Here is a 72,089-nt window from a genome sequence, read left to right on the forward strand (position 1 = left end):
GTTTCCTTACAGAAAGTTATTACATGAAATGGTTATGAATTCACTGCCTGATACATTGTTTTATGAAAGTTTGGAGAAGGTAAGGCCTAAAATCTTTTTTGGTAATCATTTTACCAACATTAGCATTACGTATCATAAGAACTTAGAAGACACATGTAGATTCACTGGTGGTTTTGGATAGTAAATAAAATGCTTATATTTGTGATGTAGTCATGGTGACCCCTGGTTCCTATCACCACCACTGTAAAGTAATCTGAGTTTGTAAGTTTCACATCAAACCACTCTGAATGACTCTGTTTACATCCCAATAACTGAATTATACTAAACACTTGAAAAAAGGAAGGAATTCTCCTTTACAGAAATCTATGAAAGGGTTGTAAACTGAAAAAAATAACATCTAAGCAAATGAAAACATCTTAAACCTAGCCCATTTATCAAATATTTAACATCATGAGATTGTTATGAGAATAAGATTCTTAAACTTATTTCTATACATTTTTATTTATTTTGGGTAATTTTATAAAGTGAAAATTTTACTTCTTTCGAGAAATAACATTGCTCTTTTCAAGGATTAATATTTGTAAGAGATAAAATGATGCCAATGGAACAAGACACTTTTTAAAGTAAAAGTGTATAAAAAGAGGTTTTTTGACTAGATTTAAAATGTTTTCACTTGCTTAAACATCATTTTTGCAGGGTAAGGTTGTGGTTCTGGTCTTTGGGTGAACTAAGGTGCTACAGGGAAGCAGATTTGTCAATACGAATGCTTCTCAGGGAAGCTAATTAGCTACCATAAGTCTTGTTTGTGAAAATGACGATATCTTGGCAAATACCGCTCATAAAGAACTTGAGGAAACATGGTTACTGAATACAGGTACTGAAGTCGGATGGTCAGTTCTGGATCACTCTAACTCATCCTGAAGGTATTGGATGAAGCTCCATCATTCAAGAGAATGCAGTTTCACTGCTCCACATCCCAGTACTGGGCTAAATACCCCTCTAGTCCATGCTTGGCATTGGGCATGGTGGCTCACTTGTGGCTTAACAAGAGGCTGAATTCACTAAATTAAGGCCTGTCTGGGCTTTTGGACACTTAGTGTATCATTAACAAGGTTTTCCTTGACCTGAATGAGGTGTATTAGTGCTAAAAAAGGCATGAAACTGTGTAGAACATGACTAGAATTGGGAAGGTCTGTTGTAGAGGTGCTGCTTCCAGAGAACTGGCTTTCTTCCCCATCTAATCCAGCTAATCAGGTTCTTCAGTGACAAATGTTAGCCTTCCTTCTTCCTGGAATTGGCAGCACTATTAGCATACTGCAAAAGCTGGTTATGCACAGCACAAACTGTGTAGGCTCATGTGCGATTGCTTAGGGGTGAAAAATACTTAAGTATTGTACTTTAGTATTCTTTGAATAATTTACTTGAGTGTTAGGCCTTTTTATTTCAAAGGTCATGACATTTCTTCCTTTTTCTCTTACCAATCAGTCAATTTCCTCCACTTTTAAATTACTGTTACTACCTAGCTTCATATCCATATGAAATGAAACTGCCCATATTTCACCATTTCGTTTAAGCCTACTAGTCCTTTTGGGGGACAGGACAAAGGCCCTGCAGTCATCCCTGTCCTGGGTCCTTCTTTCCTGCCCACAACTGTGCTAATTTGTCTTTGTGTAAAGACCAGCAGTACATTAGTCACTGCATCACAAACCATTACAAATAATTCAAGTATATTTAACAATAATTAGATTTTTCTTTTATTTGCTTGGGAATGTTTAGATGTGGATCCCTTCTGACTTTTTGACAGAGTAGTTTGATGTACAATAGTTAATTGTGAAGTAACTTACTTAATTGTTTTCCAAAACAACCAGTGAACCTATGCATGTCTTACTAATTTGAACGTGTATTGCTGAAAATAGTAAAATAGCAGTAAATCTACATGTTTCCTACAACCTACATGTATTTTTCTGTCATGAATGGATTTTAAAAATACATTTTAGTCACAGAATCTTATCTCAAAACTACCATAAAATAACGCCTCAGACACAGCCAGTGTATGTATAACCTTTTCATTTGTAACCAATTTCATGTCACCTCGTTCTGTGAAGGAGCACATTTTACATCAAACCACTCTGAATTACTTTGTTATACCTTTTAATCATGGAGATTTTTTGAAAATCGGTGGGGTTTTCCTTTAAGCAGTGTGTGTGCATTTGAACTGCCTACCGCTGCTCTCTATACAGTGCACTGCATAAATCCTGAAACAGTGGCTTTCAACACACAGTTTATGCATTAAACGTTAGATAGGGAGCTTTGGCTGAATATAAACGGCTTCCTATCAAACACATGCATAAGCTGGAGCTGTTATTTCATAACCTACAGGATGCTCTACGTACTGAGTAGGGAGCCCTTTGAGATTTAGCCCAAAGGAAGCTGCGAGGCCTGATGCATCTTTTGTTTCTACGCCTGTATACATTTTATGGACTCTTTATATGGTTCTGCGTTTGACTTTATCATCTGATTAAGTGTCAATATTTGACTAAACAGAAAAAGGAAAAGGAACAACCAAACGAGAATATATAACTCAAAATAAAAGAAGGAAAACACAATTTCCAGCATAAATGCGCGAGAAGGCGGTCTTTCTGGGATCACTATGATTGGATGATTTTTTGAGTGACCGGAGATTGCACCAATCATAACACACGAGAGCAGCATCACCGTGACGTTTTTCGTTTTCATAACGAGGCGTGGACTATAGTTTTCACTCAGCGAGGACTGAGGCTTTGCAGCGGAGACACGTCGCCATGTCTAAAGAGGTAAAAAGCGATATAAATTACAGAAAATGCTTATTTAGGATATTTTATCGATTTATAATAATTTGGGTTGCTCCTTTCTTGTCAATGTGTGTGTGTGTGTAATGAGTCGTTTTACTGCTGCGCAAATCGCCGTTTGTGTATGTTGTAGCGAGGTCGAGACATAGCTAGGTTAACTGGCTAATGTTAGCTTGCACGGTTTATTGTCTCCTTTTTGGTTGAAAAAGGCGTTAGTCTCACTATTTAGAGTGGAAATTATGTATTTCGCCTATGAGTGTTTTTGTGCATTTGTACGTTTGGATCGATCTTTTTGTCGCATGTGGGTGTGATTCGCCAGCTCGTTGTGCAATTTTTCCGTTCCACCTTAAATGGCGCAGCAGTTCAGTTATGCGGTGGCGCCGACATGTTAAAGCTGCAGCATTTAAGGTGGAACGGACGGACAAGAAGCTGCGTGTGATTTGAGTCGTTTCCGCCATTTTGTATCACGCCACCGAATCCGCGCTTTTGTGAGGCAGGCGGCTGAACACGCTGTTAGCTAACAGTACCATTTTTCTTTTCATTCATAATTTTGTTTCTTTTGTGGATCATTCTTGTTTTTGGCTAACTTGTTTCGTTTCTTCACCCCGTTAATGTGCGTGTTTAAAATGCTACATTTCCTTTGGCAAAATGAGCTTTGCGCTCGTTTGAATGCAACAGTGTAAAAATCTTACAACCATTATTTTTTTTTTTTATTGATGCAATAAATCGTAACACTTGCAGCTCTAAATAGGTAAATTAACCATAGCAAAAAAATCTAAAATAGCGAAGTGAAATACAACGAAACAGACAAGGTAAACAAGTCAATAAACAAACAAAAAAATGTTGCGAAGCTCCAGATATTTGAGGAAAGTATTGCGTTTACTCTTTAGTTTAAATAAATGTAATCAAATGCTCCATTAAAAAAGTCATTTCAAAATGTTTTTATGGATAGTGTTTTGCAGATAAATAAAATGACATCTGCAACCATATGACTAAAGTAGTTTGGTCACGTGGGCCTACTTTCCCCAAAATCGAAACTACCCTATTTCATTGCTTTATATCAATGAGAACATCCTGTGGCATATTTTCTTCATCATGCAAAATCTAGTTGAATGTTTTAGGCCAAGAAACAGTTGATAATGTCAGCAAGCTAACATGATCAGTGGAGATTTATTTAAGTGTATGATCATGTTTTGAAAGAATACAGAATGTAATCTCACAACTGCCTCTTTGTTGCCCCCCCCCACCCCCCGCAGACTCCTCGTGAGCCGGAGCAGCTCCGCAAGCTGTTCATTGGGGGCCTCAGTTTTGAGACCACTGATGAAAGCCTTCGGGCCCATTTTGAACAATGGGGAACCCTCACAGACTGTGTGGTGAGTATGCTAATGTTTTTATTAATAATATAATGGACGCTGTTGGTTCTCTGTACAGTTTTCACACATGCTCGTTGTTAAACAACTAACTTTTAGACAGCTTATCAACAAGGTTAGTGATGTGTTTAGGGTTGGGGATAAAGTAAAGGTTAGACTTGGGTTTAAGGTTGTTTTTTTAATAGAATGTTACATTGAGCTTGCGGATCAGTAGTGTTTAATTGGTATTTAGATAAATGCCCTTTAAGTTTATGTTCAGCACCTTTTTGGCAGTTGCCCAATTATGTTTGCATTTGTATCTTTCTAGTCATCCCTTAAGCATTTCCCTTAGGATAAACAGTGTTTTACACCATGATTTGCTTATTTTTATGTAGCACCTGTAACAAAGTTCAGGGCTTCACAGGGAGATTAAATTATTCAGAACTCAAAGTTTCAAATTTGGTTAAACTTAAAGAACATTTAAAGTAAGAGAGGGAAATGCAGAGAAATGACAAAGCCATTGCCTCAGTAGTTTCAAAAACATTTTGGTCAAAATGGTCACTTAATTCAGTAGGAGACTAGCTGTAATACTGTGTAGGTATAATTCTTACCCTACAACAGTCTGTGCTGGTCTTTAGTCAGTCTACTGCAGCCAGTTGCGCAGGTTTTAAAGTCTTGTTTAATTTGTATGAGATCTTGAGATTCACAATCTTGGTCTTGCAGGTAATGAGGGACTCGAACACCAAAAGGTCAAGAGGATTTGGCTTTGTTACGTACAGCTCGGTTTCCGAAGTCGATGCTGCTATGAACGCTCGTCCGCACAAAGTGGATGGCAGAGCTGTTGAACCTAAGAGAGCCGTGTCACGAGAGGTATACTGTCATTATAAATGCAAATTACTTTTTTATTCATTGACTTTTTTTTATTTTTTTTTTATAAATCTGTTCATGTGTGAACATGTGACTTGAGGTCTCTCTTCTTTATTCCCCTACACCTCTGTTGTCTCAAGAATTTGGATTAACTACAGTTATCTTGTTTTTTTCTGTTTATTTAATAGGACTCCTCCAGACCAGGTGCTCACTCAACTGTTAAGAAGATATTCGTGGGTGGAATCAAGGAAGACACTGATGAAGAGCACTTGCGTGACTACTTCAGTCAGTTTGGCAAAATTGAAGAGGTGAACATCATGACCGAGAAGAACAGTGATAAGAGGAGGGGATTTGCCTTCATCACATTTGACGACCACGATTCCGTGGACAGGATAGTTAGTAAGTGACCATGTGGACGCTGCTTTTTAAGAACAAAAGAATAGGTCAGACATGTTTCTAAACTGTTGTCTTGCTTTACCCCTCCAGTCCAGAAGTACCACACGGTGAACGGTCACAACTGTGAAGTCAGGAAAGCGCTTTCCAGGGAAGAGATGAACAGAATTTCGATGAGCCCAAGAGGTAAGAGAGTGCACTGATGCTGTAAATGTAAAGGATTTTTGGTTCATTGTTAATGTTAAGGAAGGAAAAGATTTGTGTTCTCACACTCTGCTGTGTCTTAGGCGGCCGTGGAGGTGGTGGAAACTTTGGCGGCAGAGGTGGGGGATATGGAGGTATGGTTTCGGGTTACTGATTTGTCTACATTCTGCACTGATTATTCTTTTGTTGGCAAACATTTTCCAATAAACTTGAATTTGTTTTTAATACAGGTGGATATGGAGGAGGCCGTGGAGGATACGGCGGTGGTGATGGATATGGCAATGGCTATGGAGGAGGAAATGGTAAGACTTTAAAAGTCTGAACTTTTTCCTTCCTCAGACTTTTTTTATTTATTTATTTGTTTATTTTTTTTCCCAAGAATTTTTTTCAAGATTTCAGGTTATTAGGTTTTCTGTCTTATGAGTAACATTTTCTTCCCATCATAGGTGGTTATGGTGGAGGTGGTCCTGGTTATGGTGGTAACCGTGGTTATGGAGGTGGTGGCGGCGGTGGTGGCTATGGCAACCAAGGCGGCGGTGGTGGCTATGGTGGGGGAGGATATGACAACTATAACGGTGGCGGAGGAGGAAACTTCGGTGGAGGTGAGTGATCTGTGACTGCTACCAGTTCAGTTGTATTATGGTCTACGGTGGGTGCCCAGGCTGGCTCCTCTGGATCTTCCTTCCTACAAGATAAACACCCCTACAGTGCTTATGCTGTAGTTTCCTTTGGTAGTTTTAAGAAACCCTTATGAAAGGAGCAGTGCAATGGTAATCGTGTTTAAATCTATGATATCTACTGCAGGTAACTTTGGTGGTGGCGGCGGCGGCGGCGGCGGTGGGGGCAACTATAACGACTTTGGCAACTACAACAACCAGTCGTCCTCTAACTATGGCCCAATGAAAGGAGGCAACTATGGCGGAGGTGGCAGGAGTGGCGGTGGCCCCTATGGTGGTGAGTGGATTTGTCTTTATTCCAGTTCCACGGTAGTTATTGTGAACATCGACTGCGTTGATATCGTTGGTGGTAAATTAGTGATTATATTGGGAGAGGGTGTGTTGGTGTCCACTACAGCCAGATATGAGTGAGATATATATATTTTTTTTTCCGTCTTACTTGCATAAATATATTTGATAATTAACTATTCTCATTATATACCACTTGCATATCAAGGTTTCGTTGTGTTATTGTGATCTTTAATGTTCTAAGTTTTGCTTTACCTTTTTAATATGTAGATATTTGTTAATGCTTTGACGATGTAATTTTGTCACATCAATAAAGCAAACTTGTTGCTTTTGCAGGCGGTTATGGCGGCGGTTCCGGTGGTGGCTACGGGGGTGGTTCTGGTGGGAGGAGGTTCTAGACTTCATGGTAAGCTCTGTCCCATGTGGTTGTTGGGTGGGGGTTCTCTTGTTGTCGCCAACAATGCCTGGCTCATCCATGCATTAGACTTAACTACCTGTCAACGTGTCCGTGTATCCTGTAGAACCATGGTTGCCCATACCTGCTTTTGAGTATTGAGTGGGCTGTAAATGTTGTAATTTTGAGTTCTCAGTAAGTATGAGGGGATCCAGCAGCAAACCTTCAACTCTCATCAAGCTAAGACCCAATCTCGCAAGTGGAGAGAAAATTTGAGCCAAGTTTAAACCCCCGTGGCATATGTGAAATCATCATCTTCATTCCCTTTTCCCTGCAGTGTCTCATCTTAGCTGACCTGAAGGTTTGCTTCTGTGCTACTGCTTGTCATTCCCCTGCAGTGTAGCTCTTGATAAAGAAAGGCAAAGAAAGGTGCAAAGTGTAACTGAATGTATGTTCCATATTGTCCAACAGGCCACAGTACTTAGGAGAGGAGAGCCAGAGAGAGATGACAGGGAAAGGAGAGAATGAAGGAAGCAGGTTTACACCTAGATCTGCCCAGCCGAGCGGCGTGGCGGCGATATTAACGTCTGCCACGCGAAGAAAACGTGTATAATAGGGGAGGAAAATCATGTGGGGATGTTGGATGGGACTTGTGTGGGTGGGGTGGTGGGCATGTGAGGTCCAACAATGTTTTGTCAAAAGTACTCTTGTCCTGGAGGACACTTATTAGTTTGTAGCTTTCCCTTGTGTCTGTGAAGTGTAAATCATTCCAATGAGGTTTTAGGCAGGGTTTCATTCCCAGTTTTCTTTTGCAACCGTAGGGTTTTTTTAATGTAAACTGCCATCAATCAAGATTAAATAAACCGCTCTTCAGTTTTTTTTATTTAACTGTGTATTCCTTAGTGCTTTACTTGGTTTCAGTAGTAAGTCTCAGTACTGGCTGTTGCACTGATGATCCATAGTGTTCTTGCACTTGATCGTGAAGTAGTGTTGGGTGGCGTCTCGGCCTATGAATGATTTCAGAAAGCTAAACATTTGGTTTCTGGGCTTCTGAAAAAGATCTTACTGTGCATTTGGATTTAGTGCTAACTTTTAAACATGTTAAAACATTGTTGGCGTAACTTGAGCTGTTTTTAGTTACAGTATGTGTCGCATATTGCCAGTGCTGAGACTTGTAGCTCATCTCTTGAACGAAAACGTTTGCGTTTGGTTCCTCTGAAGACTTAAACATGAGGATTTTAGCTGCACGGAAATGCCAACTGGAGGCAAGCTCGCATTCAGACTATCCAATGAGGTGCCAGAGATTCTAGCCAACGGAAGGAGCCAGCTTAAAGCCTAGCCACAGAGAAGAGATGGCTGATAAGCTGTCCATCGAAGAGAGGCTAGCCATTGGAAAGAGCCAGCTGAGAGGCTAGCTAATGGGAATCGCCAGCTAAGGGAGAGAAGTAGCAAGATCCTCGCTTGGAGCCAGTGAAGCAGGGGACAGCAGTCTTATTGAGAAAGTACTTGCTCATGTAAGACTAGCAAGAGAGCTACCAAAGTGAGGTATTTAACATACCAGACTGGTAGGTAAGAGGCAAATGTGAGTTCTTTTCATGTCATTATTTATGAACATTAGGTAACAGTTTCTCTTTGGCTATTTTCATGGTTGGTCAAATCGTAACTGCTGTTGTCTATTTAAAAATGGTTTATTTAATGGTTAGAGTAGCTGTAATGTATTTGGTGGTGGTGCATGAGACACCTATGACTAAAGACCTGCTTGTGTCTAGCACTGAGAGTAGAACAATTTGAATATTTTCTCCTGGTGTGTTTCCTGAATCGTTCTTCCTTGTTTAACAGATAACCAAATGGATGGATTCGAAATTCCTCAGAAGAGCATGTGCAAACCTGAGCGCACAAGGCTGACTACAATGAGATGGTTAGTGGTCCTTTACCCTATTTATTCACTGATGTACTGTAAAGTCATGAACAACTTTTCATTAGAGGCATTGCTTTTATACACAAAGGATTCAGTTCAATCTAAAGCTTTTTTTAGATTGAACTGGTAACAAGTAACTGCTTTTAGTTCACCAAAGCTAAATACTCGTCACTTTTTAGTGTTTGTGTATTATGAAAAGTCTGATTCTCCAGAATAAGGGGCAGTAGTCTTCTAGTCTTAGTCTCTAAGTCTTAGTTTTTACACAATTCAGTTCTGCTGTGAAATTGAAGAGAAAATCTGCCTCCCAAATGTTAACCATTGCGATTGTAAAATCCATTTTTTAGCTTTCAATAGTTCTCGTACCCGATCTCGGTTCTTTCCTTACCTGCACATCTTGTTTTTCTTCTTTAACAGAACTGACTTAAGCTCATTTAAAAAGCCCTATCTGAATTTAAGTGGGCATGTTGAGGCAGGAAACGGTAGGGGTGGGCCAGGTGTGGTGGTTGATGTGGGGTGTGGGTGTTTTAAAACTTCAGTTGCTTTAAGCCAATTAAGCAAAAGTGAATTTTTGAATTTTAACACTTACAGCATATTTTTTTTTATTTTTTATTTTTTTGCTCTGTTTCAAATAAATAAAAATGAGTTGCCTGTTACAAAAGTTCCACTGATGTTTCAAAATATCTGGGTTGATTTGAATTGGAACTAGGGGTCACCATGTCTACAACCCAAATATAGCCATTTTATTTACTATCCAAAATCACAAGTGAACCTACACATGTCTTCTGAGTTTTATATGGAGTGATAGTAAAAAATACGTATTCATAGAGGGCCATGTTTTCCTGTATGTGCCAGGAATGGATTTAAAGTTTTAGGCTTATTTGGCAACGAGTGAACTATCGTACAACAGTGTCTTAGACATTGCGTTCATAACCATTTAATTTGGTAACTTTTTGTGAGGGAGCTTTTAGAGGTGGACGTCTGGTTCCTATCACCACCACTGTGAACAATTCTGACTCAGTAATCTGAGAGAATTCACCTTTTAATGACAATCAGTTTCATAAGTGCTGCAGCGTCAGTGCACTTACCTTCTCACGTATTTACATCATAAGATTGCAACCCGAAAAAAAAACTGTCCAGTTGCTTGTTTGAGGCAAAACCACCCAATCTGACTGCGCCTCTAGAAAGCGCTGAATTGTGCTGGGCTGAGCTTCCTTGACTTGAGAATCACTTGGGACCCCGGCTGATCTTTTTGTTGGACGTATCGTGCATAAGAGGGCTCTAAATCCTCTCTTGTCGGTTCAGTGTGACTCCTCTCGTGTTTGAATTGCGTTCGCTTGTCCAAAATGGGAGCTATTTCCATTACTGTGTCTCTCCTTTTCCAGACAGCGTTGTCACTTGGATGGTGCAGTTAAGACTGTATTTTTGTTTTCTTTGAGACTTGTCCAAACCATGAAGTATTATTCAAGCAGCTTTTGTCTCTGAATTTGCTGGATGGTTTTAAGCTCCTTTTGTAGTCAGTCCTTTTTGAGGTAGTTGAGTTGTTGGATTGTCAAGAAATTCCATCTCTGATTATTTTCTCTCTTTTCAGGCCATTTCAGGACCAAATGTCTGCTGCTGGATGGTGGTTTTTTAATGGTTTTTAATGTGACTTTTTTTTTTTAATGAAATATTTTTACAATAAAAGTTTTAAATGAGCGCAAGTGTGGCTTGTTTTCTGTATTGCAGTTGCAGGTCCTCATATGACACATTAACTCAAGATAATTTGGTCTCAAATTAAAAAATACTCAAAGAAGGTGAACAGATCCAAAACACTGGGTTGCCTAATTGCATCCTGAAGGCCATGAGCTATTGCGGAATTGGCTTTCGATAATCCATGAATAGGCTTTGCCCTATATTGCGGTCCCTGTGTGGCCTCGGGTCTTTATGGAGAACGGGTGACCTCTATTTCAAAGCCTGCCAGTCTCTAATGGAATGCAAAGAATGGCTATAAATTTAAGGTGGTCAGACAGCTGTTGGGGTAGGCCATGGCAGAATCTGGGTTATGAACATCTCTGGAGGAAATCCAGAATTAATAAATTCTTACTTTTATGGTTTGGCATTTACCTGTTTAAGTAGTGGTATTTATTTTTATGTAAATTCTCTTTTCCAGATTTGATGCTCTTTTGAAGAAAAACTACCATTTTAATGTCAAGCTGTAGGACATTAGCCCACATAACCCTTTCCCCTCCCTTATTTTTGTCATCGGAGGGTTGTGACGACTTATGGGCTCTATAAAATGAAAGATAATGCATTTGTTAACTCATTCTGTATGCTCAGAGCTGATATCTATTGCTCTAAATCTTGACTGTAATAAACGGTGGACGTTAATGCCTTCAGCTGCATTAGCTTATCGTTTCCTTTGAAGAGGGGTGATGCTGTTAGGGAGGCTGGGTCTTGGCATGTGGTTGGAGGTTCCATGGGCAATCCGGAATTGATATAAAGTGAACCATGGGGTGGAAATGATAGTTTAGCATCTTCTGTGGAGTAATTCAGTGTCTTTAGATAAATTATCATTCTGTGTAAGCTCTTAAAAGCCTTCTCTGACTAGAGGGATAAGATAAAGGTCTAGTTGCCAGGGACTTTCTGCAGCTAGTGTTTCACAATGTGGCATAAAAAGAGGATAAAACTCCCTTGGTCAACTTTACAGGGTAGGCATGTACGTAAATTAAAGGAGCGCTGATATGTTTTGGAATTGAAGAGCTTTTTTGACCAAGATTTTGAGCATTAAAAAATGTTTTGTAATTAATGGAACGAAATTGCAAAAGTACATTTCTGAAAAGGCTGTGATGGTCTATGTACTTTACAGATGTTCTTTGGTCACCTACATAAAACATCTTGGCCTGTTAGCTGCCTAAAAACCCTTTAGGGCAAAGTGGAACGTGAAGTTGTAAGTTTAATTTTAGAGCCTAATTTCTGTAATTGAAATTTAGAATTTAGAATTTGAAATTTAACTTGAAGTTCATAATTTTTAAAAATCAAATTTAAATAATTTAAATTGCACATGTTCATTAAAGCAAACAAACCTTATGCACCACAACCCTAGTCCTGTTATCAGGTGTTAAAAAGGTCCACAGAAACTACTTAAGAGAAAGTATGAGTTCTTTGTGCAAGTCTTGATCAATTTAAAGTGGAAGAGCCAAAAAGAGCCTGAAGTCAACAGTGTCTACAATTAAGCGTAATCAGGTAAATAAAAGTAAACATTTGAACAAATTGGTTAAAAGCTTTCTTCATCTAGCAGTGTGTGTGGTTCAAGTTCAAGATGCTTTATTGCCATTCCAGCTGTATACACAGTGTACACAGTGAAACGAAATAACATTCCTCCAGGACCATGGTGCAACAAAAGTGCAAAACAATACATTATACACAGTGCAATAAATACAAAGAGGACACAGGTAGTACACGGCACTGAAAATATGTAGACTGTGCAAAGCAGGATGTAACATACTATGACATATTAGCAGTTAGCCTAGCATGTGACCATAGCAGTCATTGAGGTAGCAACCAGAGCAACAGCAACAGAATACAGTACTTGGTCGGTGCAATATTCCAGTAGCTGATATTGTAAAGAAAATAAAGTACAAAACAAAGGTGCAAAAATGCAAGTAGACAGATATGAAGTGAAATATTTTAGTGTGAAATGCAATAATTTAAACACAGTGTCACAGACATAATCTGGAATTTCAAGAAGTGGAGAGTGAGATGGTCTCATATTATGTATGTGTGCATGTGGGTTCGTATGGGCGTCCGTCAATTCAGTCCGTGGGAATTGAGGAATCTGATGGCTTGTGGAAAGAAACTGTTGCACAGTCTGGCTGTGAGGGCCTGAATGCTGCGATACTTTCTTACGGATGGCAGAAGAGAGAACAGTCCATGGGAGGGGTGTGTGGGGATGACTAATGGACGTGACTGGATCTCTATTCCCACTTTTTTTTGTTTATTTTACTGTTTTCCTCGGAACTCCACATACAATGTTTCTGTGAGTTTATGTAACAAAAACAATCCTAATTTATTCAATAACACAATTTCTCAACCTCTCTTACAATGAAACAGGCTTACAATAAAACAGGCTGTTTTGGTTACTGGGCCTTTAAAACTAATATATGTAAATAACCTCTGTTCTGATTGGCCACTTCTTATTGTGTGACATTGAAGAAAGAGCTCAGGCTGAAATGCTTCTAATAACTTCAGTGTAAATACAGTGAATTCAAAATGGGCTGTATTTTGTTTAATTAAGAGACCCTTATTAGTCCCACAAGGGGATCTAACCCATCCATGCGGTGAACACACACACTAGGGGGCAGTGGGCAGCAATATCCACGGCACCCAGGGAGCAGTTGGGGTTTAGGTGCCTTGCTCAAGGGCACCTCAGTTATGTGCTGTCGGCTCAGGGGATCGAACTGGCAACCTTCCGGTCACAAGGCTGGTTCCCTAACCTCCAGCCCATGACTGTTAGTTTCCATATAGAGACTGTATGGACTGGGGAGTTTTTAACTACATCAAACTCTTATTTTATTAAATGAAGGAAGATGTGGACCCTTTGAAGGTGCCAAAAAGAGGTTTTGGAGCGATGCCACATAATGTAAAGGCTTTATACCAATTAAAGGTATGTCTACTTTCTACTTCAACTTATATCCAGTCCAAGAACCATTCAGGAACTTTTATTTTCAAGAGTGTCAGCTGACACCGCCAGCTTCACTCTGATCTATTAAATTCTGTTCAGCTTATTGTTTTAGTTTCAGTACAGCTGCACTCTGGGAGGTTTTAGAGCACGATTTACTGGTTGGATAGTGGCTCAAAGAAGAGAAAACCATCAATCCTCTCTCCTTACTCCTTCATTTCCTCACAGTCCTGCTTGTGCACTTGCCTAGCCAGGGATCTTTTGAGTTTTTGACCGATGGATCATCTGGCAGGAGGCCTTGGCTTTGACAAAACCATCCCTATCCCTTCCTCCCTCCCTCCCTGTTGTGTGAGAAATGAGACCGGCTCTAGATGGAGCAGAACTGAAGTCGATGTACCTACTTTTTTTTCCAGCAGGATGAATGAATGCTACTGTTCGTTCCCGCCCGTTTTTCCATGTGGCTTGTGTTTCTCTTCAGCCCACCACATGTTCTTCCAAAGGTCTGAAAAAATGGCTCGATTCCTGACTTGGGAATAGAAATACGCCAGGAAATACACAGAATTGCACAACAATGCAACGGAATAACATGTAGGCCATTCAAAAATGCCAACACAGCATTGAATGAACACCCTCCACGCTTGCGTCCATCCAGAGGACACGAGTGAAACTGCGATTTCATAAGAAAGTGATGATTTTACATGTAATGGCAGAGTTTGGTTGGAAAACTGTAGTTATACTGTAGTCGTGTTCCCTGCCGCTGTGTTTTTTGGCGCTGAGAGAGAAGCACTATTGAAATAGGGCGAGATATTTATTTTCCCCTAAATGCAGTTTATTATAATTACTTAAATAAGCTTCAATGCCTGGGTGAAGTTGGGTATAGCCATGTCAACATATTCATAATATGACTCATGTTTAATACTGGCAGCTACAGTTCTAATCCTCTAATCACTGACAGATTTTCAATACCACAAGAGCCGAGTTGCTGAAAAGTGCCAGTCGTTCGAATCAATTACGGTCAGTTCATTAGGCCTAATATTCAGTGTTCATGTTTATAGAGTCTTTTTAAAGCAGACATGTACTACAGAAGGTTTCCAGGTCCAAATCAAGAAGTGAATGTGGCATTTTGGATCATATAGACAAGATAAGCTAATTGCTAACGTTAAAAAATATTGCTATTGTATAAAAGTGTGAAGGGTAAGTGCTGTTTTACCTTACACACTTAAAAAAGATGGTTCTTCAGGGTTCTTTTGTGAAGAAATTGGTTCCATATAGAACCATGAACACTCAGAAAACTCTTTACATGATTTAAGGGGTTCTTTGCTTCGTGAAAGGCTTCTTTAGATATTTTTTGATGGAGAATGTGCTGTAGTTGGTTCTACAAAGAACCGTTCTTGAAAAGTTTTGTTCTACTGTAAGCAGCTTGACATCATCACAATACCAGAATCCTTTTTGGTGCTATATAGAACCATTTACCGCATATTCTGCGTCAGTCTGAAGAATTCAGTATTCACAGTGGTTGTGAAAGGAACCAGACGTCCGAAGCAAGCAGTGCCTTAAAAAGCTACCTTACAGAAAGTTACTACAGTTATAAAGGTACAAATATTCTGCTTGATGTGTGAAATATCGTTTAACTAAAGTTTTGAGGTAAGGATTTGGCCTAAAACATATATTTTTAAAGCCGTTCATGGTGGAGGGATACATAAGGCTAAACAGTCCCCAAAGAAAATGTGTATATATATTTTTTTCAGATTTTCTGCTATTTTACCATCATGAACATTTCATATAAAACTCAAAAGACAGGTGTAGGTTCTCTTGTGGTTTTGGATAGTAAGTAAAATGGCTATATTTGTGTTGGAATCATGGCGACCCCTGGTTCTTATCACCACAACTGTAAAGACATCTGAGCCATTTCACACCAAACCACTCTCAATCACTAGTCGCTATCCACTGCTGATAGTTACTTTTAGTGATGTCCAGAAGGTGAAATATAAGCAAAATCTATCTTCTATCTTCACTCTGAATCCACACAACTATTCCTGCAAATCCTGATTACACCATTTTAACATATTGTGGTCTTCAACATGAAAGCTTTGGAAGATCAACAATGCAGTCAGTAGGGTTCCTACTTACCAAAGGAGGGTTCTGCTGCGTAACTCTTCCCCACAGACCTTCAAGAATAACACGCTCACATATGCTGTGGTGGACACCATGAGCCAGAAAAACAGTGGAATATTATTTAAAGGTTTGGATGCGCATGCAGAATAGAGATGAAAAAAACCCGCTGCTCAATGTTGCTGAAAGTAGAATTATAAATTAGGCCTATTATCAGCACCGTAACGTTTCAGACTGATATTGGAAACACAGAAGAAAAAATGTCATATTTTTTGTTTGACTATTCCAAATTGTCCCAGTTTTAATATGAGATGTTATGCATATATGATGGTATACTATCAAGGAGAAACTAACACTGTGAATTAATGAACATACAGTGAAATTCACAGTGAAATTTCTTTTTTTTTATGAGAAAATGTTTTTCATGGCATTATTTATTTTGCTTGATTTTGTGTGTTAATTTATAAATGAATGGAAGCAAGGAGCTGCAATGAAGGCCTTACAGGTTAGATTGTAATGTGTATAAACTAATTAGGAAGTGACAGAGGAATCACCCACATCACTCTAGTTGTTCTGGATGTTCTAGATACTAAGATTTTGAATTCCTGACTGAAGGCCCAGCTCTAGTAGTCATAGTTTGCCACTGTTTGCAGGATATATTGTTTATTTTATATAAAGAAAATTTTAATAGTTAGGATACAAGGTTTAGCTTTGTGTTCTGTTTGGAGTCATTGGGACACCAGGCCCACTTTAACAGCACAAAAACACTTGGCTGAATCTCAAATTGCTCCCGTAATCCTTATAAAGTGCACTATGTAGGTCATGAAACTATGTCTTCTACACCCAAATAGTGCTCCAGATGTTATACAGGGAGTCATGCAGTAACGAGTAAATATAAACTGATTCTTATTACTCGCATAATGCAACATTTGGTTGTTGGAGGTGTTATTTATTGACCTAGTGCACTAAATAGCGCATAGGGAGCCATTTGAGATTCAGCCTTAGTTTTTCTTATCCTTCTACACTCTTAAAAAACATGGTTCTTCAAGGTTCTTTAGTAAAAACAATGGTTCTACATTGAAGTATGAACACTCAAAGAACACTTTGCATGAAAAACATGCATGAATGAGCTATAGACGGTTCTATATAGAACCCATTTGAAAAAGGGTCTATATGGCCCCCAAAAGGGTTCGGCTATTGTTAAAAGCTTAACAGTGCAATAATAGAAGAACCCTTTTCAAAAAGGTTCTGTATAGAACCATCTACAGCACATATATGGGACCTTTTTGAAAACATTTCTATATAGCACCATAAAGGGTTCCTCTCTTGTATACAAGCTTGACATCTTAACAATAGAAGAACCCTTTTTTGGTGCTATTTAGAACCCTATAAACATATCCTTCATCAATCTGAAGAACCATTTCATGATGCAAAGAATCATGCAAAGGGTTCTTTGAGTGTTCATGGTTTTATGCAGAACCATTTTCTTTACTAAAGAACCCTTGAAGAACCACATTTTTAAGATTGTACATTTCCTAAATTTATGAACATAAACATTAATTTGACTTTAAACATTAATAACACACCCAGCATTATTCACAGGTTCTGTAGAAAAACTCTGTATCTGTATCTCCATTTACATATATATATATATATATATTTTTTTTTTTAAATAAAAGGGACATGTTTTTTTTTAGGTAAAATTCTGGTGTGCACCCGATACTATCAGGTGAGCACCAATGCTATCAAATGAGCACCAGATACTAATAGAAAAAAAGTATGATGGTATGATTGATAGTCTCGGGTGCTCACCTGATAGTATCTGGTGCTGACTTGATAGCACATTACGTCCCTTTTACCTAAAAAAAGAAATATACCATGTCCTTTCAATTGCTCTGTAATTTATTTGTTTATTTATTTATTTGTTTTCAAAATGTCAACTTCACATTTTGTTATAACTTTATCATCAATGGATCAATAAAAAAAGGATTCAAAAGTACTTGAAATCTGGTTACTTTGAAAGTGCTTTTTCATGTAAAGTTATTTTTTACAGTGATTTGCTAATGTACAGCCCATATAACATAAACCATTAAACAGTTTATTATTATTTATTATTATTGTTGGTGTAATAATGTTTTGTGGTTAGCTATGGATTACAGCGTCTTTTAGGAATGTGCACACCTTCTGCTTAATTAGGCCACCGGAATGAAAAGAGGCTCATGAAATCTGTATTATTTTAATGCCTACAGCATTTGGGTCCCCCAGAAACACAGAAGTAAATTCAGTCTCAACACAGCACGAGGTTATAAGCAGATGATGCAGCTCTGCCTTTACTCCTGATGACGGCAGTGATTCCTCCTTTAAATACGTGCTAATACGGGGCAGCTGTGCTGCTACAGTGAGGCTGGTGGAGTTAGCTCCATGCTGACTGTTAGACTCAACTGTTTCCTGTTTCCAGCTTTATTATTGTCAGCAGAACGGGCTGAGAGACAGGAAATGACCTTGTGACCACTCATGTAGTGAGACAAGGTGTGATATCGTCAAAGGTGGTTTAGGATTCTTAGTCTGATTTGCATGTTGCTACAAATATTTTAGCAAAAATGTTCAATAATAATAAATATGAGGTTTATTTGAGCGATGACATAGAAGAACCGTTTTAGTTCTATAAAAACATTTTAAAGGTATAAAAAATGATGTAAAAGTTCTTCAAAAACTTTTAAAAGTTCTTTCTGTACGTAAGCAGACTTTTTTGTAGAACCATCCAGTGAAAGAAACCTATAGGTATACAAAACTGGTTCACCTATTCAAGCATTTTCCATGCTATCAATCAAAGAACACTTTATTTTTAGCCCTGCTGTTATGTTCTACTGTAAAGAACAGCAATAATGTGGGGTCAAATTGACCAGATGCATGTTTATTTATCTGACAGCAGATAAACATTTTTATTCATAAACATTGTCTTTAGCTCAATTAATATCAATTTATTGACTTTTAGTGTAATCAAAATTTTTAACCCCTTACAGATCATTGATTACTTGGATACATGGATAATAATTCACTATTTTTTTTTCATTAAAAAATCAAGTTTCTTGTTCTGTATATTTGCAAAAACTAGGCATTTACCATTTCTGTGTTATTCTTGTTTAGATTTTTCAACAAAACATCTATTTTGACCCCCAGCATAACAGGAGGGTCGAGATTGTTGGGAGATCAACTGAACATTTGCAGTTTCATTCAAAGAGCACATCAACATGCATATAAACATGCATACTCACAAACTGCATCTCAGTGTGGTACAGCAGCCACTCCTTTTTTAAAAAAGTGTCCAGAGTGTAAATGGTTAAGAATATGCTCAATAAATGGTGCTGATTAATTGGGCTGAAGTTAGGCATCAATGAATAGTCTATAAAGATCACCAGACGAGTTTTGTTCTCTGATAAACAGAATTCTTGAAGGTTCTGGCTGGACCAAGAGACGAATCCTGGAAATTTTAAACACCAGCCAAAGTGTGTGTGAGAGCGCAGAGCTGGCGCAAGTGGGATGGACGTCTGTACGAGTGACATGTAATTTAATAGATGATGTTACTGATGAGCTTCCAGGAGATGTTTTTCTTTTTTGGACTTGGCTTTTGTTTAACTGTTATCAGTCTGACAGTGTGTGGTCTTCTGCTCTTCATACTCTTCATCTGCCGTCTATGAAGCTTCTTGGAAACAGGCGTACAGGATAAAAAATGTTCTTCTGGACACTTCTGGCTCCTGATCACAATGATCTGAGGAGGCCTGGCTGAATAAATCACAGAGATGCTCAAGCTTTTCCAAAACACTGTCTGGATTGGAGCAACAACCAAATACATTCTTAAACATTCTTTCAAGATGCCAGAAGAGGTTCTTTGGAGCCTCAGAGGAACCACCTTTTTCAATTAGTGGTTCTGTAAAGAGGTTTACTTTAAACATGCAAGTGAGAGGAAACGTTTTCTCCAAGAACCATCAAGAACCTAGTGCACATGCACTAGTAGTGCCACATTTAAAAACCTCAATGATTTTTAGTCAGCTTTTCACAATTTGTACTGGACTGAAAACAATAAAGTGCCGTTGTTTAGTGCTGACGATATTGTGTATCACACCAATAAAATGTATCATGATAACTACAAACTATTGTCATTTTGCCCTCCACCAATTACACTGCTGAGCCAGCAGAGGGCGCTACACTGTCTTTTCAAAGCAGACATTATTTTTGTTAGGCTTCAGCTCCCCCCACGACCCAGAAGGATAAGCGATTTAGAAGGTGTGTGTTTTTGCATTGTGCAGGTAAAAATTTCAAAATGTTAACTGAGTTGTGTTGTAGACAGCCTTAGCTTATTAGCATAAGCTAGCTGGTAAGCAGTGATGTGAGGTACTGCAAAAGTCAGTTTAAAGGGGAGTCTGACCACTTCCAGTTACTCATTATACCAAAAAACATGACTAAACTCTAGAGGGCACCCATGAGTGAGGCCTCAATGAATGCAGCTAGATGGAGCTATACAGGTAAAAAAAAATTCACAAAAAATCCTTTTGTTAATGAAAGCAGCATTAGTAAAAATAGCAGTAGTAGCTACTGAGTGCTGATTGGTTAGCATTACTGCTACTGAGTGCTGATTGATTAGCATTACTGCTAATGAGTGCTGATTGGTTAACATTACTGCTACTGAGTGCTGATTGATTTGCATTACTGCTACTGAGTGCTGATTGATTAGCATTACTGCTACTTAGTGCTGATTGATTAACATTACTGCTAATGAGTGCTGATTGATTTGCATTACTGCTATTGAATGGTGATTGATTAACATTACTGCTACTGAGTGCTGATTGATTAGCATTACTGCTAATGAGTGCTGATTGTTCAATGCCATTTACACATTATAGTTTTGCATAAACTCTTCTTAGGAAGTCATAGATTTTTCTTTGTTAAAACAAACAAACAAACAAATAAATAAACTTTATTTATAGAGCACCTTTTATACATGTAGCAGTGCAATGTGCTAACGGTAATACAAACATAATGAAAATAATTTTTTGAAGATATTTTCAGGATTTCTTTCAAAGTCAGTACATAGGTTTGCAACATCTTATTCATTTTGTTTATGCTAATATATGCAAATGCACCCAAAGTTAGATGATTTTGAAGTGCTTTTTTTTTTTACCTTTGATGAGTGGGTTTCTTTCAAAGGTAATAAGAAAAGTGGTAAGAATGCCTATTTTAGAATTTTTTACAAAACATATTTTCCAACATGTCCCACAAGAAAAGGGCATTACAACAAATTGAAAAGTGTAATTATATTGCATTTATGATTAAAAATCTGAGATATTACTTAATGGATGTAATTTGTGGTTCACTGTTGAGGGTTTTAGTTAGAAAGTAATATCCAGATGGAGGTGTTTCATTTTGATATTTGTCGCCACATACGTCTGAAATACCATCACAGCATTGTTCTTTAATCAAAAGCTCCATCGAGTGAACAGTAGAGGAGATGTTCTTGTAACCTGTTGAACTTCAGGACAGAAGGTGAGCACAGTGGTCCACAAGACATCATCATATGTGGAAACTAATAAACAGTTAAAACTTATTTTTACCAGTTGTGGCCATTTCAGATATCTTAGGTGGAAGATCTCACTGTGAATATAACACACACTGTAATCAATAGTGGACATCTAATTCATTAATTCATTTTATTCATATTATCAGTATTTAAAGCTATAAATGGTTTCAGTGTCTTCATCACAGACATTATAATCTAAATCAGATCTTAATGTTGTTTGGTGTTGGATTACCTGGAATCAAGCATTGTTCAGCTCCTTCAGACACTTTCTGATCATTTCTGAAAGCACACAACTGCTTTTCAAACCCTAGAAATGTTCTCTGATTATTGTAGTTACATTTAAGAGATGTAAAATGTGCATGTTTAAGAGTTTAGTGGTCAAACAGTACGGAGTGTATTATTTTCAAATGTGCAGTATTTTCTGTATTTTTATGGAATTGAGGCCCAAACAGTCAAGAACACTCTATTTACAAAACAAATAAGAGACAGCATTAAGGGAAAAGAACTTAATGCTTTGTTTCATGAATGCTGTTGTGTTGTGACTCCATACTTTCGGACCAGTTTAAGAAGCACCAGATAGGCCTTAACAACAAATTAAAAAACGCTTTTAAAAATGAATGTCTGCAAATAATCCTTGGTTTGGTTAAGCTAAGTAATTTTAAGAATCCACATAAAGTCCATTGAAAAGGTTCTTTTGGGAACCAAAAGTCGTTCTTCTAAGGCATTGCGTCAATTAACCCTTTTTGGCATCTTTGTTTTTAAGAGTGTGTTCAAGAAAAACATATGAAAAGAGAAATTTATGAAGCACACTTTGAATCAGTGTAATTGCTTGTGAGGTTTGAATCAAAGTAATTAAGTTTCTGTGGCCAGTGAGTGGAACTATAAGGAAGGTGCTTCTAACAAAGTAGCCATTTGGTGGAAGTACAAGGTGGGTGTTTCTAATAAAGTGGCCAGTGAGTGGAAATACGAGGTGTTTCCAATAAAGTGGCCAATTAGTGGAAATACAAGGTGTTTCCAATAAAGTGGCCAATTAGTGAAAGTACAAGGTAGATGTTTCCAATAAAGTGGCCAGTTAGTGGCAGCACAAGGTGGGTATTTGTAAAAAAGTGGCCAGTTGAAGGACATACAAATGTCTCCAGAAGGTGGTGCCAGAGTACTGCTGATGAGGATGAATGAAGCTGTGGATGTTGAAATTATACTTATAATGTGGCCTAAAGCCAGTTATTCTGTGTCTCTTAGGCTGTGGAGTGAATGGATTTGGGTGAGGAAACATGACCATAATAAAAGGTCTGTCTCAGCCATGTGTTTGCCTTTAAAGTAATGTGAGTGAATCATATTCAAAATTCTAATCTGTAAAAGTGAAATAAACTTTATTGTTTGTCTTTGAGGAGTCAGATTTAGATGTGACAAATTATCTCACAATCGTACAAAAACAAGAAGAATCGTTTTTCTGTATACATGAAGGACTTTATTAGCATCTGAATTGCATTGATTTGCAAGTAAAAACTGAAAAACTATTTCTTTTTTATCTTGCGCTTGAGATTAGGGATTAGGTTTATGTGTAAAAAGAATAAGAATAGGTATATTCCTGTAACACATAGATGCTTACATATATAGATAACACATATGGGACATATTATAATAACACATAGATATAAACATAAAATATTATTATTACTACATATAGGTACTTACATGTTTGTGATATATGTAGGTTATATTATTACTACATAAAGGTACATACATATATGCAATAAATATGAGACATTATTATTACATATCTGTACTTTCCTATGTATTATACATGTTATTACAGATAGGCATGTATGTGTATAGACACACACACACACACACACATACACACACACACACACACACATATATATATGCGTGTGTGTGTATATATATATATATTTATATCAGAAATTATATCATAAACCATGAGCACTCAAAGAACCCTTCGCATGCTTAAATGATTCTTTGCATGGTGAAATGGTTTTTCAGACCGATGGAGAATGTCGATCTGTATAGAAAAATTTTAAAAAGGGCTCCATTGAGCACCAGAAATTCACCAAAATCACCACCATAATTCTGCTGTTGTTATAATGTCGAGCTTATATACAACAGCAGAACCTTTTTTTGTGCAGTTTAGAGCCATTTACAACATAGTCTCCATCAATCATCATGCAAAGAACCATTTAATCATGCAAATGGTTCTTTGGGCGTCTATAGTTGTATATACAATCATTGTCTTTACTGGAAAACTCGTGAAGAACCATTTTATTAACAGTGATATGGGACGCATGAGTCAAACCTGTGTGTGTGTATGGGTGTGTGTGTGTGTGTGTGTGTGTGTGTGTGTGTGCGCGATAGACATGCCAAAACATCTGTGCTGCTCTAAGCCTGAGGCAGACACAGCGTGAGAGGAAAGCTCTCCCTCTCCGCCCCCCGTCACTCCAACAAGCCTCTTCAGAGCCCCACCACGCCCTCTTTCCACCGCCCAGGAACGAAGAGCGCAAAATAATGACAAAACGGAAGGAGAAAGAATTCCGTCTCGCTCAGTCAGTAAAAAATACTAATCTCACTCACGTGCAATTTATCATCTTTTTCAGGACATTAACATCCGGTACCCAAGATGACCTCCTCCATTGTGTGTGGCAGAGGGAAGGATGGCTCGGTGGTGAAGGACTACTGTAGGCATCAATAACAATAAGAGGAATTCAAGATCCCAGGGAACTTGTATACACATTCACTAGGGGTCCAAGCACCCTATTTTTTATTTTTTAAAAAACTGACAAAAAAACACATAACAAAGATAGGCGTCTTAATGTAATCACATATGTTGCATGAAAAAACACAACAGATTGTCATACGACCACCGTAAACCATGAAAACACAATAGGAACGCTGTGGAAACACTATACTGAACAATAAAACACATCAAATTTAAAAAGAATCCACTCAAGGTACATTAGAAAAGTCTATCTATTCAATAATTTTAAATAATGAAAGGTAAATGGCTATAATTCATTTAAAATAGACTTCAAAAGCTACAGAAATTATGACAAATATATATATATATATATATATATATATATATATATATATATATATACACATATATATATACACATATATATATATATATATATATATATATATATATACACACACATATATATATATATATATACACAATGATAATATGTACCATATGTGTTTTACATATTATGTATGTGTAATAATGATGTCTCATGTATGTTACATGTATCTATATGTAATAATATGTTGCATAAGTATTTTACAGAAGTTCCTATTTAATTAAATAAATAATTAAGTAATAAGTACCTAAATGTAATAGCATATGTAATATTTTAGTATCTATATGTAATAACAGTTAATATTAACCTCAGGAACCATAACTAACAAACAACTACAAAGTGAGGACAATTTTGTCCTGCAAATGTACATAAACAGACACATATATACACACACCGACACTGCATGTCGGTATATTGTAGAATACTTATGGCTAAATCCGCTTGTCATCAATCCCCTCCACAGTGCTTTGAAGTGCATGAAGCTCTTGGAGGTGCATTCCCTCATGTCAGAGTGCACTCTGAGGTTAGAAGTGCTGAAATATATGTGGAATCATGTTAGCGTAAGAGATAGTGCTGGTCTAAATTAGGCTCCGTCGGCGTATGAGTTTATTTATGGCCCATTCTGTCGGGTGGTTATGTGTTGGAGGGAGATGGGCAGCTTAAACCACTTACTCCTCACTTAATCAGAAACACTCCACACACTACAGCCTGAGTGTGTGTACAGCTCTGTGCGAAAGTCAGAGACCACCCATCATTCATTTAATTTCTAGTCAAAACAGTCACAAAGTACAAGCATCAGGAAAATCACACAGAAGCCTCAAAAGCTAAATCTAATATCAGCTGTGTGAGTGTTCAGTGTGTCACCTTTATTACAGCTTCTATCCTTTTCACTTTCAGTTTCTCAAAGAAATCTGCAGACACACCTCCACAGTTCAGTCTTAGAAGTTGGTTGATCATTTTCTGAAGTAATCCAAACACATTCAATGATGTTGAGGTCTGATCTCAGTAAAATGGGTGGTCAGTCCATTGTTCAGCTTCTTTGTTTGATGTGTCCGTCTCCTTTTCTCAGTGAGGCTTCTTGACAGATACACATCCTTTCAGACCCATAGCGCTGAGTTGTCTTCTTACAGTAGAAGGATGGACAGAAACACCTGTGGATGTTTTCAGATCTGAAGCAGCTTGATTTTCTCCTCTCCCTCAAAGATGAAAGCTTTAAGTTCTGTTTATCTGATGGGGACAGTTTTGATGTCTACCAGGTCTTCCAGGTGGTTGTTAGGATGCACATTTCCTTTGTAGCTTTTAATCAGTTGATTTTTAGTTTTGGAAATTGCTGTTTTGTTTCACTCTGATTTTCTCCTTACATGTGGATTATCTCACATGTTATATTATAACTCCAGTTTTGGCATTTCCTGCTTTTTCACTCTAACTTTCTAATCTCACTCTATCTTATATCTAATCTCCTCACAGATATCTGCTGAAAAATGAATAACTTGTACTTAAAGGTTGTTTTCAATGGAAATTCAAGAAATGAAGGGTCTCTGATTTTGCACAGAACTGTAAGTTAAGATAACTTAAAAACTGTTCAGGTTTTTAGTTATAGGCATATCAATCTTCATGTGAACCTCAAAGCTGGATAGCTCCAAATCAGATATAAAATCCCTGATACTTTTGATTAAGATCTTCTGAAGAAGCTGATTAGGTAGACGGGGTGTAGCTGTAGAAACTAGATCTCCAGGAACCCGGTGGTAACCAATACTACTCCACAGACTTTGATTCAGCGTAAATGTAAAATAATAGATACTGTGCTGGCTATGGAGTATTTGGTGGCTGGAAAATCATTTCTTAGAAGTCCCATTGTCCCTATAGCTTTAATCATTTTTAGTCGAGTCTGTGTCGGACTGTGAAAAGCAGGAAATTCAAGCAACTTCTAAGACTGAACTTTGGAGGTGTGCCTGCAGATTTCTTTGAGAAACTGAAAGTGAGTCTCCTGAAAAGAATGAAATTTGTAATAAAGGTAATGTGTGACACACTTAATGCTCAAATATCTGATATTGTATTTAGTCTGCTTTTTTCCCTAAAAGCTCAAAAAGGAATAACTTGTACTGAATGGCTGTTTTCACTGGAAAGTAAAATAAATGAAAGTGTTCTTTGACTTTTATCTAGTGCTGAACATGTACTGTAAAAAATATATTTAAGTATTTGTACAAGATAAGCTGGGACACTTGTTGAAGCCATTGTAGATTATTATGATGACTTATCAAACTTTAAAAAGCTAACAGGTTATGAGTATTCTGGCTTGTTATTAGCATATTTGAGTCTGGTTATTTAACAATAACAAGCTTAACTCTTTAAATGGCCAGGGCCCACCAGTGTTTTATTTCTTCCATACTTCTATCACCTAAGAGTAGCTCAGCCAGGTTACACTGAAGTCCCTGTAGTTGCTGAATATTAAGCCTTAGTATTTAATAAGCCTGGGATTTTAAGGGGTGAGTTATGTTTGTATATGGACCATTCTACTGGATTAGTTCAAACTGTAGTTTAAAAAACAATGAAATATCTAGATCTTAGATATTTACAAGTATTATGTTCTGATTTATTTAAACCCAAGGCATTAATAGAGATAGTAATAAGCCAAATTTATACAAAATCATCATTTATAGAGTTCTTTCTATTGGGAGGTGTCTGTCCTAAACCCTAACCTTTAAATTTACACTTCTGAAAATAATACTTACATTTTTTTTGCATTGATCAAAAAGTCTTTTTGTTTTCTTTATTTTTTAATTTTTTATCATGAGTTTAATTAAACCCCACTTAATTCTAAAAATGCTGTCCCACATTTTCATGTCACTACCGAAACATAGAGTTTTTGAAGTAAATGTTGCCTAAAGCCTGAAAATCAGTGTGGAACATTAAGAATTGTCACTACCGAAACACATATTTTCAACTTTTTTGTGTATTAATGTAAAATATGATGATTTTATGTGTGGACAGCTGTTCAAAGCTGTGTTTGCTAGTCATGTACTGGTTGTGGTTTTAAACTCAAAATGAGCTAAAACTATCACTACCTAAATAGCCAGTGCTGAAACATTTGGTAAAGTTTGGGTCATGATTGTTTTGGTTGTAACAAAATAGATTGTTCAATCATTTACTTTAATAAAATAAACATAATTAGGGCATAGAGTCACTCATATCAAAAAGAATTTTAGTCTAAAGTCCAAAATCTGTTCAGCTCTGACTTTGAACCAGTTCAGTAGAATCATCCATATAAGCTAAATGAGCACACGCTGCTCTCTCTCATTCAGCGTACCTGCAGAAACCTGTTGTGTCTCTGTGCTGCTGCGCCGAGTGACAGATTTATGAGCGCGCTGAGCTCCTGACATGCAGTACTCTGTGATTATGAGCATGTGCGAGGGCATGCATTCCTATGTGACTACATTCACTGTTAGAGTAGCTGGACTGATTAATGGTAGAAATTGTAGCATCTCTCTCTCTCTCTCCCTCTCTCTCTCTCTCTCTCTCTCTCTCTGACCTACAGAGCTCACCCGAATGTAAATCTGTCTTCATGGTGATTTGGCCTGGAGATCCAGTGACACTGTGACGGTCTGCTAAAGGTGAAGGGCTGGGGGTAAATTGAAGTGTACTGCGGTCAGTCCTTCAACAATTTAATAAAAAGATGGTAACATAAATTGGAAAACTCATTATGAACAGTGTATTAATGCACAGTTGTGTTGAGTATCCTAAACCTCTTCCTAAAGCCTCTGTTCTTCTCTTTTGAGATCCTTTTGGTTTAAAATAAAATGCCAAACTTCCTAAATAAGAGGAGTGACCAACAGTCCAGCAGAACAGGAGCTGAACGATAGTGAGCAGTTAGATCCCATTGTTTTAAAGTAAAATCTTATTGTTTCACACTGCACAATTAAACGTTTTATCACTACCAAAACAATCGATCATAACACTACCCAAACTTTACCAAATGTTCCAGTAGTGACTGTTTTAGTAGTGACAGTTTTAGCTCATTTTGAGCTCAAAAATGCAGCCAGTACATGACTAGCAAACACAGTTTTGAACAGCAGTACACATATAAAATCATCATATTTTACATTAATACACAAAAAAGTTGAAAATATTTGTTTCGGTATTGACAGTTCTTAATGTTCCACACTGATTTTCAGACTTTAGGACACATTTACTTCAAAACAATGGGAAAAACAATAGCTTGGGTGTAACATTTGCTTGGATGTACAGTTCTAGGTAAAATGAACCTTCACAATGTCAGACTTGCACATTGTCATTTGCCAAAATCTTTAACAAACTATGAAGTGGAAGGTTCTTTAGGGTCCTTCTGTGTTATTTGTGAAGTACACCTTGTTTAATAGTCACAGTTTCTACTTGGCGGCAAATGCAAAAAAACAAATGAACACACAAACAAAAACATGCGTCTGCGTGTGAGTATGTGTGTGTGTGTGTGTGCATGCTCACAAATGTTTTTCTAAGTTTGATGACCCCCTCATCTGCTCTAGACATTGTGTGTGGGTGTCTGTGTGCGTGTCTGCCCCATTTGCAGAGACTGAACTGCAGTTTATTGCACTTGGTTCTTCAGCCGTCCCCCATTCCTCAGATACCCGAAGACAACAGCTGCGTCTAAATAGACGGCCGTAAACACAGACCTGAGGAGAGAGAGCCTTGGGGGAAGTGCGGGGGTCTCTGTATTGCCCAGCCGGAGGGTGGAGGGGGTGTTTAAGGGAGGAGCAGAGGTGGAAGGTGAATGTCTTACATGTAAAAGAAAGGAAAATGGTTCTGTGGTTCTGTATAGAACCATGACTTTTCAACAAACTCTTTGCATGATTAAATGGTCCTTTGCTTGGTGAAATGTATATATATATATATATGGTAACACACACACACATATACAAATATGGTAACTCTTAATGTATATAAAGCACTGTGCAAAAGTGATAAAGCACCTGAGAAAATTGTAAATTGTATTTGAAAAAATATTTATTAATAATATGAATATAATAAGTAGGGGTTTTGTGTATGTCAGTTTGTTCATTCAGAGGGAATTTTACAATTACTTTTCATATTTTCTACTTAAATGAATGATTAAGATGTAAACAAAGTCATTAAGAGTAGTTGTTCTTGGTTGTGGCTGTTTGTTCACAGTGATAGGAACCAGACGTCCACCTCTAAAAGCTCCCTCACAGAAAGTTTTACATGAAACGGTTATGAATACACTGCCTGATGATGGAGACACTGTTATGACAGTTTTGAGAAGGTTTCAAATGCACTGCGATGGAATTGAACAATATGATGGCTGGAACCAATTTTCTTTTTCAAACTATTATCGCTTATCTTTTGACCATATGGGACCATTCTTATGAAAATGATAGAAAACCCTAATTTGATTATAAGTAAAATTCTGAAAATTACATCTAGTATTATAATTCATTATTTTTTACCAAGTCAATATTCATCCAAGCTGTAACTCCACAAAAGTTCATTACTGTAGACCAATCAGAATAAGTCCTGTGTCACTTTTCTTCATCATACTAAGTTTAGTTTACTGACATGAATGTATCAAGTTCAGTACTGATTATGGTATTATCCTTAATATTTCTGGACATTTTATTGTTTTTCTTATGATAACACTTTCCTCAGCTCTAAGATGCTGAGAAAAAAAAAAACGTCCACCACAAGGGGGAGCAATTGATTCACTTTCTCACCCTGATACTTTTCTCTACATCCTGAGTATCTCAATAATCACAGTATGGCTGAATCTCAAATGACTCCCTGCTCCCTATGTAGTGCACTTGGCTTCTACACCCAAGAACTGCACTATATGTCCAGTATGGAGTTGTGCAAACGTGGCTGGATCCCTAATAGCTCTTTGTTAGACATATTCTGCACCGTATGGGTGCACAAACCATTATTTAAAAGGGCCGTATCGAGGAAAACTGAATTTTCCTTATACAAGAGTTATATAAGAGAATGTACAATATAAACATTGCTTACGTTTTAAAACATAACATTCAGTCCCCAGTCCATACACTCAAACTACACTGCAAAAACAGTTTTAAATTCATAAATTTTGTGATGTCACAAAAACAACTAATTTCTATATATCCACTTCTTCAGCCTACAGCAGTTAAACCATCTTCATTAACACTGAGATCATAAGGAACCATTCAGAGCACAGCTCATTTACATATGACAGTCTTAAAGGCACAGTAACAACATCAGTCTGTTCAAAGAATTATGAGAGTTTTTGGTACATAAACCCATATGAACATCGTAAGTGAACCTCATGGGGAAAAATAAAATGTGAGAAAAATGCTCTATATTGGCCCTTTAAGAACTTTGTAGGGTGCTACAGAGGGAGCCATTTGAGATTCTGCTAACTTGTTTAACAGCCAAATTGTAATGCAACGCTCTTCATACTCAACAGCTGAAACAGTTTTCTTTCATTACAGCACTGTTGCCTGCTGAAACCTTACAATATGTGAATGTTAATTGTGAAAACGGTAGTGAATATAAGAACATAATGTCCTGACATGATCCACACTGATAATTTCCTTTGTTATATTGTTGCACTGTCACTTTGAAAATAAGAGGAGTCATATAACAAAACAGTGTTTATATCTTCAATACAGAATATATATACAAAGCTGGACTCTGCATGCTATGCATACTAAAACAGACAGGGGGCAGCAGTCAAGAGTATAACACCCCTACAGGCATATTAAGTCTAATGTTAACAGGCTCATTGCAGGAAATACTTGTTAAAAATTTCCTCCTAATCTGAAATAAAAGTTTGATGTGGTGTATCAACATTATTATAGTTTTACAGCCATCTGTGGCCGGGGTCCAAGACAGCACAATTGGCCTTGCTCTTTCTGGATGGGTAGGATGGACCCCTTCTCCCCCCATAATTCAGCCCAGTGCTAGTCAGCGCAGGCGTCTGTTAGCTGACGTAACAGAACCGGTGGTTAGCTTTCTCCTCCAAGCGCGTTCAGCTGTTTAATGATGTTGTGTTAGCGGCAGTTCGAAAAGATGCGGTGACACTTCACAAGTCTCGGAGGAAGACTGTGCTAGCCTTCACCATCCTAGTGCTGGTGGTATCAAGTGATTGGGGGAGTCCTAACTAGTGGGTGAAATTGGATACAACTGAATTGGGGAGAAAACTAGAGGAAAAATCCATGTTTTAAAGCATGAACTCCCCAGTCCATACAGTCCATGTACTGAAACTAAACCTTTTAAATGAACTGTGTTTGTGATGTCACAAAAACCAACACATGTACCCATACCCATCTTTTCAGTCTACAGCTGTTTGGCCCCACCCATTCATGTTGAAGTTATAAGCAGTGTCTTAGCCTGTACTGCTTTTTAAATGAATCCCAGTAATCAGAACAGGGCTCATTCACATACATCAGTCTTAAAGACACAGTAACAAAAACAGCCTGTTTATTTTTAAGGAGTAAGGAGACATTGGAACATGGTCATGTAAAAATACATAAACCCACACAAATGTTGTAAGTTGACCTCAGGGGGAAAATAAAATACATGAAAAGTGCAGGTTATGGGCCCTTTAACAGAGCTTTTTATTGTTGATTAATTTCATTCATAAAAGAGAACTCACATAATGCATGCATGTGTATTAGTCCACTTTTAGCCAATCACAAACCTACCACAAAGTTTTATCTGTGGAACAAACAAATGATTGACTTGAGCAGTGTCAGCTATTCTGTTACAATGGGATTCAGATTAAATGTTTCAAAGTTACAAGCTTAAACAAGATAGACTAGAACTAGAAAAGCAGAGAAGAAATGTGTATTCATTGAGTGAAATATTGACTGGGTGATTGTACTATGTTCGATTTTTTTTTGTGATTTTTCTTTGTAATATTTTTTATTTGTTGGGTCTGAGATGAGAATCTTGGTGCCAGTACATTATCTATACAATTCAGCTTTGCTTGGGAAGGGGAATTCCACAGACTTTTCAGAATTGAGTTGAGATGTAAACAAATTCTAAAAGTATTTTAATAACAAAATATGAAATGAAATTAAATTAAAAACAAAATTATGTGGACACCTCTCCTGATCATTGAGCTCAAGTGTTTTAGCCACACCCATTGCTAATAGGTATATAAAATTAAGCACATAGCCTTGCAGTCTCCATAGACAAACACTGGCAGTAGAATGGGTCGTATTGATGAGCTCAGTGACTTCAAATGAAGCACTGTCACAGGACGCCACAAGTCAGTTTGTGAAATTTCTGACTTTCCATGGCTCAGGCCGAGGAAGACCATTTCCTGTTCCAGCGTGACTGAGCCCCTGTTCACAAAGCGGGCTCCATAAAGACATGGTTTGACCAGTTTGGTGTGGAGGAACTCCAGTGTCCTGCACAGAGCCCTGACCTTAACCCCACTGAATACTTTTGGGATAAATGGAGATTGCGAGCCTGGCCCTCTCGTCCACCATCAGCGTCTGACCGCACAGATGCTCTTTTGACTGAATGGACACAGACACACTCTAAAATCTTGTAGAAAGCTTCCCAGAAGAGTGGAAGCTGTTATAGCTGCAAAGGGGGGCAACTCCATATTAATGCCCATGATTTTGGAATGGGATGTCCAACCAGCTCATATAGGTGTGATAGTTGGGTGTCCACACATTTTTGGCTGTATACTGTACATCTTTGAAAAACTTGGCCTTTGCTGCACCCCAAATGTTGCACTTTGGCCCCTTAAGACAAAAAGTTTGGGCGCCCCTGCACTTATTTACATCATAACATAGAGCGGAGCGGTTTGTTTACAGGTTTCTTATCAACATGGTGAGAAAGAAGACATTCATAATTGTTTATCAATTTTATTTGTCATTCAGCCGAATTATTCTTGTAGTCTATATTGTAGAGAAGCAAATTAGCTTATTAAGAGTAGGGGAGCGCCTTTTGGTACAGGGCCCCAGACTAAACTTTGCATAATGGGGACTCTGTGGCTGGCCAACTGAGAGGAAACCACATAAGGCACAATAGTTATAATTGCATAATAGTCAATAGATTCATTGATCACATAAATTATCACCAACTGCAGCCCTAGTGAACACTTATAAGATTGCAACTTTACAGAAAAGGAGGAAAGAGTGGCTAAATGTGCCTATAAAGCGGCGTCCAGACCACAGACCACTGGAGTTCATTCAGACTCTGAGGAGCAGACGCGTAGCCTATCTGGCTTTGGATGTGAATACAGGCCTGTTAGTCTGTTGTGGTATTGAGAGAATGTACTAGAAAAAAATGGTGCTGATAGAATTAGGCCTCTCTATTTATCACTCAGGTCTAAGTGAAGCCAAGCCTGTGGTCCACTGAATGAGACCAAGTTAGAAAGACAAATGTCTGTGTGTGTGTGTGCGCATGTTTGTTTTTGTACATTTTCAGGACAAAAATGTCCTGAGTTTGTAGGAAAACCAAGACCTACAATGCCAGGATCAACAAAAAGAATCCTGACTTTGTAAAGTGTTTATATTTTTTTTAAACTAAAAGAGTATTTTTGGTTCCTGAGGTTAAAATTTGGGTTAGGTTTAGAAATGTTGTATTATATATTGGTACTTACATGTATATAAAACATGAGAGGCATGTTATTATTTTATATAGATACTTACACATCATTGCTGTCAGAACCACTGGAGAGGGAAAAAAAGGTTAAGAAGAGGTGAAAAATTTCTAGGCCATCAATGTAAGTTAATGGAACTAGATTTTATTATCAGTTCTTATGGACCATTTCTATTGGTCATTTCTTCATGAACGTTTGACACAGTGTAAATGTCACTTTCAGATTAAAAAATGGAAAAACAAGTTTTTTTTTTTTTCGGACAGCGACACTATATATACAACCCATATAGTGCATATTATCAGTACATGTATAGTACTGTGCAAAAGCCTTTTATTACATTTCCGGTCAAAACAGCCATTAAGTACAAGGTATTAATTTTTAAGAAGATATTTCTGAGGAGATATGATACAATCCACTTGCATAAGTGAAACAGAAAAAAATGTGCCTCCTAACAACCACCTGGAAGACCTGGCTAACCACAAAACTGTCCCCATCAGATAAACAGCACTTAAAGCTTTCATCTTTGAGAGAGAGGAGAAAATCAAGCTGCTTCAGATCTGAAAACATCCACAGGTGTTTCTGTCCATCCTTCCACTGTGAGAAGACAACTCAGCACTATGGGTCTGAAAGGATGTGTAGCTGTCAAGAAGCCTCACTGAGAAAAGGAGACAGACACGTCAAACAAAGAAGCTGAACAATGGACTGACCACCCCAGAGTCCAGACCTCAACATCACTGAATGTGTTTGGATTACTTCAGAAAATAATAAACCAACTTCTAAGACTGAACTTTGGAGATGTGTCTTCAGATTTCTTTGAGAAACTGACAGTGAGTCTCCTGAAAAGAATGTTAGCTTTAATAAAGGTAAAAGAGTGACGCTCTGAACACTCAAACAGCTGATATAATATTTAGTTGTAATAAGTGCTTTCTGTCTTTTTTCCCTGAGAAATAACTTGCACTTTAAAGCTGCTCTGACCGGAAGGGCGGTCTCTGACATTTTCACAGCACTGTCATCACATTTGTATGAAAACAAACCTGTGTGTATGTGTACACTGTGTACTTTTCTGGTGTGTGTCGGTCATCAGTCACCACAGTGCTGAGTTTGTGCATCCAAGTTACACCCAAGAATTAACTTAACAAATATTGTATTTCTTTATAGAGCGATCACATACATACATATAGAGATACATAAAAACATGCACAACCCTTTTTTTATGCACACTAAAGTCAAACATACATGCATATTTCCACATGTCCTGGCTGATATGGCGGGCCGTGGTGGCTTGCGGCTCTGTCAGCACGGCTGATAGATGCTCTCTTACTGCTTCCCCCGGATTATCAGCTGGGTTCATACAGAGGGGAACGTGATCCATTACAGAGAGGATGAGAGACAGTAAGGGAGTGTCGGGGTGGGGGGGGTTGGGGGGGGTAGGGGAGCAGGATTGCATTGAACATGAACTATAAAAGAAAATAAAAAATACATTATCAAAAACAATTAAGAAATAGTCAATAAATAATACAAATGATGTAAAATATACCTTCAAATATTTAAATATATTTTTCAAAATAGTAATAACAATAATAAAGATCAAACAAAGAACAACAAAAGAGAATTAACTGTAAGAGGAGGTAATACACCACACCAAACAGCTGGAATGCAGAAAGGAAATGAACAAAGAACTAAATAGAGGAGGTATGAGTGAGATATGACTGGGTAAAAATGAAAAGTCTCAGGCCAAATCAGGCTACGATCAAAGAAACATAAGTAACAATTTGGCCAAGGAAAAGAAGAAATTAGAGAGAGAAAAAAAAGACATTAAAAAGAATGGCAGAGGGAAAAGAAGAGTGAGAGAGAGCGAGAGAGACAGACAGAGAGAGAGAGAGAGGGCGGGGGGGGGGACGGCAGATACACTAAATGGCCAGAGCTGATGATAGCGGGTGAAAGTGTGGTTACTCCCTTCTTTTAAAGAGGAGGAAAAAGGGGTGCCAAAGAAAAACAGGATTACGGATTAAAAGCATGATGGGATCGCAAAAAAAGAAAGGAGAACAGGGAGGAAGAAAATGGATGCGGAGAGGAGAAGGTGGGGACAGGCGTGCAGAGAGAGAGAGAGAAAGAGAGAGAGAGAGAGGGAGAGAGAGGGAGAGAAAGAGAGAGGGAGAGAGAGAGAGGGAGAGAGAGGGAGAGAAAGAGAGAGGGAGAGAGAGATGCTGACATGCTAATCCTGTGCTCTTTAATGTACTGGCGGGGAGTTCGCCTCTTTGACCACGGTCAGTGTACCAGGCACTGCTGGCCTGCAGCCGAGATAGGACACATCTGCTCTGTCCTGCTGCGAGACAGAGCTGAAACACTGTGCTTGTTTTTGTACACTTTCAGGACAAAAAATCTTTGTGCTTTTTTTAAAAAACAAAAGCTTTTATTTTTAAAAACTGAAAGAACAAATCCATTACCATTTAGATTAGCAGTAGAAATCAAACAGCCTTATCACCTATATATACTTATTTATCTATGTGCAATAATAATATGCCCCATACGCATTGTATATATCTCTGTAAAAGATACAAAGAGAAACGTATATATGGGAGATATATAACTCATATGGGACACATTATTGCATACAGATATTTAAGTATATAATACATACAGTCATATGCAAAAGTTAGGGTACCCCTGGCCACTGCTGAAATTTTTTTTTAAACACATTTTATCATTTTTTTTTTTATTTAACATACTGGGAAAATTTTGAATGCAAAGGCACATTTTATATCTTATATTTAATGTATTCCCCCAGTATGTTAAAATCCAAATAAATAGAAAAACTTTCCCTGTAGAGGATGTTTAACTCATTTTCACTTAGAAAATCAAAACATATAATTTGACTGAGATTGTTCAAACTTCATATATATATATATATATAGTGTAAATGGGACATTTTATTATTACATATCCTGAAGTATATAAAATAAACATAAAGTAAATCTATGTTTTCCTTAGTTCCACATAGATAAGTCTGCACCAGCTTAATGAAGAGCTGGATGAGGTCTGATCAGGTTAAGAGAAGTTTTGGGGATGTTTATACAGAAAAGATTTGGGTGACTATTGACTTCTAGTGTTTATTAGGTACAATAGCCTTGCAGTTTCCGTGTCAAGCTAAAGAAGCAAAATTTGGACACCAAACATTTGCTGATCAGCTACATCTGTGGTAAGCGGAAAATTCTGTAAATTTGATGTTTTTGCTGAATAGGTGTACAATTGTGATTTTGGGCCACAAGTGCAGTGCCCAACCTCCCCCACCCCAGTAGCTATGCTGCTGTATGTGCATTAGTGTCAGATGATGTACATCATTTACAGTGTGTGACCTTTTGTCTAGATCCATTAGCCCACTGTAGAATCTGTATGTACGTGTTTAAGAGAGATGCGAGATGATTTTGTTGAGGTCAGCTCTCCTCCACTGTAACACCCATTGACTTTGCGTGATAATATGCTGCAATGGAACCCTTGCTGATGTTCATTCCTAGGCCACACAGCCTGCTAAAACTATTATCCATGCACTGATGGATGAATAAGTTCCTGTGGATGCTCAACTCCTCAAATAACTTAGGAGCTGTGACAAAGGAAGAAGAAGAGAAAAAAAAAGAGGGGAAGGCCATGACGAGCAGAGCGGCAAGACGCCAGGAATCCTGACAAATGGAGGAAAGACTCAACTAGGAGGAGGCTGGCCTACTCTTGCTGTTCTTTGGTGGTACACTCTGTGCTGTAGCTTGGCTTTTGGACAGTTTTTCTGAAGTGTCTTAAATAATAAAGAGCTCAGGCTGCTGGTGACCAGAAATGCTGGGCTTTTTGGCTCTGTGTGTATCGCAGTGTTGACAGTTTCAATTTGCTTATTATTTCATGTTGTTCTGGGCGATCACAACAAGGACCATCAAGAGCTTAACATATCATACTTACAGCTGATGTCCAGAAAGACTTGAGATAGGTACCATGTGCCTTTCAAATTTGTGTTCCAGGGGTTTAATGTGACTTATCATGTGGAAAAGGCTGACATATTTCAGTCCAATGTAATGTATAATGTTGAAAGCTTCATCGACTGTCTTTTGTGAGCAGTTTGGTGTAAATCAGTTTAATGCAGTACATTTGGCATTTCAAAGTCATCTGTCAGCAGGATGGATGTAGTACACCAGCTGGCCACCAGGAGGCAATACATGACTCACTTTCCAAGGGGACTTTACTGCATGGCCTTACAGCAGATCCTGGACCATTTTCTGACTGCAAGGCCAAAACAAACCCCTTAAATTTTTAAAACAATTGCGTAATATCATAATACGATTCTTTATAATCTTATAAGGTTCTTAAACTCCCATATAGTGGTGCAATATACTGAAAAGATATTCAAATATATGCTGCTAAATCAATTTTTTTTCCCTTTTACAATTGTCTTTTCAAAAAGTCAGCTGTTCTTTACATTGTGTGTTGAATGGACCAATAGGAATGGCCCAAAATAACATGGAGATCTTGACATCTTTAACAAAGATTAAATTTTAAAATGTCTTCTCCTTCTTTTAGAAAGTTATCACTGAAGGCAGTATTTTATACATAGTTTACATACTATAAAACATTCCATTTTCTATAGGAGTCCTATAGCTTTTGGCTCATTGGCACTCTTCAGCGTGCTTAACTAATGTACTAAAGTGATAAACTTTCTTATAGGGTTGGGCAATATCACGATATTTTATCATTAATTGTGATTGATGCCACAATATGTTTTCTGAGCATATTGTAGATACACTGTAAAAAATGTCTTGTCAATTCAATCTAAAACAATGATTCTTTCAATTAATGTCTTTTTTTTGAGTTTAATAAACAAGGTTAATTGCTTGTTACTACATAAGGTAATAAAGTACTTAAAGAACATTGACTAACTATGTTTTATATAACGAGAGCTTAATTAGGCCTGTATAATTGTATTTAGTGCAGTTTCTAAAACATTGAATAAAATTATTGTAGTTGTATGTTTGTTATTATTTTTATTGTCATAGGATTTTTATTTGTGGCACTACAGGTTCTATTTAGTCTGTTCCAACTTTCTTTCAGATAAAATGAAATATTGTAAAGCATATTGTGTATTATGAAAATGTCTTGAAGTATCATGATGTAATATTTTGCCATATCGCCACCCCTACTTGACTTGACTAAACTAGTTTTATTCAACTGAAAAAAATTACATTGATTGAAAGAATCATTTATTCAAAGTATTTATTTATGTTGAATAAAACTAATTCATGTACTTGTTACCACATGAAGTCATTTTTTGGTTGAACTGACGAGACATTTTTACAGTGCAATGGTTCTTTGAGTCATCACGGTTCTATACATAATCTTTGCCTTAGCTAAAGAACCCTTGAAGAACCCTTTTTAAAGACATGTTGGACACAGAAACACTTAAACAAATGCAGTGTCTACAGATTACCATAGAGGAAAAAAACACACACACAGCCATGACCTCACTGCAGTGGCCTTCGCTACGGCCAAAGGTCAGATGTAAACTCACTTGACCCCTTCATCCACATCACCTCCAGATGAGAGTCTTCTCTGGGGCGCTCTCTCTCATTCTCACGTATGTGAAGAATGACAGCTTAACTCTTTATGTCTTCCTTTCTGGTTGGATCAGCTCTGTGCTCAGACCTCTGCACTGCAGCTCAGGGAGAAGAGCACTGAGTGCTTTCTGAGCACAGAACACAGGACAGGAGCACACAGACTTTTTGTTCTGGGTTGTTTTTAACAATTTAACACACAGACATATTGACTTCTCACTTTTCAGCTGCCAATTCAAGGACAGCTTTCATTTTTCACTCGTCACCTTATGTTCATTGTTGTAGATGCTGCTGCACATGTTCACTGCACATCTGCTTACTTATTTATGTATATTTATTTATAACTCTATGACTGTATACTATACAGCAGCTCCTAGAACTATAACAGTAATGTTTATTTCACATTTGCCTCTCATCACATTCATATTCATTCATATTGCATAATATTCATGCAGAAAATGCACATATTCTTATTTATTATACAGATGTTCAGTATTTTTAGTATATTTTTGTTCGTGAATCATTGACAAGAAAGGGATTAGTAATAAACTAAAAGTATACAAAATCATGATTTATTGGGTACTTTTTACTGGGGGATATCTGTCCCAAACCCTAACCCCTAAATTTATACTTCTGATACTCACATTCATGTGTTTAATTTTTACAAAAATTAAAGGGATAAAAAAACATTTTATTCAAAAATTTCTGTCCCACGTATTCAGTCACTACCGAAACACACAGCTTTAGTCTGTGGGTGGAGACTTATTTTAGCCACGCCCCTGCATTTTAGAGCAAGAAGTGAGACTGCATCCCTGTCCCTCATGGCCACATGGTGAGCAGTCAGATCCCATTGTTTTAATGGGGGGCACAAGTTAATGTGTCCCAAATGTGTCTGAAAATCAGTGTGGAACAGTAAGGACTGTCACTAATAAAAGAAATATTTGCAACTTTTTTGTGTTTTACTAAAAAATATGATGATTTTATGTGTGTACTGCTGTTCAAAGCTGTGTTCACTAGTCATGTACTGGCCGCGTTTATGAGCTCAAAATGAGCTAAACTTGTCACTACCAAAAAAGTCACTACTGGCACATTTGGTAAAGTTTGGAAAGCGTTATGATTGTTTTGTAGTGATAAAATTTAACTTGTTTTTTAATAAAGTAAACATAATTAAGGTATAAGGTCATTCAAAGCAAAAGGATTTTAGTTTGAAGTCTAAGATCAATTAACAGTCTGAAATGTGTTTCAGCTCTGACTTTGAACCAGCTCAGTTGAATAATCCTAATGTAGTTCTCTGTAAACTGTCTCTTTCCCTTCTGTGTATATTGTGTAGTACGGCTGTAGAGAGTAATAACCTGAGCCTCACCTTGAGCAAGGCAATGTCCTTGGCATACTGGACACATCTGTGGCAGTTGGCGGTCCAGTTTGGTTATTAACACTATGAAAGGAGCAAAAGTGTGCAAAAGGGTTGGAGTGCATTTAAGTACATTAAATATAGATAAAGAGAAAATACTATGAATTACAATTTTTATGTTTATTAAGGAGCACTTGATTGCTTAAATGGACAAGCTGCCCCTGTTACATATGATAAATAAAAACTTATAATATTACACTACATTAAGTTAATTATATATTTCAAATCACAATTTTAAAAGGCAAATGAGATACATATTTTCTTATTCTTGTCATATTTATTGTACATTTATTTTTTTTCACAATGCTACTATTTGCACTTTGGTAGATGCTAACTGGATTTCATTACCTTGTACGTATACTGAGCAATGACAATAAAGTCGAATCTATCTATCTATCTATCTATCTATGTATCTATCTATCTATAGATACAGAGAACATACTTCTGCACATACAACAGCAAAAAGTATACAACATTTTATCCAAAGTGTTAAACTCAAATAAAAGCAAATAAAAAGAAACAGTGCACTAGAAATTGTAGAACAAATGCCACATTGAAGTATAGAGTGTGTTAACTTATTATAAAATCAACAAAACAAACTTTTGCAAATGATTTTTTGATTTTTTTTTTTTTAGACCTGTTTTCATGAATTAATTTTGCTTTGTTTTAGAAACTCAGGCTCTTTTAAGAAGAATCTTAAGCATTTTCCTTTTAAATGTGTTTTATGAATTTGGTGTGCTATACAAATAAAATGTATTATTATTATTATTATTATTATTATTATATAACTGCATGTTTATATCACTGCTGTCAGAACAAAACCCTTAAATCTTCATTTTTGTTGTTTTTCAGTTTGTGACAAAATGTGAAAATGCTTGTTGTCCTTTACATTGTGTGTATATTTCATGATGAATGGACCAAAAGAAATGGCCCAAAATTACGTGCAAAAAAGTCTTGTTCCAATGACTTCCATTAAAAGTAATGTACGTTTTTTCCTTCTCCTGTAAAGTTATCATTCTTTTGTTTTCCTAAAAAACCTTGAAAGATAAGGAACCAAAGGTGTCTTTCAGTGGAACCACTCCAAGGAACAAAAGTATATTAGTTACACACAAGCACAACAGCTTTGGATGATGCTCAGATGAGAAGCTTGTCGTGTTGCCTGGCATTTGGCAGAAAGTGCACAGAAATCCCTGATCCAGCAGAAGGAGACTGTAACGACGTGACTAAACAGGCCGAAGGACGTGTCTGCATAGCTATAACAAACCATTTTGCATATTTTCTCCCCTCCAACTACAATTAATTTCACTTTCAGCCTCCAAACCCCCTCCCCTTCCTCATCTGTTCTTCCTCTGCCCCATCTGTGTGGTACTGCGCTTTTTCCTCCCTCTCTCTCTCACACACTCCCTTTCTCTCTCGCTCTCCTCTCTCATTTTCTCCAGCGCTCATCGCTCAGTGTCACCGGAGAGCCGCAAGCTGTCGCCCCCCTCCACCCCCCTCCCGACCCCAGGCAGGTTCAGACGGAGGTCAGGCAGGCTGCCTCGGCTGCCGTTTCAGCTGCAGCTGCCATGGCAACAGAAGCAGACAGCACAGACACCAGGGGCTTGTGTCGAATGTAGCACTCCACCAAATATCTCACTTCTCTTCTTCATTCCTTCCGTCTCTCCCTCTCTCTCTCCCTCTCTCTTTCCCTAACTCAAACAGGGCAGGAATGTGGACAAACATACACAAGCTCAGTGCCGTATAAGTGCAAATGCCCCAAAAGGCGAAAGCTGATAATAAGAGTCTTTGGCGGCTGTAATTTCGAGACCTTCGTGAAGGATTAAACAAGAAATCAAGAAATTCTTTGCTGGCCAGCAATGAGACTGTCACCCATATCACACATAGGCATCAAAACACCCCACAGCAGCAGACTTTTCCATAGAAAATGATCTCATCCTTTAACTACGCTAGTGACGATAGTCTGCTGCCGAGCAGGCACCTCTCTTGATGAGGGTCTGCTGATAATACACACTTTACAAAACTGAAGCTCACAAAATGATCAAAGGCTACAGAGAAAGTGTGACTCCTAGCAACCACCTGGAAGACCTGGTAGATACCAAAACTGCCCCCATCAGATAAACAGCACTTAAAGCTTTCATCTTTGAGAGAGAGGAGAAAATCAAGCTGCTTCAGATCTGAAAACATCCACAGGTGTTTCTGTCCCATCCTTCCACTGTGAGAAGACAAGATAGATACAAAGGTATTGGATGGAGCTCCATCACTCCAGAGAACAGAGTTTAACTGCTCCACAGCCCAGTGCTGGGGGCTTTACACACCTTTAGCCCATGCTTGGTTTTGGGCATGATGACCTTAGGCTCATGTGAGGATGCTCCATTCTATAGTCCCCATTCTATTTGTCACTGCTTTTCTATTGAGATTATACAAGCGAACGCAAAGCGCTACACCTTAAGGTAGCTGACGTCTTTGACGTGTAGGGCTGGTTGGATCTTTTTAGACACATATCTATGCCCAAGAGCAGGTTCTGGATCACAAGCAAGCTGTTGCTAGCCAATGAGAAGTAGGAATCAGCTGAGGTCAGAAAGAGTTTGGCTTTTTGTTGTAGGCTGTCAAAGCAAAGGGGCACAAGGACAGGGTCAAAGCTGTGCTAAAGGCCGACCTTTCCTAGAAAGAACGACGAAGAGCAGGGGTTGCGCATGTCTATGAGAAGAGACGAGGGAGGGGGGTCAAATAAAGGACAGTTTGGGGGGGTGGACGCATGAGGGTCCATTAGAAATAAGTTGCACATCAATTCGGGTGTACGCATGATGGAAGAGCTGGATAAAGAGTCTAAAGCCGTACTCCTGTAAAATACTAACTGCAGTGAAATAGTCACTGCAATGAAAGTGTCGATCCAAAAAAACAGCCTGAGTGGAAAAGTAGCAGCTCAAAAAACAACGTGTACTAAATAACTTAAAGAACTGCAGGTCCATCCAGCATCTATCAGCATAGGAACTGCAAATTGTTCAGCTCTATTTGTGTTTTAATCTTTTTGGTCTAAAATAAAACGCTAAAGCTCCAAAGTGGTTGGAGGGATCAACAGTGAAGCAGACGAGGAGTTGAACCAGCACAACAGAACAAAGTTTAACCCAAAAAAGAGAATTAGGAGCTAAAATAAAGACTAAAAAGGAACGGAGGAAAAAACAGATCACTTTCTTCACTAATAGACTTGAGCAGAAGTAAAAGTATGTCTAATAGTTAAAGGCAACATTAAAACACCAAAAATATGTTTTTTTTTCTGATTCATATTCAATATTGATATTTCATTTTATTGCCCTTTCCAGTTTTCTGTTTTTCTCTCATTGAAATTCTTAGTCTCGTCTGCATGTTGCTACCAATATTTTAGCAAAATACCTCAATAGTGACAAATGTGATGATAATTATGAAGAAAAAAAGAAAATAACTGCTGTAACATAAGTCAATGAATGATCATAGTGTGGTAAATACATATTAATAACAGAGCGAAAACATGATCATTTGCCACATAAAATGGGGCAGCTTAGTGTTTCTTTCTTTACTTTGTTTTGTTTAATATTATAGGCTATGCATTGACTGACTGAGTGACTGATTGATTGATTGATTGATTGATTGATTGATTGATTGATCGATCAATCGATCGGACAACTATCCTGCAATGTCACCAAAATGATCTCATATCAGTTTCAAAACGTCACCACCTAAATTTGCTGTAGGGAGTAAGATGTTTGACTGCACGTTCCCAAAAGCTCTGAGTGAAAACAATGAACACACTTAAAAAGATGGTTCTTCAAGGGTTTTCTAGTGAAAAAAAGGTTCTGTATGGAACCATGAACACTCAAAGAACCCTTTGTCTAAGTAAAGGGTTCTTCGCATAGTCAAAGTGTTCTTCAGATTGATGGAGACCGTGTTTTATATGGTTCTATACAGAAACTTTTGAAAAGGGTTTTATATAGCACCAAAAAGGGTTCTTGTATTGTTACAGGCTAGACATCGTAACACTAGAAGAACCCTTTTGGTGCTATATAGAGCCCTTTTCAAAAAGGTCCTATGTATAAGCATCTAGAACACATTCTCCATCAATCTGAAGGGCCTTTTAATGATGCAAAGAACCTTTTAATCATGCAAATGGTTCTATGAGTGTCCATTGTCCTTCATAGAACCATTTTCTTTACTAAAGAACCCTTGAAGAACCATCATTTTTAAGAGTGCAGGCTTGACATCGTAACACTAGAAGAACCCTTTTAGCGCAATATAGAAGCCTTTTCAAAAAGGTTCTGTACATAACCATCTACAGCACATTCTCCATCATCAAAGGTTCTATATAGAACCATTTTCTTTACTAAAGAACCGTTGAAGAACCATCTTTATAAGTGTGAAACTCTGTAACTAATAACCTGTTCAGTAATAGGTTAATAATAGATTAATGCCACTCCTGCTTGCTCTTTTTCCTCTTCTCTCGTTCTTCTTCAGCACTTATGTGTGCCATTACTGGCTCTCGATAAAAGTCGCCCACAGATGGTGCAGTAAATGAATACACAGAGCTCGTCATCATGCAGCCTCTGAAATTCCAGCTAGAACTACATCTCCCAGAATGCAATGCGCCCCCGGAGTCCCTTTGTTGCCGGAAAGCTACATCGAAGAATGATAAAGCAGCATGATTTCTCGAGGTAAAGGGCGATTTTTGTGTAACTGCGAGCGAAAAATGGGTATCTGTTATGGCCGATTAGCTGCAACATTACTTTTTTAAATTTAATCTAGCTAACTTTGCTTGTGGCTCTACGAGACTTGTTTTATCATCGAGCTAAATGAGCTAAATGAGCCTTCGCGTCTACAGTGATTTACAGTTATTTCGGTTTGAAATGAAAACAACTTAACCTTGCTTCGTCGTGCAGTAGTTCAGTTTAGTGGTGTTGATTAGGGGCTTAAAAAGAAAATACCTCTCAAATTGCTTTTTGCTGGTTTACTTGGACCGCTCAAGTGAAGTCAGCTTCTTAATCGCCAGCTTCTTGTTCGAATGTTCCCGTTCCACCTTAAATACTGCACCATTTAAGGTGGAACGGGAAACTTCTAACATAAAGCTGACTTCAGCTTCAAATTCTGCCTATGTACGGAAAAAGTTTGTTTTCTTCATTTTGTTCTTTTAGTTCTGTTTTTCAAAATGTTCTGCATAATTTAGTGTTTGAGATGTGAACACTCAGTGGTTTGGTGTGAAATGGTCCAGATGTCTTTACAGTGGTGGTGATAGGAACCAGGGGTCACCATGAGTACAACACAAATATATACATTCATCATCCAAAACCACCAGTGAACCTACACGTGTCTTCTGAGTTTTATATGTAATGCTGATGATGGCATATAGTGTAAAATCTAAAATAATAAGTCTTCTCTGGGGACTGTTTTGCCTTACAGTGCCCTGCATGTATTCCTCTACCATGATGGATTAAAATACATTTTAAGCCAAAAATGTATCTCAAAATGATCATAAAACCATGTTTCAGACATCAGGCAGCATAAACATAAGCATTTCATTTACTAACTGTCTGTGAGGGAGCTTTTAGAGGTGGACGTCTGGTTCCTATCACCACTACTGTGAACAATTCTGACTCGATAAGTTCCTCTAGAACAGAGCATTTCACACCAAACCACTCTGAATGACTGTTTACATCTTAACCATTTAATTATGTAGAATTTTTAAAAAATTGCTGGAGTTCCTCTTTGAACGTAGTGATATTTTCTGTATCACAGTATGAGATGATATTTGAGTCAGCTTTAATAATGTCAGTGAACTCATGCTTCCTGTCGGTCCTACAAACTTGACAGAGTTTTTTCCGATTGGACTGCTTTGTTGTCTTTTTTTCGCTTATAATAGCACTATAAATAATCTTACACAGTTTTGTAGATGTTAACCAGACACAAATCACATTTCCAGAAAGGAAACATGCTGTTAATTGGGTATATATGTACTTTAAGCTGTTCTTTCAAAACAATCTGAAACACCCAGCGAATAACATATATGTAGTTAAAGGGCAATTTTGATGATTTTTACAAATTCCTGCTAAATTAAATGGTTAAGATGTAAACAGAGTCGTTCAGAGTGGGTTGGTGTGAAATGCTCTGTTCTAGAGAAACTTACGGAGTTAGAATTGTTCACAGTGGTGGTGATAGGAACCAGACATCTGAAAAGTCTGGTTCTGTCTGAAATAAAACGGATGCACAGCTCTGGTCCTGGAGGGCCTGTGTCCAGCAAAATTTGGTGATTTCTCTACTTATACACAACCTGGCAGTAACAATTTCAATACAGTGTCGAACAAATGATAAAATGATAAAAGATGAACCTGGAAATATGTCTGTTGTTAGTACATATTTGAGAACGATTGTTTCATATTAAACAATTCCTTTTATGTGCACCAGTAGGCTGGATAATGGAGACGCAGAGCAGGAGGGGAAACTCCCAACAGCAGACCCCAGCTCACTCAGGATCCCCACCTCGATGCCAGATGGCTTTTTCCAGAGCGCCACTGCAGCAGCCCGCTTTCTTCGGGCTGAACTGGAGCTCAGTGCTCGTCTGCGAACTCTGACCTTTGGAGATCCAATACGATATACCTACAACCCACTGGAATATGCCTGGGACACACATCGCTGCTACGTGGAGACGTACTGCCGCAGCGGTCAGAGCGTTCTCTTTCTGGGAATGAACCCGGGACCCTTCGGAATGGCCCAGACAGGGGTAAGAGGAGCCCCCTAGATGGGAAATACAATACCTATCGAAAAGTGTCCAGACTGCCCTTCTCATAAGTGGTATCAACTACTTTACCATGCATCCACGGCTGACAACGGTGCCATGGTTCAGTTTCTGAACTTAAATTAAATCTCAGTTCACATATCTGTGGTCCGTATTTTACTGACTAACATATTAATAAGCTACAGTGCTATATGAAAATGAAAGAAACGTTAAAGAAATGCTTCAGTGGTTTTCAATCTGGTATTTATCTGTCACATCTGTAGGCTGTGGTCAGTTACCACAGACAGTGATTTTTATGGGTATCCCTGTTGAGAAAACTTTTTGTTTTTGAGTTGAGTTCAAACTTTTAACAGGGGCCAGTGGGCAGCTGCTGAATTCTGAATTCTGCTGAATGTGTTTCTCTGTGAGTAGGTGTTTATAAAAAAAAAAACATTTACTTGATGAATTCATGAATTCTTCAGTCAAAGGTACGAAGAACTGATAAAATCAGCAGTAATTTTGTATCATTTGTTCCCAAATGTCGTTTTTACTGTGCTATACAGCTTTGCTCATATCTACCTGTAACAGGACGGGTTGGGTGGTATTATGGTAAGAAGGTGTACCGCAGTATTTAAAAATGATAACAGTACTTCAAAATTATGATGTGTCAAATTGCTGTTCCATGCCTGAATAGCTAAATAAACACATTTCACCCATTTATATTATATATGAGTGGTGGTGTGGAGGCTGATCAATAGGTGGCCCATTGAAAGTGGGGAAAAATCAGAGGCAGCAAAACCTCAGAAATTCTAAACATGATAGCAGGTCAGCGACAGCTAAGAGCTCCACTCACCACAGAACACGCTCAGGTTTCACTCCAACACCAGTCACTCAAATCTGCGCTCTCAGATATCCTCTAAACAGGTGTCATTTTGTTTGCTGAAACCAAGCCTTTGCTGTGCTGTGCGTCACGTTTAGCCTGCTAACTAAGCCATCGTTAACTTAGCCAAAGCGCTACAGTCACAAACACCACAGCATAGGTTCAGTTTCGGCTTTCTGTCACTTCAACACCAGCCACTCGACTCTGCGCTCTTAGATATCCTCTACACGGGAGTCATATTAGCTTCATTTAGCTGGAACCAAGCCTGTGCTGTCTGGGACATTTGGCCTGCTAACTAAGCCATCGTTAGCTCAGCCAAAGTGCTACAGTCACAAAGGCCACAGAAGAGGTTTGATATTGGCATGGCCAACACCCTTCACTCCACTTTTACTCTCCCAGACATCAGTTTTTATCATCTACACTTGTGTCAGCACCTGTACTGTGATGTGTGGTTCTTTTTGTGTCTGTAGCATGATTGCTAAGCTAATGTTGGAACGAAATTATTTTGAAAAACACAGAAGTGTTCTAGCAAGAACCAGAGGTCCTGCATGAAAGTTTAATCCTTTTTCTACTTCAAGGTACCATTTGGTGAGGTGAATGCTGTCCGTGATTGGCTGAAGATCACAGGGGAGGTGGGCCACCCAGCTAATGAGCACCCCAAGCGGCGGATCAGCGGCCTGGCCTGCACTCAGAGCGAGGTGAGCGGTGCGCGCTTCTGGGGCTTCTTCAAAGAGCTCTGTGGAGAACCAGACCACTTCTTTCGCCACTGTTTTGTACACAACCTCTGCCCGCTGATCTTCATGCGTGAATCCGGGAAGAACCTGACTCCACCTGAGCTACCGGCAGCAGACCGGGACGCCCTTCTGTTGCACTGCGACGCTGCGCTGTGCCAAGTGGTCAGCGTCCTGGGGGTCTCTATGGTAATCGGAGTGGGCAAAGTCGCTGAACAGCGAGCTCGTCGAGCTCTTACTGAAGCTGGCATCTCTGTAAGGGTGGAGGGAATCATGCACCCTTCCCCAAGGAACCCACTGGCCAATAAAGGCTGGGCAGCTGTGGCCAGAACCAAATTACAGGAGCTGGGGGTGTTGAGTTTGCTCACCAAGTGACTGCTTCTACCTCAGCTTTCACTCCTTCAGTGCTTAAGGACATTCTGACTGTACATTATGTTTGATTTCAGTGCAGGAAAACAGCATATGTGCATGCACATGCTAAATCATATGGTGGCTAGTTTTGTATAGTTTAATAGTTATAATGTGAATATTCTTTTATGTTTGAACAGAGCTGTAAAAGAGGTAATGATTTTTATGTAGAAAGAGAGTGGAGGCTCTTCTACGTTTATTCTTCACGTTTTGTTGTTGTCATAACAAAACCTCATATGAAATGGGAACTTTATAGGAGAAGGAAAAACGTCCTTAACTTTAATGTAGCATGACTTTATTCCAAATTATTTTGGACCATGAATCATTCGCACAGTGTAAAGTGCAGTTTTCAGTACAAAAAAATAAAAATAAAAATAAAAATCACTTTTAAAGTTTGAATATAAAAGTGATGCTTTACACTTTTATTTTTAAGGTTCCTAAGGCAGTCTTCTTAAGGTTATGCACAATAATAACACGTTCCACTTAATGGGCCCATGTCCTACACTTTTTTGTACTTTTCCCCCAGAGGTCCACTTTTTGTGACTTTATGCACCAAAAAACAGTCATAGTTGATTTTACATGGCCATTTCCCACTCTGTATCTCCCTTATAATCAAACAGACTGTTTTTGTTATTATGCCTTTAAGATTGCTCTACGTAAATAAGCTCTGCCTCATTGAAGAAGCAGCTTGGGTTTGGACGTGGTATGTTTTCAAACTATAGCAAACTTTAGCAAAGTACTTCAAATTCTTTTCTATTAAAAAAAGGACATCTTACTTTTCCATGACATGGGCCTTTTAAATAAGAGCTTCACGTCTCTGGATTGGAACTGATTTTGATATGCACGTGTTGATGATTTGGAACTGGAGGATTCAGCGGATAAGCTTATGTTGCATCATGGTTAGGTAGTAAGATGTACAAAGTTGTGTGTTTTGTTAAAAAAATGTCACATTTAAGGAGAATGTAGAAACTGACCATGTGCTCACACCTGTATTTGTGCGATGGTCTTATCTGGTGATCGGAAAGATGCAGGCAGATCAGCAATATGGGCTGGAGCTGCATAACATCTGAAATATATATCATCTGTTAATCATTGTAATGATGTTAGCCTTTGCAATAATATGAAAATATAGGAATATCATTGAATGTTTTTTTTTTTTGTTTATACAACAGAGAAGAGCACTCAGATTTGTGTCAATGTCAAATATTATTTTTTTTTGGCATTAAAAGTCTAACTGTATTATATTCACTGCATGTATTGTCCTGCAAATCCCATTATGGAAAGCAGTGTACCATTGTATGTGCACCAAGTTAGAAAGAAATCAAAACTGTGCTTTTGCATGAGCAAAACGCAAACCTGTATCTTCTCCTCGTGTTCCTTTTGCAATAAGTTCCAACGCCCCCAAACTCTCCTTTGGGTAAAACATGCTGTCTGTCATTTTTCTTTGTTAGCAGGTGAAGTCAGGGACCCTCGAACACTGGCATTACTTTCCTCTTCCCTTCAGGGCAGAAAGGAAGTGGTATTATGCTGTTTGTTTTGCTTTGCTTTGTGACGATGGATGGACTGCACTCGTCCTCTGTTCTCTTCCACTGTTGGGTGCAGGTGGGTCGAGAGACGGTGTTTGTTCTTTCTGTCGAACAAGGGGTCTTGTGAGAGGGTGATGAAGAGGGGATGCGTGAGTGTGTGCATTACACCTGATTTGGTTTCAAACACACATGTCAATGCACCTGCTTGGTTACCAGCAGCCATTCCTCTGCTGTTGCTTTTATTTTTTGGAATTCTAATACACAGAACTACGGTATGTACCAAGTTGCCAGTTTTTAAGCTACATCTACCTTGTACCTACGCTCACCGGCCATTTTATGAGAAACACCTTCATTTTACCTATACTCACTGGCCATTATATCAGAAACACCTTCATTGTACCTACACTTACTGGCCACTTTATTAGAAAGACCTTAATTGTACCTACACTCAATGGCCATTTTATCATAAACACCAACCTTATACCTCCACTTACTGGCCACTTTATCAGAAACACCTACCTTGTGCCTACCCTCAGTGGCCATTTTATTAGAAACACCTACCTTGTGCCTTCCCTCAGTGGCCATTTTATTAGAAACACCTACCTTGTGCCTTCCCTCAGTGGCCATTTTATTAGAAACACCTACCTTGTGTCTTACTCTACTGGCCTTTTTATTAGAAACACCTACCTTGTGTCTACTGTTACTGGCCGCCATAAATTAAGATTAATTAAGATTAAGTGACCCTTATTTGTCCCACAACGGGGAAGTTTCACCTCTGCAATCACACTTGCCCAGAGCAGTGGACAGTAGGGGGTTAGGTGCCTTGCTCAAGGGCACCTCAGTCACGTACTCACGGAAGGTCGCAAGGCTGGTTGCCTGCACAAGGTGAATAAACACATCAGAATACAAATACAAAATGCAAATACTGCAGTAAGTATCAAGAAAGTCTACCTAAAAAAGGATGCAAGGTCTTAGTGGGACTGGTGGTTTATACTGTGCCAGTTATGTGTAACTGTAATCACTGCACAGTATAATAAAAGTAGTTGTGATAAAATGACCAGTGTGTGCAAGTCCAAAGCAGGTTTACCATTATACTGGTACGTCAGTCAACATAGAATGTGCTGTATAACACAGTGTTGATCTATCTGTCTCATAAACATGCATATCGGATACAAAACATCTGCAGTCCAAATTAAAAAGTAAATGGCTTACGCAAATGTTCTTCCTCACCCTCTCCATTTCTGCTTGTTGCTGAAATCTCCCAAAGGCTGAGAGCTTGCACATCTCCTTAATGACTGCCATCTCTCTCAGTTTTGTGTCGCGTTATTAATTAGCCTGATGAGCCTTGCCAGTGGCTGATGGGATTTGCTCTGTAGCACAGAGTTCCTAACAGTGTGAAAAGCACACAGAAACAGCCTTTCTATCAGCCCTGCTACGAGCACTTATACAGCGTATTGATGGAAGTAGGAATGCATGATATGTTGTGTGCTAATCACTGCAATGATGTTGTACTTGGCTCTGTTGATATGGCAGTAGACTGCAGTCTTCTAACATATGACAGTTCTTTTATATTTTATAATACGAGCACTATGACCAGCCTCAGATTAATACACTGATCAGCCACTTCATTATAACCACCTCCTTGTACCTACACTCATTGTCCATTTTATCAGCTCCACTGACCATATAGGAGCACTTTGTAGTTCTACAGTTACAGACTGTAGTCCATCTGTTTCTTTGCACCCTGTTCTTCAATGGTCAGGACCCCCACAGAACAGGTATTATTTGGGTGGTGGGTCATTCTCAGCACTGCAGTGACACTGACGTGATGGTGGTGTGTTAGTGTGTGTTGCACTGGTGCGAGTGGATCAGACACAGCAGTGCTGCTGGAGATTTTAAACACCTCAGTGTCACTGCTGGACTGAGAACCAAAAACATTCAGCCAAGAGCGTCCTGTGGGCAGTGTCCTGTGACCACTGATGAAGGACTAGAGGATGACCAACACAAACTGTGCAGCAGATGAGCTATTGTTGCAAGTACTTGAAATATTCAAAATGACATCTACAGTCACAATTTGTTGTCTAGTTCACAGTAAATCTGAGTTGTATATGTTATTATTGTATATATAACAACACAACATAAATTGTTAATATGAAAAGTGAAATCCAACTTTACTTATATTTATGTTGTATTTATAGCAAAAACCTGCAATGTGGCTTTTTCCCCCAAATTATTCAGCTCTAATAAACCTCTGAAGTTTTCCTAAAAAGTAATTTAATAGATACATGACATTATTCAACAACATGTCTTTAATGTGAAACTGTTTCACTGCATCCATATAAAACTAATTCGTTTCTTTTCAAGATGGTTTCTTTAAAAAAGATTATAAACATATTCAAAGACTTTTATTTTGACATGCTTTTACAAAAGTGGGGCATTGCATCATAAAGAACACTGAAAGTGATCGTGCAATGCCAATGTCAGTAGCCCTTTCACAAATTTGGTAAAAAAAAATGTGATTTTTGAGACGTGGTTACAATGGTTCAGTTTACCTTCTCAGGTGTCCTGACCTCAGGAGAACCATGAAAATGTGGAATTATTATAATAATGTTTATTTATTTGAAAAACAATGTTTATTTGAGTATAAACTCAAATTCAAGGACAAAAAATTCTATGAGTGTCTAAGTAGACACCTGTTTCATTTAAAATTGGTCTGAAAAGTCAGGAGGTGCAACCAATGGAGCAACCAGACCAACATAGTTTGATAACTGAAATAGACAATTAAAAGCTTTGATATCACTCAACATATTTAAGATAGAAAATGCACAGAGATATAAATGCAAATATATAGAAATATATAAAATACACACCATGTTCTTTTTAATAAGGATTTTTGAAATCCTTATTTGTCATTGGCCCAAGCAGGTTCGTAAGGTTGATAATGAGCTGAAACATGAATAATGCTACATACTATTCAGCACTGTTTTATACCAAAACCAGCTACTCCTAATGTTCTCGACTACTGCCAAGGCAGCTTAACTACCACAGTGGACAAAGCTGGCTGGTTTGTTTGGGGTATTTTAGTAAGGTCAGTCTTATGATGTCTATTCAGTGTGTGCCACTGTAGCTCGCATGTAACAATATTTATATTTTAGCTCCTTAATGACCTCATAATACAGAGGTTTTGGTGCTGCTTGGAGGAAAAGTGTCTGTCTGGCAAAACATATCAGATTTGGAATGCTTTTGCTCAGTGATTTTCAGAAAAAACTTTCATTTTTCCCATAGAGAAAACAAGCTTAGACCCAAAATCCCTTGTATGGGCATAAAGGAGACTACAGAGTGATAACATGACTTCAGAGGTCAATGTGAAGGTGAGCTTGACTTCTTCCTCTTGTTGTATTCCATCATGGTTTTTTCATCTTTTCACCATTTGAGAACTTCCATTGGTAGATGCTGATGAAAATGACATCCTCATATCAAACCCAGATGGCACCTTTTGGATTTCGCAGCACGACCAAAAGACTGTAATGGACGGAAAAGAATGACCTGCCCAGCAATGTCACCACCTACACTGTGATCTATAGAAGATTTCTATTCCAAACTCATTTATGTATCTATAGCGTTCGTGCCAGCTTTGTATGTTTTTGACAGTGTGACCTCTGGACGACCCCATGAGCAGCACGCGAGGTGAAGACTGGGGGGGGTTGTGCCGGCGTTAGATGGCTGATGGTTGTCAGAGCCATCAATACCATGATGAATGGAGGCGTGGGTTATTAAAGCAGAATTAGAGCAGGGAGGGGGCAGCCGCCGTGATAAATGGAGAGGCGTGGAGATCCACAAGAGACAGACAGAGAGAGGTGGTGGAGAGAGATGGAGGCAGAGAGAGAGACATGGTCAAGAGAGAGAGGGTTGGAAAGTGGTAAACTGAAAGAGAAATGAGAGAGCAAGAGAGAGAGAGAGAGAGATGAAGATGGGGTGGAGAGGGCACAGAGGATGGCACGAAGGAGGCATCATCATTCTTTATTATTCTCCCGGGCGGTATGAGGTAGAGGGAGGGAACCGCACAGGGCAGGATGCTAAAGTGATGGAATAAAAAAGAGAGGAGAAGAAAGAAGGAAACAAGAAGGAAAACCTTGAGTGGTCATAATTCAATCCAGCCATAATAATAACAAAAAATCACTATAAGAGGGCAAAACCAGATGCACCTGTTTTACTAGGTCTTTTTTCTTCATATTTTAGTACAAAAATAAATATATCAAATTGATGGCCTGTGTCAAAGCATTCCATTATGTTGATTCATAGATAGATAGATAGATAGATAGATAGTTTTCTAGATAGATAGATAGATAGATAGATAGATAGATAGTGTCTATCTGAATGCTGACAGATGGAATGCTGACATACAGACAGACTGACAAACAGACAAATGTATAGATAAAAAGATAGACAGACAGACAGATAGACATATAGGTAGATCAATAGACATACAGACAGACAAATAGATAAATGTATACATAGATAGATAGATAGATAGATAGATAGATAGATAGATAGATAGACACAGGCAGATAGACATACAGGTAGATCAATAGACAGACAGACAGACGAATAGATAGATAGACAGACAGACAGAAAACCAGAGAGACAGACAGACAGAAAACCAGACAGACAGACAGACAGACAGACAGATAGATAGATAGATAGATAGATAGACAGCCAGATAGATAAATGTATAGATAGATAGATAGACAGAAAACCAGACAGACAGAAAGACAGACAGACAGACAGACAGATAGATAGATAGATAGATAGATAGATAGATAGATAGATAGATAGATAGATAGATAGATAGATAGTTTTCTGTCTGTCTATCTCTCTGTCTGTCTGTCTATCTATCTATCTATCGACAAAATGGAATGCTGACAGATGGAATGCTGACATACAGACAGACTGACAAACAGACAAATGTATAGATAAAAAGATAGATACATAGATAGATAGATAGATAGATAGATAGACAGACAGACAGACAGACAGACAGACAGACAGATAGACATAGGTAGATCAATAGACATACAGACAGACAAATAGATAAATGTATAGATAGATAGATAGATAGATAGACAGACAGGCAGATAGACATACAGGTAGATCAATAGACAGACAGATAGACTAGATATATAGATAGATAGATAGATAGATAGATAGATAGATAGATAGATAGACAGACAGACAGACAGACAGAAAATTTATTAAACGCTAAGGTAACAAGATTTTTTGAAAAATATTTTTTTTTTTACAGAACTGAAAACTTTACATTAAGACATTCCATTGTGATAAATTAGACAGTAAGGAGTTATTGCAGCAACAAGGACTGTACAAGAACACATTTATCAGAAAAGTTTATCAAAATGTACAGATTTTACTGGACTTACACTAAACTTGATCAACTGTGCTCAGATGCAGATGAATATTAACATCTGATATGATTCAGCTGGTCCTCAACGAGAATGTTCTTCAGCCTCATGACATATCCGAATTGTAGTGTGTTTTTTTCTTTCCTGTTTTTAAAAAAAGAGTGAATCATTTGTTATCAGAAAATAATAATGAATTGCTTTGTGCCTTAAATATAATAAATGTGCTCATTAGAACATGCATTAGGGCGAGGATATATATGTGTAATTTCCTTAAGTGTTTTCCTATCAAAAGAACTGTCGGGCCAATGATTCTTATTTGACTCTCGTTTTTCCCTGGCCGTATTATTTTTCTCTGTAGAGAGAAGATTGTCATCCATCACTCCTCACCCACGGAGAGAAAGAAGAACACTCTGCACACACCGCAGATCAGTCACAGCCACACGCACTCAGAGCGCAGAGGGAGTAGGAGCACATAGGGTTTAATATTCTGTTACTATGCACTCATATGTGTACGAAGACACATACATACAAATTCATACGCGTCCCACCTACGACACGCGTGTTTCTGAGACAAATACGTGTTCTGTAAATCTCCATTTATCATAAATACAAATGCTTACCCACTTAGTGTGCACTGACATAACCGCAAACAAAGTGCTCTGATGCACATTAATTCAGATTGATACGTCCTGGGGTTGTGGTTGGGGGATAAAAATCCATCTACGGTGGTCCATCCTTGTTTTTAGCATGTCTCAGCCGAGCCAAAATGAGACAGATGAATGGTCACAAATCGGCCCTTTTGTGTGACGCTAATCACCGTCCCCCTCCTCTTTCTCGAGCCTCGTTTTCTTCTGTTTTTATTAGTGGTTTATTTATTGGTTTAGTTAATGTCTCTGCTAATTCTGACTAGACTCTGTCTTCATTACACTCTCTGGAGTGAGGAGTCATTAGCAGTGCTATGATTGGGGTGAGGTGTGGGGGGTGGTTAGAGTTTTTGCAGAAATTCCACTCTTTTTTGTCTAATTACTCAGCATAGTTGTGTTCTGCCTTTTAAGAAAGCTTGAGAACTCCCATACTATAGCGTCTTTCTGCAGGCCCTGTAGTGGCCATTCTGCTAGTGGATTGGATAATTTATGTTTTTAATCAATGTAATCAAATAAAACATTTTTTTCCTCTTATTCACTGCAGTGTTATCTGATGAACTACGACACTGTTGTCTCTCTGTTTGTGAGGTGCTGAGACTCTGTGTTGAGCTGCTAGTGAACAATGAGGGGCATAAATACTGAGAACAACAGCACAACTGCAGCTTTCTTCTGGGATGTTTTCAAATTTGCTGTATAATTCAGTGTATGAGATGTAAACAGAGTGATTCAGATGGTTCAGATTTCTTTACAGTGGTGGTGATAGGAACCAGGCATCTCCATGACTACAACACACAATTATAGACATTTTATTTACTATGCAAAACCACCAGTGAACCTGCATGTCTCTTCTGGGTTTTATATGGAATGTTTAGAAGTTTTATTGGGGTATGTTTTACATACAAGCCATGTATGCACCATTTTTGGTCAAAATCTTTCCTCAAAACAAACATAAAACAATGTTTCAGACATCAGACAGTGTATTCATAACCATTTTATGTAATTCATGTGAGGGAGCTTTAATAGGTGGACGTCTGGTTCCTATGACCACCACTGTGAACAAAGTTTCTCTATAACGAAATTTTTTGAATTTGAAGACTCTATGTTCACCCCTAAAATGTCCAGGGCCTAGCGGCAGGCCCAAAGATTTATTACACACTTCTATAGCCTATAGTATAACTCAGCCAGATTGCACTGAAGTGCCTGCAGTTACTGAATAATAAACCTGGGATTATAAAGTATATAGTTATATGGCTGCAGTAAACGATTTGGCTTCTTAACAGTAACATTAGCTATTTGACTTCCTTCTGCAGTTTCCAAGTAGTGTTAAAAAACAGCCTACCCCCCACTCTGAAACCTTTGCTTTAAATGGCCCACGTCATTGAAAACTACATTTTTCAGACCTGGAGAAACTTATCCATGCCTTTATTTCTAGCAGGACTGATCACTGTAATGGTCTCCTAACTGGACTTCCAAAAAAGACAATCAAACAGCTTCAGCTGATTCAGAATGCAGCTGCCAGCGTCTCACTAGGAGTAAAAGAAGGAACACATCTCCCCACCATTCTTAAATCCGTACACTGGCTACCAGTCTGTCCCAGAATACACTTTAAGGTGTTGTTACTGCTCTATAAATGTCTTAATGCTGCAGGAGCAGTGTATTTATCTGACCTGCTGCAGCGATATGAGCCAAGCATAACTCTCAGATCATCAGTCCACAAACTGGACTGTGCATCAGACTTAAAGTTTCTGTATCTTTGTCATAACACAGTGCAGAAATACAGTTCAAACACTTCCTGAATCTGTAGAGTCATCCTTTCCACTCCATCTTATCATGAGATCATACGTGACTCACATCCAGAGCTATGAGGCTATGAAGAGGGGCTGAGGTACACGTCATCTGCCTCTCACTATTTGGAATGGTGTGGCTGTCTACATTTTGTCCGAAACTGACCAATGGACACTCAAGAGATCGCTAAGGACTGACTCATCACGGCGGAAACCCTTCATTCTTCATTCAGTCCACATCGGAGACACATGTGGAATGGCGTGCAGAGAGCTGCTGAAATTGCTGCAGAGGTTTCTCATTACAGAGAGAGATGAGATTGATATGAAACATATGGGTATCAGGTCGAATCTTGTCGAAAGGCGAATTGAAGAAGATATGCAAAAATCGAGAAAATGCCCTCAGACCCCGGAGGGTTAAACAAGGTGACAGAGAGCACTGAAAGAGTCCTGACACCGGACACTGTTAAATCCAGCCTGAAAACGTGCCTGTCTGAGCAGCTTTCAGCTCAGTTTAAAAAACGGTCAGCTCTACTGCACTTCTCTCCTCTAACAGTTAACTTTGATTTTTAATTAATGTTTATTTCTTCTCTTTTTAATCTACTGTTTTGGTCACTACTGTGTTTAATTTCTATGCTCCTACATCTTTTTACATTTTAATTTAATTATCTTTGTATTTTCTCATTTATAAAGCACTTTGAATGACTGCAGTATACAAATAAACCTGCCTTGTCTTGTTTTGTGACTGATTTTTAAATAAAGGCCCATCATACTGCAGCCAATCAGAATGGAGCTCATGTACTTATGTCAGTCTTAAAGTCACAAAATCTGTTTAATTGTAAGGGATAAAGAGAGGTTGGAAAAGGGTCATTCATACATGAGAAAATGGTACATAAACTCACACAAATGTTATAAGTGGACCTGTCCATCAGTGGTGGTCTCTTGTTCAAAGGCTCTCAGAGTTGTAATGAAGGGTTTGGGTAGACTATGGCATTTTGATGAATATATAACCAGTGGAGGTCACAGGTGGGAGTCTGTCCTGAGGTGTGAGGAAACAGGATCAACTGACATGCCAAAACACCCACAAACATGTTAGCCCTAGCTTTTAAACAGGTAACACCCCCCTACATACATGCATCATCCCTTCATGCTCGATCTCCATTCCTGTACATGTCCGCTTCATGTTCAGAGGGCTCAACTAGGTCAACAAACAAAAAGCAATTAAGTAGGACAGCAACTCCTTTGGGGAGTGTGTAATTAGAGAACTGTGTGGACAGCACCGTTCTAAATAGCCACTAAAAGCCTCATCCATCATCCTTAAGGCGAGCACCAGCTCTTAGTCATGTGATCCGTGCCTGATGCTGTGGATAAGAATAGCAGGCAGGGCTCTGTATTAGTAGGGACGAGGAGGCTGATTGTGACTGTTGTTGGTCAAAGCAAAGGTCAGACTGTCAGCCTGGGTGTCCTCTCCACGACCCTGTGATGGTAGGAGACGTACAGTAGACTGTTAGAAATAAAGGTTCTGTGCAGGTACATTTCTTGTTCATAAAGGTACAAACAATGTAAATGTTCCCTCGAAGGTACAGCAGTGGTTTTAAGGTCCAATTGTGAACCTTAAATACGTTTTTCCAGGTGAAAAGTATGTATTTGTACCTTTTTATAACCTAATGTTTTAAAACAGAACAATAAAATAAAAGCCTGGGGATGAGACGGGGTGTGTGGAGTCAAAACAACTCAGAAAATGTAATTTCAATGGATTATGGTACAACTATGTTCCCTGACTAAAGGTACTGAGATGTACCTTTGAGGGTTGCACCCCAGAGACAAGAGGGGCACTGCCCCAGTCACAGTTTAGTACCTTTATTTCTGAGAGTGTAGATATTATCACAGCGTACATTTGGTGGGTTGAACATAAGCGCAAGATGAAAACTTCAGGTGTGATAAATTATTGCTTGCTATTATTGTAATAACAAGGCTCTTGAAGAATCGCTCAGAGCGAGCAAGGTGCCTACAGCAACAAAGCTGGAATCTTACATCTGTGTTTGGTGATGTGTGGCCAGAGGTTCATCACTGAGGAAGGAGCACAACATCATCGGTAAACTGCACCCTTGATAAAGGGGGTTCCTGAAGGGTTCTTTAGTAAAGATAATGCTGTTCAAAAGTTCAGAATCACAATTTTCATTAATATAACAGCAATTTTATTGCAGGTACATTTTGCTGCTGTCAGAACAAAACCTAGCATCTCTATTTTTGTAGTTTTTCAGTTTTTGACACAATCTGAAAACACTTGTTGCCCTTTACATTGTATGTAAATTTTATGATGAATGGACCAAAGGAAGTGGCCCAAAATTACTTTGACAAAAAGTCTAGTTTCATTAATTTACATTAAAAGTAAAGTATGTTTTTTCCTTCTACTGTAAAGTTACCATTTTGGAGATAAGAGATTTTGTTCTGACAGTGGCGTGTATAAAGTGATACTAATATGACGTTATTATATCTTTATAGGTTTCAGATTTATAGGTTTCTAATTTGTTGGGATTTGTAAAACAAATGAAGAAATGTTAGATGTGTCCAGTGTAATTTACTAAACCTACACACTTTAAAATAAAGATGGTTCTTCAAAGGTTCTTTAGTAAAGAAAATGTTCTACATAGACTCTATTTGAAAAGGTTTCTGTGTAGGCAAGTTCTGTATAGGCAAGTTGTATAAAGAAAGTAAAGTAAACAAGAATAGAAAAACAATTTAAACATGATGGAAACAATAAATTTAAAGTAGAAAATCATTAAATTAAAGATCAAATTAGTAATAAAATTAGGGCCGTTAAATAATAAAATTAAAAAATAAAAGTTAGATTAGGATAAGAAAAAGTGCCATTACACTTAGCACCAAAATGGGTTCTTCTATTGCTAAAAGCTTGACATTGTAACAATAGAAGAACCATTTTTGGTGCTATGTAGAACCCTTTTCACGGTTCTATATAGAATCATTTTCTTTACTAAATAACCCTTGAAGAACCATCTTTTTTAAGAGTGTAGCTAACATTAAATATAGAATCGTATGAAACCTAATTAGGCCCAAAATCAATGCATAATTTCAAGCAAATATATAATTTTTTTTCTGGAAACAGTTTAGGTGACTACTTACTTCCAGCGTTTGTTAGCCTAGCAGCTCCAAAAAAAGAGCACAGTTTGGACACCAAACATATCTTGGCTGCTCCACCACATTTGAGGTAAGTGAAATATCATTTACATTTGATTTTTCACCAAACCACTCCTTTAAAGTTGTCAATGACCTTCATGTGAAAGAAGAAGTCACTTGGATAGACAGGACAAAAATGTAGTGCATGTAGATCGTGATGTGGAGTTGAGTGGGCCACTTCTTTTAGCTATAAAATGAAAAAAAGGTGAAAAAAAAATTATCACACTGAAAAATGATGTCCTAAATGTGTTGAGAGCATCTTTTCAGATGATACAGCACACTCAACAAATATATTAAGCATAACAGATGGGAGAATTTTTCCCAGCCACCAAATACAACATATAGCAGAGTGTCTAATATTTCGAGCTCTGAATCAAAGTCTGTGGAGTAGTATTGGTTACCGCCCCCATTCCTGGAGATCTATCTTCCTGCAGAGTTCAGCTCGATTCCTAATCTGCTACAACCTGTCCACCTAATCAATCTCTTCAGAAGATCTTAATCAATAGTATCAGGGATTTTGTATCTGCAGAGATTTTTTAGTTATCTTAAAATTCTGTGCAAAATCAGAGACCCCTCATTTATTTAATTTTCACTTAAAACAAGCATTAAGTGTAAGTTATTCATTTTCAGGAGATGACAAAAAGCTACAGAGATAATGGGACTCCTAACAACCACCTGGAAAACCTGGTAGACACCAAAACCGTCCCCATCAGATAAACAGAACTTAAAGTTTTCATCTTTGAGGGAGAGGAGAAAATCAAGCTGCTTCAGATCTGAAAACATCCACAGGTGTTTCTGTCCATCCTTCCACTGTGAGAAGACAACTCAGCGCTATGGGTCTGAAAGGATGTGTAGCTGTCAAGTAGCCTCACTGAGAAAAGGAGACAGACACGTCAAACAAAGAAGCTGAACAATGGACTGACCAGCCCAGAGTCCAGACCTCAACATCCCTGAATGTATTTGATTACCTCAGAAAATGATCAACCAACTTCTAAGACTGAACTTTGGAGGTGTGTCTGCAGATTTCTTTGAGAAACTGAAAGTGAGTCTCCTGAAAAGAATGGAAGCTGTAATAAAGGTAAAGAGTCACACACTGAACACTCAAACAGCTGATATTAGATTTAATTGTTAAGGCTTCTGTTTAATTTTCTGTTAAATAATATTTTAGTTTTCTGCTTTTGTCTGATGCTGTGTTTTTGCTTTTTTTCCGTCTTGCTCACTTTCTGGTCATTGTTAGGGTTGTGGGGGGTGGGTGGAGCGCTTGCTATTTGCAGACAACTGACTAAGGAGTTGGAAAAGAGGAAATGACATCCTATTGATCCAGCAGTTACAGAAGAAAAAAATGCAATGTTCCTGATGTTCAGAGAGAAATAATTTTCTGTGCTGCTCAGTGCGAGAATGGTTTTCCTATGCTGAAAAAAGTTTACTCTGAGAGTATTAAACACATGTGTCACTGCTGTCGGAACAAAACCTCATATCTCCATTTTTTAGTTTTGGACATATTTGAAAATGCCTGTTGCCCTTTACATTGTGTGTAAATTTAATGATAAATGGATCAAAGGAAATGGTGCAAAATTACTTGGAAAAAAGTCTGCTTCCGTTGACTTACATTAAAAGTAAAATAGGTCTTTTCCTTTTCCTGTAAAGTTATAATCTTGGAGATACAAGATTTTCTTCCGACAACAGCGATACACACACACACATATACATATATATATATATACATACAAGGGTGGCACGATTTCCATTTTTTTAATGTAGACATTTGTGATGAAAGTCGAATCGACTAATCGCTGATGACGTCATATATACAAGGTTCGAAATGCAGGGGTTTCTGGGAGGTCCGGGACCCCCTGTAAGTCCGGTGTTCCGGTGGTCCCGGAACATAAACTTATTAGGATGTTATCCTGTCATTCTTTATATACTTCACCCACAATCTTTGGTGTTCTTAACTAACTACAGCTGCAGCACTGCTCTGCCTCAGGGTGGCGCTGTAGCAGACTGGCCCACATCAGCACCTCTATGGCGAGTTAGCAGCCAGTCAACACTGGAGAAGCAAGCCAACATGGGACCCGCGAATACCAGGGGCTAATCCGCACAAGGGGTATCATTGTTATTAAATTATTTTAATATGTTTCCATAGTTTCATTGGCAATAACCTTTAAAATACTTAATCGTGAGCGACATCACAACCGTCCACGGCCAGGAGAGGAGGAACCCCCCCACCAACCCGCTCAGTCCGGGGGCTTGTGGGTGGGAAATAACAATGATTAAACTGGAAGGAGGAATAAAAATCCAACAAGAATATCAGCTAATTTAGCTTATAGATATACACTTATTTTTAGTTTTTTTTTTTATATTGTTGACGTAACTGAGGTGCAACACTAAATGGCTGACTAACACGTTTTGCTGCACATCGATGTTTGAAAGGCTGCGATGGAGCAGAATATTATATAATAACGTCTTCATCTGTTTAAAATGGCTTGTTAAATGATAGAAAAAAGTGCAGCCCAGTAACAGACTCCTACAGTCAGGATCCATTAGATCACTGTTTATTACGGAAGATGTGCGAGCTTTAAATCACATTACAATGTAATTACAAAACGCATATTCTATCACTCAAAGTGTATCATCGATCTCTGACATCATGCCTATCGCAGTGTCCTGTTACAGCATCTAATGACCAATGCTGAGAATCCTTCAGTAAGACTTCTCTCAAAGCTCGTCCAGCTCAACTGACTGTAATTAACATTTTTAAGAATCCAAAAATAATGTTTCCAGTGTCCATTAAACAATAACCATAAATCACACTAAATAAAGCACATTAGGCGCATTTTAACCACTGTAATAACCATCTGAGGCACATAAATATGTCAGTAACTGGAATCAAATAAGCTACTGCAGTTTTCTTATACCAAGAATTGATAATACAATTCTATCAGTAAAAGGATTTTATAATAATAATAACAACAACAACAACAACAACAACAACAATAATAATAATAATAATAATAATTGAAAGTTTTTCAATTAAGTCATTTTTGCTTGGGCCCTAAATTACAAATTAAAATGTTCTCCATTATTAAACAGTTGAGAGTCATTCAGAGTGGTTTGGTGTGAAATGCTGCCTTCTAGAGAAACTTACTGAGTCAGAATTGTTCACAGTGGTGGTGATATTAACCAGACGTCCACCTCTAAAAGCTCCCTCACAGAAGGTTAATACATGAAATGGTTACGAATGCACTGCCTGATGCTTCAGCCTGAAGCTTTGGGACCTTCTACCCAACGAAAGCTCAGAAGACACGTGTAGGTTCACAGGTGGTTTTGGATAGTAAACAAAAAAGCCATATTTGTGTTGTAATAATGGTGCTTACCATAAATCACCCTGTTTACATCTCACACATTGAATTACAGAGGAATTGTTTTAAAAAGTGGTGGAGCTCCCCTCCATGTCGTATACCGCATATTGGTTTTTAAACTTTCATGCCATTAAAACACGATCTGTAAAAGTCAGGAAACTCTCAGGGCGAAGCGGAGGTGAAGAGGTCAAAGTTCATCCCGGGAGCAGTTCACTAAGATGAAGGTCCTGCTTTCTCTGATGGTTAAACAGAGAAGCACAGTTCATAACCAAGGTCTCATATTCATATTTCACCTGATCTATAGCATGCAAAGCCGAATAATAATAATAATAAATAATAATAATAATAATAATAATAATATGCTAAAGTGCTACTACTTCACTTTTCTTCGTTAGGGTTCGTTAATAAAGGGAATTGTTCTATTCAGTTCTATTCATGAGTTGCATGTAGAAACTTTTAGAAAATGGTTCTGTATAGAACCAAAAAAAATGTTCTACTATTGTTACGATGTCAAGCTTGTAACAATAAAAAGGTAGAACCATCTACAGCACTTTCTCCATCAATCTGAAGAACCATTTCATCATGCAAGGAACCACTTAATCATGCAAAGAGTTATTTGACTGTTGTATATAGAACCATTTTCTTTACTAAAGAACTTTTTGAGTGAAGTCTATAACATTTACATTCACATTTACAGCATTTAGCAGACGCTTTTATCCAGAGTGACTTACAAAAAGTGCTTTGTGTCCACTCAGAGAAAGTATCTTTGCTAGTTACAAATAGGTTAAATCACTGAATAAATCACTATAGTGTTTACAGGATATAAAGCTAGAAGGCCTCTTACATCTATGTACTCAGGTCAGCTAGTCGAGCACAGAGTCCAAATTAAACAGCTTTCAGTTGCAGCTGGAAAGAACTGTGAGAAGTAAAACCATTCTCTCTTCATGTATCTATGATTGAGCTCGAAGACTCGCACTCTGTTTTTTACTGCAGGTCTAATTTTAATATCACTTAGCCGTTTGTCTCAATTCCCTTTTCTGTTTGGGATTCTACTACGTTACTTTGTACTTTCTCTAAATTGTTTTTTTAAAGATTTGTATCCTTTATTGTTTGTCACTCCACCCAGAAGGATAAGCGGTTTAGAGTGTCTGTGTGTGTTGATTAATTATTATTAAAATAATTTAAATAAATAAATAAATAATAATAATAATAATAATAATAATAATAATAATAATAATAATAATAATATTTGACTGCTCAGAAGTTGAGCTGTGATGTTTATTATTAATTTGTTTTTCTTTGCTACAAGGTTATTTTGGGTTGTTTCATGCGTTTATAAAATAAAAATAAAGCAGTTATATTTTAATCATCTTGAAAATCTGTTTACGTTGAACTCACAAACCATTTTTACAGTTTAGGTTAATAATAATAATAATAATAATAATAATAATAGAGTTTTCGAATTGCATTACGAACCCACGTATGACCTATACTGTCATATAACTTTTGGCTCCTCTGTTAAAATTATATGTATTGTTATTTTTTTAAGTGAAAATAAGCACACATCCTCTATAGAGAACACACTTAAATATGACATTTTCATGCACAATTTCTATTTATTTGCTGAGTTTTGCATATTGGAAAAACATAAAATCTAAACTGCAGGCCATGTTTTTTCATGGTACAGTCTGAAAAGAAACAGTAATTGTGTATTAAAATGTGTCGAAGTGTGTTCTCTGTAGGGGATGTGTTCACTTTATAAAAAAAAATTTTTGCAAACAACTGTATTTTGTGTTTTTATTCTTCAGCGATGTGATCGTCTGGAGGAGGTTTCTTGTCGTTCTTAATTTTTTTTAAAGACTGTCTTCATCCTCAGAACGGGCCACGCGCCACACTTCAGCTGTTGGGTCGCGCGGAGCGGGGTTTGAACTGTTGATCAGGAACGAATTGATCGATTTAACCAGGCCGGGAAATGAAACAGAAAGCTGTGAATGAATGAATGAATGGAGAGCGATCAGGACCGGAGGGCAAAGAAACTACGTCACAGAAAATCCGAGACTTTAGCTCTACATTTGGCACATGCGCTTTTATCAGGTGCATCAATGAACAGTGTAAAAGAGAAATTCCACCCATTGTGCAAAATTCCTGCACAATTAAGTGGTTAAGATGTGCACAAAGACATTCAGAGTGGTTCGGTGCGAAACGCTCTGTTCTAGAGAAACTTACCGAGCCAGAAATGTTCACAGTGGTGGTGATAGGAACCAGATGTGGTTATAAATACACTGCGTGATGTCTGATACATTGTTTTATGAGTTTTGGGAGGATTTTGTCCTAAAACATACTTTTTAAATATCTATTCAGGGTGGAGGGATACATGAAGGGTGTCATGAGGCAAAATAGTCCTCAAAGAAAACTTTATTATTTCAGATTTTCCACTATTTTCCCATCATCAGCATTCCATATAAAACTCAGGAGACACTTGTGGGTCTACTGGTGGTTTCAGAAAGTAAATGTCTATATTTGTGTTGCAGTCATGGCGACCCCTGGTTCCTATCACCACCACTGGAAAGAAATGTGAACCATTTCACACCGAACCACTCTGAATCACTCTGTTTACATCTCAAACACTCAATTATGCAATTTTGAAAAATTAGTGGGGCTCTCCCTTAACACGATGTCAAATTGAATATCCACACACCTCTTATTTTCTGCACTGAAATAGCCAACTGAACCTAGTTTGACTTCAGAATAGTATTAAAACCAGCCTGTACAGCACTTAACAACGCTCACCTATTTCTCTGTGGACCAACCAAACTTCACAAGCATACCTGAATTGCTTTAGATGATAGAATCAGCTGCAGACCTGCTATGATCAAAAGAATGGAAATATCAGGAACTGCTGACATACTTCAGGTTGCTTCAACTGTAGGGGAATTGTAGGCAGTCCAAACCATTACCCACCTGGGGTTCACTGTCTTTAAAGCGCAATTCCACCAATTCGTCGTTGAGATGCAAACAGAGTCATTCAGAGTGGTTACAACGTCCCTTGCATCCTGGAATTAGCTCCAATCTGCTCTGCACTGAGTTATTAACATGCAAGCTGGATGACTCAGTACTGCACTACTGGTGCAAATGTAGCCATTAAAGCATGCTCTTCTAGAAGGCCGAAACTATCTGCAGCAGTATTTACGTTCTCTAAACATTGCCTAATCCATAGAACTGATGCCTGTGCATCTGGATAAAGAACATCATGAACGTTTGTATCCTTGTGTTTTAATCTGTCCGTCACATCCTGGACTCTTCACTGAGTTATTTGCCATATTGATATAAAATTATATCCATGTACATTTAACCTCTTATATGGTCAGAACCTGCTAGCTGGTCCAAACTTTTATCGCCCACTCCTTTAACTTAAGTTACTGAAGCACTGTAGCTACTGGTTAGGATGTAATAAGGCTGGAAACTTAGGAGTTAAACTATCATATGGAGGCGTATAATCACATATAATCACAAGTCACTTGCTTTATATAAGTCACTATTAGTCGTATGCATTTCAGTCCCAGTGCTGGAGACTCCTGCACTGAACATTATTATGCTTTCCCTGCTCTTAACCCACTTGATTCAACTTGTAATTATCTCCCTCTTCATGAACTGGGTCAGGTTTATTTATAGCAGAGAATACACACAAAAATACGCAGTGCACTCCAGGAATGTGATTGAGAACCATGATCTCATAAGTTATTTCATGGATATGAGTGCTACTACTCCACGATATATGATCTACAACCAGGTAGATGTAAAAAAAGAAGGGAAAAAAGTAATTGGTACTGTAATGGTGGTCCTACATGGGCCGACGCTCACGTATACGCTCCCAGTCCCAGCTGGGAGTGGTAATGGCACGCTACAGGCCGCAATCAATAGCAGCACTCTTTACATTTGCATAATAAGCATATCCTTCTCTGTGACAGCTTCTCGGGGTCGTTGAGGGTTCACCTGTCTCGCTGCGTCCCCCCCGCCCACACCCCCTGCTTGATGAATCTCTTGCTGCGGCTTCTCTGTTTATGCTCAGAATATCAATTCGCTTGGCATCTCTCTCTCCCTCTCTCTCTCTCTCTCTCTCTCTCCACATACACCTTGCATAAGCGCCCATGAAGTCATTGTTTGTCTCGTTTATTCCATTCTTAATAGCTTCAAGTGTTTGTTTTGAGGTGAATATATATTCTTCTGTATTGTTCTGCTCACATCACACTGTCATTGCAGCACCTTTAAAGTGCAAAGACTCGTTAGAGCTGCATTAGCATATTCAATTGATTATTTAGATTAAATAGTACATAACTAGCACCAGTAACATGGATCGAATGACATCACTGCAATTGTGGTTTTCTTAAAATGGACAGTGTTTTATCAAAGCAAGCATTAATTTATATTGCAGAATCATTTCTTGCTATAGAAGTGCCTTAAATTATGATTTATGCTGACATATTTGTCTTGTTCACCACATTCATTAAGAGTTTAGGTTCTAAATGCTTTCAAAATGTGTCACAGTGTTTAACTGAGCTGTTTCCATCTTTTGACAACAAACTGGGAAAGCTTGATAAGGGGTTTAATTCAAGTCTTTCAGAGTGGTTTGGTGTGAAATGTTCCGTTCTAGAGAAACTAACCAAGTCAGAATTGTTCACAATGGGGGTGATAGGAACCAGAGATCCACCTCTAAAAGCTCCCTCACAGAAAGTTATCACACAATGGTTAGTGGCCTGATGTCTGAGACATTGTTTTACAACAGTTTTAAAAAGATTTTCTTGTCCATTCATGGTGGAGGGATACAGGCAGGGTATTTTGAGGCAAAATAGCCCCCAAGAAAACTTATTGTTTCAGACTTTCCCCTATTTTACCCATCATCAACGTTCTATATAAACCTCAGAAGACATGTGTAGGTTCACTGGTGGTTTTGGATAGTAAATAAAATGTCTATATTTGTGTTGTAGTCATGGTGACCCCTGGTTTCTATCACCACCACTGGAAAGAAATCTGAGCTATTTCACACCAAACCAGTTTTTTTAATACATTTTTATTAGTCCAAAAAAACAATTTGTCAGAACTATAAAGCTAACGAGGGAGCACATCAGCCAATCGAGTTAAGTTCTCACCTTCCTGACAGACCCTGTGAAATGACATGACCTGATCAGTTGTCACAGTGCTGGAGCATGACCCCGAGACCTGAACAAGCATCATTGTATCCTCATCTCTTGCCGTGTTGGGTGTGCGGTGCAGTAGTTGTGGGTGACAGATGGCTGTTATTGTGTAAGAGAGGTCAGTAATGGATTGTTCTGTTGAGGAAATAAAAACACCATGTTTTTGTTCAGCCGTTCATACGGCTGGTTACAAAATCTTGATGTTTGTTCTTGTATTTGAGATTTAAAGATGTCATGAATTTATTTGATTCTGAAGCTACATTTAAAACTGTAAAGATAGTTCTGTGATTGTGGTCATTTTTCAGATCATTTGAGAATAATTCAACGGGAGATTTTTTAACTGATTTTAACTGGCTTGTTTTATAGCCTAATACACAGCCTGGAATCTAACGAGACTTAGGAATTTTAAACAATTCTAACCAAGTGAAAACATCTTATATCTAGTCAATGCATCAGATTTTTTCTAATTCTATTTTTTTTCTAATTCTAATCTAATTTAATCTAATCTAAAGATTCTAACCTTTTCAAGAAATAATATTTGAAACAATTAAAATTATCTGCCAATGGGATAAGACACCAAAACACCCCTAAAATGATGGTTCTTCAAAGGTTCTTTAGTAAAGAAAATGGTTCTGTATAGAACCATGAACACTCAAAGAACCATTTGTATGATTAAATGGTTCTTTTCATGATGAAATGGTTCATCAGATTAATGGAAAATGTGTTGTATACAGTTTTTTGTACACACTTAAAAAGATGGTTTTTCAAGGGTTCTTTTGTAAAGAAAATCATTCTGTATTGAACCATAAACACTCAAAGAACCCTTTGCATGATTAAAGAGTTCTTTGCATCATTAAAGTGTTCTTCAGATTGATGAAGAATGTATTTTTTATGGTTCTATATTGAAATGGGCTCTATATAGCACCAAAAAGGATTCTTCTATTGACACAGGTTTGACATTGTAACTCATGGGTGCTCAATCCTTGTCCTGGAGATCTACCACCCTAGAGAGTTCAGATCTAACAGACCTGGCTCTCATATTCAGATGTTCCTGAAGGCCCAGATATTTGATTAGAGGTGGAACTAAGCTGTGCAGGGTGGTAGATCTTCAGGACCAGGACTGGGCATCACTATCATAACTATTGCAGAACCTGTATTGGTGCTCCATTTTCAAAATTTCCAAACCATTTTCAAAATGGTTCCATACAGAATCATATACAACACATTTTCCATCAATCTGAAGATGAATTTCAC

The 72,089-nt window shown here is 38.1% G+C and overlaps 2 protein-coding genes across 5 annotated transcripts; both read left to right on the top strand.

Annotated features, from left to right (window-relative positions):
* Nucleotides 1–2,745: 2,745 nt before the first annotated feature.
* On the top strand, nucleotides 2,746–10,622 carry hnrnpa1a (heterogeneous nuclear ribonucleoprotein A1a). 2 transcript variants are annotated; one of them, XR_005006115.1, is made up of 12 exons: nucleotides 2,746–2,813; nucleotides 4,085–4,201; nucleotides 4,901–5,047; nucleotides 5,233–5,443; nucleotides 5,531–5,623; nucleotides 5,725–5,775; nucleotides 5,872–5,943; nucleotides 6,088–6,243; nucleotides 6,446–6,595; nucleotides 6,943–7,012; nucleotides 8,840–8,918; nucleotides 10,507–10,622. XR_005006115.1 is itself a non-coding variant. In XM_036559306.1 (11 exons), exons 1-10 carry the CDS (start codon nucleotides 2,802–2,804, stop codon nucleotides 7,002–7,004), a joined length of 1,071 nt encoding a protein of 356 aa, XP_036415199.1. In that variant the 5' UTR covers nucleotides 2,746–2,801; the 3' UTR covers nucleotides 7,005–7,012; nucleotides 7,472–7,888. The 2 variants fall into 2 exon arrangements, 1 of the variants encoding a protein (XP_036415199.1); XM_036559306.1 differs by lacking the exons at nucleotides 8,840–8,918; nucleotides 10,507–10,622 and adding an exon at nucleotides 7,472–7,888.
* Nucleotides 10,623–45,507: 34,885 nt separating this feature from the next.
* Nucleotides 45,508–51,187, top strand: smug1 (single-strand-selective monofunctional uracil-DNA glycosylase 1). Of its 3 annotated transcripts, none has more exons than XM_036560120.1 (3): nucleotides 45,508–45,645; nucleotides 47,390–47,705; nucleotides 49,158–51,187. In XM_036560120.1, the coding sequence occupies exons 1-3, from the start codon at nucleotides 45,575–45,577 to the stop codon at nucleotides 49,683–49,685; spliced, it is 915 nt and encodes a 304-aa protein (XP_036416013.1). In that variant the 5' UTR covers nucleotides 45,508–45,574; the 3' UTR covers nucleotides 49,686–51,187. The 3 variants fall into 3 exon arrangements, with proteins under 3 accessions (XP_036416013.1, XP_036416014.1, XP_036416015.1); XM_036560121.1 differs by having other exon boundaries at nucleotides 45,513–45,645; nucleotides 47,393–47,705; XM_036560122.1 differs by lacking the exon at nucleotides 45,508–45,645 and adding an exon at nucleotides 47,147–47,231 and having other exon boundaries at nucleotides 47,393–47,705.
* The last annotated feature ends 20,902 nt before the right edge of the window (nucleotides 51,188–72,089 follow it).

This window comes from Colossoma macropomum, unplaced genomic scaffold, assembly GCF_904425465.1.
Source record: "Colossoma macropomum unplaced genomic scaffold, Colossoma_macropomum, whole genome shotgun sequence".
Taxonomy (NCBI): domain Eukaryota; kingdom Metazoa; phylum Chordata; class Actinopteri; order Characiformes; family Serrasalmidae; genus Colossoma; species Colossoma macropomum.

Excerpts from the sequence above, each read along its gene's own strand:
- hnrnpa1a (XM_036559306.1), top strand. Across the intron at positions 5,048-5,232 it reads AGAGAGCCGTGTCACGAGAG|GACTCCTCCAGACCAGGTGC; the intron begins GTATACTGTCAT and ends TTTATTTAATAG. Across the intron at positions 6,596-6,942 it reads TGGCGGTGGCCCCTATGGTG|GCGGTTATGGCGGCGGTTCC; the intron begins GTGAGTGGATTT and ends TTGCTTTTGCAG.
- smug1 (XM_036560120.1), top strand. The coding sequence starts at position 45,575 with ATGCGCCCCCGGAGTCCCTTTGTTGCCGGAAAGCTACATCGAAGAATG. Across the intron at positions 45,646-47,389 it reads AAGCAGCATGATTTCTCGAG|TAGGCTGGATAATGGAGACG; the intron begins GTAAAGGGCGAT and ends TATGTGCACCAG. Across the intron at positions 47,706-49,157 it reads TCGGAATGGCCCAGACAGGG|GTACCATTTGGTGAGGTGAA; the intron begins GTAAGAGGAGCC and ends TTCTACTTCAAG.